Source organism: Ipomoea triloba, chromosome 10 (assembly GCF_003576645.1).
Source record: "Ipomoea triloba cultivar NCNSP0323 chromosome 10, ASM357664v1".
Classification (NCBI taxonomy): domain Eukaryota; kingdom Viridiplantae; phylum Streptophyta; class Magnoliopsida; order Solanales; family Convolvulaceae; genus Ipomoea; species Ipomoea triloba.
Window position 1 is genome coordinate 19918326 of NC_044925.1, and position 61633 is coordinate 19979958.

Consider the following 61633-nt stretch of genomic DNA (forward strand, 5'->3'; position numbering starts at 1 on the left):
ATGGTCTAAAAGAGTCACCACAAGCTTTGTTTGGATAGTTTAGTTAAGTTCTTCAAGAGTCTGTAATATCTCCAATGAGGTAGACCACTCTGTTTTCTATTGCCACTCACCGAATGAGAGATACTTATGTCTAGTGCTTTATGTGGATGACATTGTCATCATTGACAAGGATCAAGATGGTATACCCTTCAGATGAAGACACACCTAGAGATGTAAACAATATGAGCTAGAAAAATAAAGGTGCATTTGAGCATGCCCCATTTATGAACTGAAGATTTGAACATTGTATTCAAGCTCAGTTTGTTTTAATGTTCACTAAATTTGTGTCGGGGTCTATTTAACAATAAACAACCATGTTTACCAAATTTGTTTAAGAACAACTTTAATTTAGATAGAGCAAATTACACTTTTAGTCCTCAACTATTGTAGTATTGTGGCACTGCCACTTAGTCCTACTGTTTTAATTTTACCTCAATACATCTTTGACTTCATTTGTTTGTCACAATTATTCATCCATTTAAATTTCACTATTAATAAAGAGGGCTAACATGTTGGGGCAAGAGGTGTGAATGATGAAATTACATGTCAAGTGTAAACCCTTTTTATTAAATGGTTAAATGACAAATTTAAATGGAGGATTAATTGTGACAAAGAAATTAAAGTTATGGATGTAATTAGGTAAAATTAAGTATAGGACTAAATGTGGCAATGCCACATTGCTACAATAGTCGAAGACTAAAAGTGAAATTTGCTTATTTAGTTATTTATTTTCTTGATCATGAGCTCCTTGTAATGAGCTCAATTCCATTCTGCATGTCTTATCCCCTTACACAGTTACACACCAAGAATGACATATAATTTGAAAAGAAAAAACAAAGTAAAAAAAAAAAATGGCATGAGGCATGATTTCTTGCCTGTATTCATCCTTGAGAGAGTGAAGTCAATTATTGAGATAAGCAATCCAAATGTTTTCACATGTATTTGTCTTCCCTCAAGAATGAATTGCACAGTAGGAGAAGCTTTTCGTGTCAAAAGGATGTTTCCCCTAAGATTTAAGAAATAAAAGTTTATGCAAATTATAAACCAGAAACATAGACAATTTTACATTGATTTTTTGACTGTTTAACCAATCTCAAGACAAGGAAACAATACCAGTGTAAATCCCGATGCTCAAATTCATATGCTGCTTCAGCTACTGCCAAAGCAAGAGTTGCCTGGAATGTGTACTTGGCAGTTATGCAACAATAAAGAACACAGAAATCTAGTTGAGACTGTAAATTTGCATTCGCTAACCTGAACTAACAGACTCCGCGCTTCATCATAGTTCAAAAGAACAAAGCTCTCAAGATCCTTGCCCCCATGTTCTTGAACAAAAATAATGTAGCACTGAACACGATTTTAGTTTTTAACTGTTGGCTTAGTAACAAAGTCATGTGCATAAACATTTATCTGAAGTTACAGGCAATTATCTTGTATTGATAATTGGGAAAAATTTATTTCAAAGTTCAAACCCATTTCAAGTCTGCCTCATTCCCTGGGCACAGTTTTCAGAGAACACTATATATGATTTTATAAGGTAAAACCAAGCAACTTCTAGCTCTCTGAAAATATGTCATAAACAATAAAAATTGGCATAGAAAGCAACCTGCTTTTCTGGAAACTCCCTAGGGTTGTCGTTTAATGTACCCTGATTCACTTCCCAGTCTTCCCATGCTCTTATCAGAGAAGCATCATAAGGACCTTGGCATACTCTCATGCTGTGGCATCAAAATAAAAAGATTACATTATCATTGTTACAAAATTGCTTTACTGCATTTTCAGTTGACAGAATTTGTTTACAGACTGGAACTCATTTGAAACATGTCAACATGACCAAAATTAGTGACTGTTAATGACATCTCTAAGAACTAGTGCAATATTAACTTTATCCAAGCCAAGGAGTTTTAAAATGATTTTAGAATCAAAATGTGTTTCTGAAAACTAAATCAACACTATTTTCTGTGATGTATTATAGTTTGCAAGACCTGCTGCTAGTTGACTATGTATCATTTCTTCCCACTATCTCAACCAAGTCTCCCACACAAAAATTCCCTTGAAAGGAAAGCTGAGAGGGAAAAAGAAAATCATAAAAGATCAAACTAGTAGATACCCCTTTGTTATATCCTAGACAAGATTTGCCAAGCAGAAACCTGAAATTTGGTCCAAAGCCCCCATTATTGCCCAATGAAGGGGATACAAATGATGACACTTCATACAATTGCGTAATAGTTGATGTATCGTTTCTCACGCAGAAATTCCATCTGGGCTGTGCTAGTAGAACACAATAGCAAATAACTTACTCTATTGTTTGTATGAATGAAGTGCAGCAATTCAACATGTCATTTTCACATCCTCTTAGACTATTAAGGGTGCCAGACAGTACGACTTCCTCAAGTAGTTCTTCTGCTTTCTGTAACATGTGAAACATAGATACTGAATTAGAACAATCAGCAAAAACACTGACAGAAGAATTTTAAAAACTCCCCTTTTATATGTTACCAGATTCAGTAGTTAAGCCTTCAATCCTTCAAATCAATTTTTCTTTAACAGAATCAAAAAAGGAAGTCTTTTGAACTAATACCTTCTGTATTTCTCCATTCACTCGTAAATCTCCATCAAATGGAACAATCTTACATACATTTTCTCCAACCTTGAAAGCTTCCCCGTATGTCCCTTCACCAATCTTGACAATATCTGTAGGGTTACTGCATTGAATAAGTTTCAAAAGGAAAAAAGCAATTGCATGTTAGCGTAACCAAAGTAAGATATGTCTGTGGACACAGGACAAATACTATCACAAAGGAAATAAAAAGTACTCCGGTAGTAAGAATGTAGTTTGAACAGTGAGGCTATCTATATAGTTGAAATGCTGCAGTTAGATTAGTAAGAGAAACCCGCACCAAGAATTTGATATGACATCTAGTAGTGTGAAAGGATGTGACTGCCCACATGCTGCTAACAGTGCCAAAAACGGATCCCAACTGTGAGCATCCAATGAAGAAGGCCTTGAGGTCAGAGAAAGTTTTCCAACTTGAACTTCAATATCTCCACCATCATCCTCTACAACAGTATGAACTTCTGCAATGCTTCTTTCTGAAGATGCCTTCCTTTTGGAGATATCTTCATTAGTGAAATCAAGGCATCTCTTTTCATTAAAACACAAGCCTAACTGCAGTTGTATGGATGCATTTTCTGACGCTTTAAGGATTGAGTATCTAGACAATTCATAAGGAGCAGATTCCCTCCGTGATGCTGGAGTTTCTAGTATCTTGGAAAGTGAAATAGGTGGTGCATAGCTATTATTTAATTTCTTAGAAAGCAACCATTTCTGTAAAATTGATGTTAGGCGTGGTATTGCAACATGATCTGTTTGGATGGCCATGGTCCATGTACCAGATTTCTTAGGAGAGGGGCTTTCCTCCATTAAGTCAAACGCATCAACCTCTTCAAAGTAGGCCTTCTCCTTGTCAAAGTTGGGAAGCTCTACTGCTTTCCCCTAGAAAGGTGTAAGAAATAGATGGAAGGAAATGACAACTAATATTAGTATGTTAGATTCATTTGGCTTATGTAGCATTTGCAACCAATTTAAATTAAAGTACCCTTGGAAGAGGTGGTTTTGCTTTTCTTCCTGGCTTCCTCCGTTGAGGTTTCACACATGCAGTGACAGCAATACTAGTCCTCCCTCTGTCGATTAAAATTAAAGCAGCAGTCCAAGAGTGGAGTTCAGTAATCAATTGCCAATTACATTTCCAATAGCAGAGAACTTGAAATATCAGCATGATAGTAGTAAAGTAGCAATAAACTTGAGAAGAAATCACAGCACATTAAGCCACTAGACAATACAATAAATTGAACTCAAAGGAATAGCTAAACAAAAAATTAACAGGACCAGGTTGCAAGTGGCAAGGAAAGCATTTACAGGAAGAGAACATGAAGTTTTGCACTCATTCTCACCCCTAAAATCCACATTAACATTGAATAGAATGTGTGGTTAACACAGATTCACACAACCCACTTTGTTGACCTATGTTTTAAGTTTTCATCCCATGAGTTGACTATTTGAATCACACAGGGTATAATCTGCATAACCGGCAGCTTCAACTAGTATTTTAATAACCCATCCAAAAAAGAGGACTAAATAGTTATGTGTCTTAATACAAACAGTTTGATAGTACTACTACAATCTGTTAAAGATAGCTTGCTTGGGAATGAACGCGGAACTGTAATCTTCATCACATACAAACTTCATTGAATTTTTTTTTTTAAACCCCTCAGTCCATAGTCAATTAGTCACCAATGTTTAGTTTTATTACATATAGTTGGCAGCTAAATATCTACACATAGTACCAAGCACATCAGAGGAAGTAGTATTCACATCACTGCAGCTTACCAAGTTCCATTAGCCAGTCAGTAAACAAGGTGTTACATAACCAACCTTCTGATGCTTAGAACAGCCTCACTTGCAAGAATCATCATATCATATTCTTGAGCTACACATCTAATTTTTTGGAACCACATATAAGGGACTTAATGTCTTCGTCTACGCTCAACCATATGATTATTTGTTGAAGGATAAGACATGTCATTTTCCCCCACAGCATCAAATTCGATTATGGTATCATTACTTTTTTTGATAAGTTCATTTGTGCTCAACCATATGATCATTTGTTGACAGATAAGCCATGCCATTTATCCCCTTGGCATCAGACTGAATTATGTTATCATTACTTTTTTGGTTTATTTTCTTTCTTCTTATAAATACAACAGGCAAAATGACCACACTAGAAGTGAAATTCATTTCAAGCTTTAAAAAAACTAAAATGTTCCCTAAATGGACTTCATTTGTTACAAACAATGAAGAGTACTTATAATACTTCTGCAGAAGAAGAAAAAAATACTCCATACTTATTATCTCATAATTCTTAACAGCAGAAACTAATTAGTTTTCAGGTTCAGCAAAATTAGGACACATATAACCTGGTGGAAAGGGAACGGTTCCAACTTATACGATTGGGAGGGGCAAGACTCAGACGATTCTCGACCTCCGAGCTTGTACTCGAATCCCTTCTGAAAGAAGAACAAAAACAAATCTTAGGCTCCAAAAATTTTCAACGAAAAAGTGAAATTCTTAAATGCGATAAGGTAATAAATAACCTTGCTACATTTTGCTGAGTGTTAGTTTGAGGCTTTCTCCTCCGATAAATGACGGCAATTTCGGGCTCTTGAGGCTTTACAGGACGCTGTTCGTTCCTTTTTTGCTCGGAGGCTATGAGCTCCGCCCACAAATCACCTGCAACTCATGAAAATGGGAGCTGAAGTTGAGAAGAAATCCAAAAAATAGAGACATTTTTGTTTTGCACTTCCATCTTCGTATACCTGCGCGAGAAGACATGACGCGACTTTGAGTTTGAAGTGGAGGCGTTAGCGGTAAAGCGGTGGCGTCATTGCACAGTGGAGACTGCCAGTGCCAGAGAGGGGATTTTCAAATTTGAAAAATATGACGGCTGAAGCCTTTATATGTAAGACGACGTCGTGTATATTCCGGTAAGAACCGTAAGATGGAAACTGGAAAGGACACCAAGGTTGAAATGGGTTTTTGAGCAAGGTTTTTTTGTTGATGTGGAGCATGTGTCTTTTTTTTTTTTTTTTTTTTTTTTTTTTTTTTTTGCATTTTACCGCTTGTAAAGTAAGTGATGTTTACTTTATTTCTCTATTTTTCTAATTTCAATTTTTCATTTTTCCATTTCTTCAATTTTCCTTCATCATTCCTCCAATTTTTCATTTCTCCATTCCTCCCGTTTTTCATTTCTCTAATTATCCATTTTATTAAATACAATTATTACATATAACATTTGAACATTTATACAACAAAGATAATAATAATAATAATAATTAATAATAGTAATAATAATAATAATATTATGTGTGTAAGGATAAAGGAAAAGAGAAAAAAGATAATAATAATAATAATAATAGCAATAACAATAAGAACAATATCAATAAGAATAATAATAATGACGACAACAATAATAAAAATAATACAATAACAATAATAATAATAATAATAATAATAATAATAATATAAATAATAATAAGAATTTAATAATAACAATAAGAATTTAATAATAACAATAATAATAGAATAATAAAAATAAGAATCTATACTATTAATAAAAACAATATCATCAGTTTTAACTTCCCGCCCAAAACAGACCTATAATATTATGGTTTGCGTAATATTGTAAAATATGGTAATACAATTCCTATTCCTAATACAATTGTAAATTAAAATAGAATTTCTAATAAAATATATTCTTCCCTACGTTCCTATTCGTAATACAATTTTAGACTAGAATTACTAATGGTTAGTAATAATTCAGTATATATATTTCTCTGCAATGCAATCTATACTATTAATAAAAACAATCTATACTATTAATAAAAACAATATCCTCATTCGTGCATACACGAGTCAAGCATTTTTAAGTTCATTTTAGGATTTCGTTTGCACCCCACACTGCGCGCGAGAGAGAGTCTCTATGCTATGCAATTCAATAAGCCTTAGAAAAACTCTTGTATAAGTAGTGGTGCAAACCACTTCTCAAACCAATGTGGGACAAAAGTTACTTGAAAGGTTTTTCTCTATATTTTTCTAATTCAAATGTGTCAACTTTGAGAACCAATTTCTCATTCACCCATTATCAGTTTTGAGCGTACAATATATAAATCTTTTCGTCTAACTACGAAGAACACGAATCCACTTTGACCCGACCCAAATCGAAAGTGGACCCCACATATATTTGTACCACAATATTGCCAGTAAAATGCTATTTTATGCTAATTTTTTTCCAACAGTTATTTGTTCAGAGAATATCAACGTGTTGAAGGAAGAAGATGATATATAGTGAAGGGCAATATCATCTTCACTATATATCATCTTCTTCCTCCNTTTTTTTTTTTTTTTTTTTTTTTTTTTTTTTTTTTTTGCATTTTACCGCTTGTAAAGTAAGTGATGTTTACTTTATTTCTCTATTTTTCTAATTTCAATTTTTCATTTTTCCATTTCTTCAATTTTCCTTCATCATTCCTCCAATTTTTCATTTCTCCATTCCTCCCGTTTTTCATTTCTCTAATTATCCATTTTATTAAATACAATTATTACATATAACATTTGAACATTTATACAACAAAGATAATAATAATAATAATAATTAATAATAGTAATAATAATAATAATATTATGTGTGTAAGGATAAAGGAAAAGAGAAAAAAGATAATAATAATAATAATAATAGCAATAACAATAAGAACAATATCAATAAGAATAATAATAATGACGACAACAATAATAAAAATAATACAATAACAATAATAATAATAATAATAATAATAATAATAATATAAATAATAATAAGAATTTAATAATAACAATAAGAATTTAATAATAACAATAATAATAGAATAATAAAAATAAGAATCTATACTATTAATAAAAACAATATCATCAGTTTTAACTTCCCGCCCAAAACAGACCTATAATATTATGGTTTGCGTAATATTGTAAAATATGGTAATACAATTCCTATTCCTAATACAATTGTAAATTAAAATAGAATTTCTAATAAAATATATTCTTCCCTACGTTCCTATTCGTAATACAATTTTAGACTAGAATTACTAATGGTTAGTAATAATTCAGTATATATATTTCTCTGCAATGCAATCTATACTATTAATAAAAACAATCTATACTATTAATAAAAACAATATCCTCATTCGTGCATACACGAGTCAAGCATTTTTAAGTTCATTTTAGGATTTCGTTTGCACCCCACACTGCGCGCGAGAGAGAGTCTCTATGCTATGCAATTCAATAAGCCTTAGAAAAACTCTTGTATAAGTAGTGGTGCAAACCACTTCTCAAACCAATGTGGGACAAAAGTTACTTGAAAGGTTTTTCTCTATATTTTTCTAATTCAAATGTGTCAACTTTGAGAACCAATTTCTCATTCACCCATTATCAGTTTTGAGCGTACAATATATAAATCTTTTCGTCTAACTACGAAGAACACGAATCCACTTTGACCCGACCCAAATCGAAAGTGGACCCCACATATATTTGTACCACAATATTGCCAGTAAAATGCTATTTTATGCTAATTTTTTTCCAACAGTTATTTGTTCAGAGAATATCAACGTGTTGAAGGAAGAAGATGATATATAGTGAAGGGCAATATCATCTTCACTATATATCATCTATATATAGTGAAGGGCAATATCATCTTCACTATATATCATCTTCTTCCTCCAACACAACGCTTCATCTTCACTATATATCATCTTCTTCCTCCAACACAACGCTGTACGGTCAACCAACAATTACTCGACTGATTATCCCATTACTTCCATGTAAATTTTTCTCTAATATAGTTATACTTACTGAATATCAAAATATAAGTGTACCTCAAGATCTTGCAATAACTAACCGACAAGTAATTAAATTAATGAATATGATGCAATAATGTAAATTATCTACCAATTGCATTTATACACTTATTTTAGAACACTGAATTTTTGTGATATTTGTTGCATGCAAGGAAGACTCATACTATAATTGCATTTATACACTTATTCATACTCATATTCGATGTTATAATTTATATAACTGTATATCGATTCAAATATTTCTTAAAATATTATAACAAATTCATTCCGTGCAACGCACGGGTGAAAATACTAGTAATAATAATAACAATAACAACAACAATAATCTATACTATTAATAAACACAAAATACTCAAATTTAACTTCTGTTCAAAACACTCATGAACTATTAAGGTTTGCGTAAAAAATATATTAATAAAATTTCTAATAAAATATATTCTTCTCTACGTTCCTATTCGTAATACAATTCTAGATTAAAATTACTAATAGTAATAATACAATACATATATAGGTTTGCGTAATATTGTAAAATATGATAATACAATTCCTAATAAAATATATTCTTCTCTACGTTCATATTCGTAATATTCTATATTAAAATGACTAATTATAATAATACAGTACGTATATTTTCCTACAATGCAATCTATACTTCTATGCTATTAATAAAAACAAAATCCACAATTTTAACTTCCTGCCCAAAACTCTCCTATATTATTAAGGTTTGCGTAATATTGTAAAATATGGTAATACAATTAATTCATATTCGTAATACAATTCTACATTAAAATATGGTAATACAATTCCTAATAAAAATATATTCTTCCCTACGTTTCTATTCGTAATACAATTCTATATTAAAATTACTAATTGTAATAATACAATACATATATTTTCCTGCAATTCAATCTATCTATACTACTAATAAAAACAATATCCTCAACTTTAACTTCCCGCCCAAAACACTTCTATACTATTAAGAATTGCGTAATATTGTAAAATATGGTAATACAATTCTTATTTGTAATACAATTGTACATTGAAATAGGCATTTGATTTGGATTCCTTTATGGTTTAATTATACTACACAATTCAATTTTTTTTAAAAGTTGAATTGTATTTATACTAGTGCAAACTCACATATTTTGTTTATTGTAGGACAAATGCTAGTTGAAAGTCTTTCAAAACTTCATTTTTTTCAACTAAATGGTTAGACTTTGAAAATCAATTTCTCATTCACTCATTATCAATTTAAGTGTGTAATATATCAAATTAAACATTTTACTTAGAAGAATCCAAATTTACTTTAACATGAAACAAATCAGAAGTGGACCTCNAGTGAAGGGCAATATCATCTTCACTATATATCATCTTCTTCCTCCAACACAACGCTGTACGGTCAACCAACAATTACTCGACTGATTATCCCATTACTTCCATGTAAATTTTTCTCTAATATAGTTATACTTACTGAATATCAAAATATAAGTGTACCTCAAGATCTTGCAATAACTAACCGACAAGTAATTAAATTAATGAATATGATGCAATAATGTAAATTATCTACCAATTGCATTTATACACTTATTTTAGAACACTGAATTTTTGTGATATTTGTTGCATGCAAGGAAGACTCATACTATAATTGCATTTATACACTTATTCATACTCATATTCGATGTTATAATTTATATAACTGTATATCGATTCAAATATTTCTTAAAATATTATAACAAATTCATTCCGTGCAACGCACGGGTGAAAATACTAGTAATAATAATAACAATAACAACAACAATAATCTATACTATTAATAAACACAAAATACTCAAATTTAACTTCTGTTCAAAACACTCATGAACTATTAAGGTTTGCGTAAAAAATATATTAATAAAATTTCTAATAAAATATATTCTTCTCTACGTTCCTATTCGTAATACAATTCTAGATTAAAATTACTAATAGTAATAATACAATACATATATAGGTTTGCGTAATATTGTAAAATATGATAATACAATTCCTAATAAAATATATTCTTCTCTACGTTCATATTCGTAATATTCTATATTAAAATGACTAATTATAATAATACAGTACGTATATTTTCCTACAATGCAATCTATACTTCTATGCTATTAATAAAAACAAAATCCACAATTTTAACTTCCTGCCCAAAACTCTCCTATATTATTAAGGTTTGCGTAATATTGTAAAATATGGTAATACAATTAATTCATATTCGTAATACAATTCTACATTAAAATATGGTAATACAATTCCTAATAAAAATATATTCTTCCCTACGTTTCTATTCGTAATACAATTCTATATTAAAATTACTAATTGTAATAATACAATACATATATTTTCCTGCAATTCAATCTATCTATACTACTAATAAAAACAATATCCTCAACTTTAACTTCCCGCCCAAAACACTTCTATACTATTAAGAATTGCGTAATATTGTAAAATATGGTAATACAATTCTTATTTGTAATACAATTGTACATTGAAATAGGCATTTGATTTGGATTCCTTTATGGTTTAATTATACTACACAATTCAATTTTTTTTAAAAGTTGAATTGTATTTATACTAGTGCAAACTCACATATTTTGTTTATTGTAGGACAAATGCTAGTTGAAAGTCTTTCAAAACTTCATTTTTTTCAACTAAATGGTTAGACTTTGAAAATCAATTTCTCATTCACTCATTATCAATTTAAGTGTGTAATATATCAAATTAAACATTTTACTTAGAAGAATCCAAATTTACTTTAACATGAAACAAATCAGAAGTGGACCTCACTCAAAATAGTATCTCAAAATGACCACTTAAATACTATTTTAACCCTTTTTTTCACATTAAATTTGTAAGTTATGGGTGAATATCGATTTTAGTCTCAAATATTTAATATGGGAGAACTATAATGTAACAAAAACTTAGAATGTATTTATGTTTTAAACAAATATGAACTAAAATAATTACATCATTTGTCTCATTTTAAATGTCTTATTTATTATTTATTGGTCAAATTAATTATTCTTTTGTTTTTCTATTAGTATTACTTATTATAATTTTTAACTTTAATTTTTGTATGTAATAGTACTTTTAATGTAGTTTATAAATATATAAATTTTATATACTAATTTTAAACTTAATATTTAAAAAATTAAATTGTAAATAACTTCAATTAAGCATCGTTAACGTAACCAAATTGGACACGAAATGGGATGAATGGAGCATTTAGCAACAATTTAAGGACTAAAATTGTATTTTTCTCTTATTATTATTATTATTATTTTGATATAATTGTTGGTGCTAGATTGTGGATGCAGTGGGTATCATCACTCAAAATAAACAAGAATCCGAATTCAAAGATATTATGCTAAAGAATATGAGCAAGAAAGCTATAACACAACAAATTAAATTTATTTAATTGGGAATATAATGAGTATCGGGAGAAAACTAATAATAATAATAATAATTATTATTATTATTATTATTATTATTATTATTATTATTATTATATGCACCGATATGATTGTGCTTAACTTCTTAATTTGGGTTGTGTTTAGAAATCAAGAAAATGACTTCTGAAATTATTTTTTTTTAAATTAATAATTTTTCAGAAAATATTTTTCTTTTCAGTGTTTAGTTGTAATGATGTGTTTGGTTTATTTTTTGAAAAATGAGTATAATTGTATAATTAAATATTTTAAGTATTTTATTTAGATTATGAAAATATTTATAATAATATTAAAAATAATATTATTTATTAAAATTTTAAAAAAGTTGGGAAACTAGAGAGCAGTACTCTCTCGTTTTTTGTGGCGAAAAAGAGAGAGGACTGCGATATTTCAAATTCGCGCAAACTTGGTTCAGAAAATGACTTCCGCCAAATTTTGGCAGAAGTCATTTTCTTAAAAAATAGCATTGTTTTTCTTTGAGTCGGAAAATAATTGGCGGAACTAGGGTGGCTCGAGCTCGAGCTCGCTAAGGATGGTTCGGCTCGAGTTCGAGCTCGAGCTCGATCGGACTCAAGAATTGATGCCCAAGCTCGCCAATTATCGAGCTGCTCGAGATGCTCGATTGTTCGAGCTTGAGTTCAGACTCGTACTGAAGTTCTAGTTCGATTTTGAGCTCGAAATTTAACCTGTTTGATTTTAAATTCATGTTTCAATTAAAAATAAACTATAATATTATATGTATATATATAATATGTATTAAAAATAAACTATAATATTATATGTGTGGCTCTCCCATATGGAAGGTCATGAGTTCGAGCTTCAGTGGAGGCGATACTGACTCTTTGTGCTCTAATGGGTTGAGAAAGTATGTTTGAACATATACTACAATCTAATAGAGTTAGTTGTATATATATATATATATATATATATATATATATATATATATATATATATATATATATATATATATATATATATATATATATATATATATATATATATATATATATATCTCTCGCGAGCGACTCGACGAGCCTAAGACATTAGAACTCGAGCTCGGCGCGATTATTAAATGAGCCGCTCGAGCTTGGCTCGAGCTCGAATTTGACCGAGTTTGAGCCGAGCGAGCCGCTCGGCTCATTTACACCCCTACTTTGGAGGAAAAATCACTTTCAAAACTTGCTTTTAAGCATGAAAAACGTGTCTCTTTTTTTTTTTTTTGGAGAGCAGAAAACGTGTCTTTTGTGCATTGTTAAAATATTAATTATGCTGCCTTAGCTTTAAGTGGTTTACAATCGCTCTCAAGTCTCAAATTACAACTGGTAGCGTTTCATTTTCTGTTCGTGCTAGCAAAAAAGACCAACCAACCTCTAGGTGTTCAATTCTCTCTCTCACACAGTCTCTGGTTTTCTTTTAATAAATATTTTGCGTGCTAATAATTATGGAATGAAAAAAAAAAGTTTTCTTATTCAAATCATTATCAAATATTTATTTCTTGGCATAACATATGTATAAGCCTTAAAAAAGCTTTTTTATTTTATTTTCATTGACTACTTGTGAATTATTCAATCCCACCATAAATTAATAAAAGAGCAAATTGCCATTTTGGTCCACTGACTATAGGGGTCCTATTAATTGCAGTCCACGACTTTCAAAACTGTTAATTGCATACCATGACTATTCAATTTTTATCAATTTTGGTCACTCCGGCCAAATGTCACCGGAAAGTCCTAAACCCTAAATTAATGAAGGTATTTTAGTAATTTCACGCATCTTTCTTCTTCTCCGGCGAGCTACCACTTTTCTTCGGCGAGCAACTTGGTTGACCATGTTTTGGAGCTACTTGGGTTGGTCCATTCATACACCCCTTCACACCTTCCCACCGGCAAACACTCCCCACATTCTTCTCCGACCAACCAACCATAACCCCGACGGGTCAATCCTAAATTTCAACGCCAAAAGAGCGTCGCCATTTCTGGACCTCACCGCCAGAAAATCAAGAAACACCACAAAACTCACCAACAACAAAGCTAATGAGCCGAATCTCCAGATCTAAGAAGAATAAGCGTGAGGCTAGCAGGTGACGATGACGATGGAGATGGAGCTCTGTCCCCCATTCCTATCCTCATTGGGGCCAAACCTAGTGTAGAAGAACTTGATTAATCCGATGACGATGAGCATTTCGGAGAATCCGAAGATGAGGAATTGGGGAGCGATCCAGAAGATGGAGAGAATATCGCCGGATTTCACGGCGGCCGTCAACGCTATTCTCTGTTTCCACTCATCTTCTCTCCTCAACTACGCCTATGCTGCTAGTCTCAATCTACACTTGTACAAAAGGGGAGATATATATATATATATATATATATATATATATATATATATATATATATATATATATATATATATATATATATATATAGAGAGAGAGAGAGAGAGAATTGAAGGGAGTTGGTGGGTAAGAGAATGGCGAGTGGAGGAGGCTGGATATGGTGATTCGGCGGGGCAGAAGATAGATTATGTTTTCAAGGTTGTGCTGATCAGAGACTTGGCGGTGATGAAGTCTCAGATACTGGCTCGGTTTGCCCGGAACGAGTTCAGTTTGGATTCAAAGGCTACCATACTATATATGCTCATCCAACACAAGTCCGTCAAAGCTCAGATCTAGGACACCGCTGGCAAAGAACGGTATTATATTATCGGCCAAGAACGCGATAATAACCTGAATAATGACAGTCGGAAAAATTCGCACATCGCCGGAGAAGAAGAAAGATGCGTGAAATGACTAAAATACCCTCATTAATTTAGGGTTTAGGACTTTCCGACGATATTTGGCCGACTATTTGGCCGGAGTGACCAAAATTGATAAAAATTGAATAGTCATGGTATGCAATTAACAGTTTTGAAAGTCGTGGACTGCAATTAAAAGAACCCCTATAGTTAGTGGACCAAAATGACAATTTGCTCTTAATAAAAAGTCTATAGTTAGTTACATTTTTTATCCCATGACTATTAGGGTTAATTTTAATCCACAATTTCAAAAATTAACAATTTAATACCCTAATTATGCAATTTTTAACATATTTGGTCCATCAGACCAAATTGTAGGCCAATTGTTAATCGGAATCTTTTAATTTGTTTAATTCAGGGGCAAATCGGTCATTCTAGGTTATTCCTTCTTCTTCGAGTAATAAATTCAATATCATCATATAAAAGCTATTAAATTTGCTATTATTCATGATCTTCTTCATTAATATTCCCCAAATCATCTTCTTCATCTATGACAACAATCTCTCCGTCAATGCCAAGAAGCAAGAAAAAAAAGAAAATTAAGCATGGAGATGAAGAGAGATGGTGAGCCGACGGAGAGAACAAGGAAAATGGTGAAGAAAAGAGATATAAAGGAAAAACAAAGAAGAAGAACGAAGAAGGAGGAAGAACTTGGGGAAGATGGTAAAGAAAAGAGATATAAAGGAGAAACGAAGAAAAACTTGAAATAACATATTTGCTCCTGAATTAAAGATTTATTATAGTCAGATGGATGACCAAATGAAATTAACAAGACCCTACTCTATTAGATTGTAATATCTGTTTAAGGCTCGAACCCTGGCCTCCAATTTGAGAAATCACTTCATACCACTAAATCAAAGGTGATTGGTAGTCTATATTTTATTTTATTTTTTGAAAGCCACCACTTGGGTGAATAGATTAAATCAACTCAGAAATAGAGTTCGGGGGATAGAGTGCCAAAACAAAAAATCAAGCTGCGAGAAGGCCAACGTAGCAAGAACGTGAGCCCCTCTATTTGCAGTTCTAGGAATATAATTAACTGAACAATTAGTAAAGGTAGACATAATAGCCCTAGCGGCGTCAACGGAGTAACGAACATAAGGAAATAGACTAGTACTATCTGTAGTCAACAAACTCTTGAGCGTGGAACAATCAGTGTGGATGCGCACGGACTCTAGGCCCCGGTCTTTTAGCTATGAGAGAGCTTCCTTGCAGGCCAACGATTCCAATAGAGTAAGTATTCCTATTTTACATACTGTTGGCTATGTTGTTTCGTCGCAATCTGTATCTGAATTAAAGTTAGGTTTATGCCGCAAAAACTTCATGAAATCATAAAATCATGAAAAATTTCTGTGTTAATTATGTATTTCTTTAGCTCTCATATGAGGATCTGTTCTAAACATTTCAGGTGGTGTGTGGTCTTTTGAATCAATAAAGTTTAATTTGCTTCATCAAATTCTTCATTTTATTGTTAGGGAAAAATTAAATATGTAGACCGCCCAAAAGTAAGGTGATTTATTGACACTTCTATGTTCTTGATGCATTGATTTCACTAAGAAATGGTAAAAATTGGTGAACTAGAAGGTGATGTTTAATTGATCAAATTAACTGTAAGCGAAATTTAAACCAGTGCTTAAAGAACTTTTGGCAACTTATCTATGGTTGGAATTCTTACACTGTGCACCTAAATTTCACGAAGGATATGATAACTTCTTGTTTTTTTTTTTTTTTTTTTTTTCTCAATCTGTTGGATTTCCCCCTTTTTTGAACGTTTTGATAAATGACAGAGTTATTTTTAAAAATGAATATATTTGCTAAAGCATCTGATCTTATACCTTACCGTCTAATTAATTTTGTTATATTAAACAAAAAGAAGCATGAAATCCCTAAGTTGATTCCCTTACACTAATATTTAATTATTTATAAAATTGAACCCGTTATTTTGTAGTCATTGATCATCCTAGATGGATGAATCAAAATAGTCCACACTTATAACGGATATATATATATATATATATATATATATATATACCAGAATAATTTGTTTAACTTTTTATATCTTATAAGTTTTATTTGAGAGTCAAATTGTTCATACAGGATGATACAAACTTAAAACAAAATTGTATCTAATATATTTCTCAAGTATTATGATTCTTGATTCTCACATCCCCTCCACCAGCCTTTTCTAACAGACCCTAATTGACCATCATTTATTTATTTATTTTGACATTATATTATATCATGATTAAAATTATGGTGCAGCGCACTAAATTTCAATGGTAGAGCGCACGTTGAATGCAGCTAAGCCTACTACTAATAGCATATGATGGAACCACAGGCATACCCTGAAAAGAATAATGAAGAATTGAAGACTTTACACCAGATATTAAATTCAAAATACATTAATAATAAAGCTTAATTATTTAAAACAAACTCAAAATTAGAAATTTATGTACTTAGCAGAAATAAAGCTCAAATACAGCAACAATCAAAGATTAAAGAAAAATAATTTTATAATACCATATATATATCGAGGTTTCGATGTACTTTGTACGTGATAAAGTTATACTTTTATCATTTTATATCACTAAAAAATCACAATATATAATTGTATCAAACATGTACCTATGGAAACTTTCATTAAATTAATAAGTGGTCTATCGGCCCTCAATTTGATTATCAATTATCAATTCATTCAAAATAATACATTGACTATGTCAAATTTACTAAATTTAGTAATCTATTTTACTAAATCGAGGATTGCATTGAATAAATTTCACATAACATTTTGAATAAATTGATAATTGATGAACAAATTAAAAATTATGATATAATCAAAGAATTATTTTTTGTATAATATCTAAATTTAAATAAAGGAACAATAACTAAATAATAAACTTCTAATATTTTTGAACAAAAATATAAATGGATCAAATAAGAACTTGCATTTTAATTATTAAAAAAAAAAACCACAAGTAAACCTTTCTCTCACGGGTTACAATGTTATTGGTGGAATTTTTAGCCTAAAATGATACTGTAAGTAGCTATTTTGTGGTACAAATATATGTAAAATTTACTCTCGATTTGGATCGGGTCAAATGAATTCGCACTCTGATCTACGTAGTGAAATAAAGAAATTGATATATTATACTCTCAAAATGGATAATAGGTGAATAAAAATTGATTCTCAAATTAGTAGGCGATAAGTCAAAACTTAAATAATTTGTAAGCACTAATGAGAAGTGCTTTTGTAGCACATGGAAAGTGCTAATTAAGATTAGCACTGTAAAGTGGTATTTGAAAGCACTATTCATGCTATATGTAGCACTTCAAAAATGTGCAAATCAGGCAAAATTGAGAAAGGTTAAGATTAAGCTTAAGTAGCTATATGGAAGGTTACGAATAGTTGGAAAATTAAAGCACTTTTCGGTGCTTGCAGTGCAAATTGCACTATTGGTATATATATTAGTTTTGTAAATCGACTTATTCACCCAAACAGTTATTACTTAAATTCATCCGCTTATTATGGTATAATAAGGCTATCCTTATTCCTGTAAGTATATATCACTTTCAAAAGTGTGTCCAACATTCACATCATCAAATTTAAAATTACTTCACATTTTTACAATTCTCTCACTTTAAAAAACGGTCCACCTTCACAACACAATTATAAATTCATACGTTTTTCAATAAATAAATACATATAATACCAATAAAATATTTAAAAAGCAGCTTTTGCTGCCGTAAAAATAGTGGGTTGAAAGCTTGTTAATTAGAAAGCTTTCAACCCATCGTGAGTCGTGACAATAAAAAAATTTAAAAGAAATATTTTGTATTGCCACCTCACATAGTGAGTAGTAAATTTTTTGGGTTGAGGTTAGTCTAATAGGTAAGCAAAAACTCGTCACGTTGTTAAATTTGGAATTGATTTCTAGTAAAAAAAAAGGATAATTGAGTTTTTTTTTAAAAAAAAATAAATAAATTGATGGGCTAATAATCGCTCTATGTCTCTCTCTTAATAATTTGAGTGCTTATTTAGTTATTTAACATGAAATAAATGGGGATAACGGTCAAATAGACCATTCAATTTTACACAAAAGTGTAATTAGACTCCTGAATTTTTTGAAAAGTATAATTAAGCTCATGAACATTTATTTTTGTGCATTGAAGCCCCAAAATCGATTAATGACTTGCAATAGCATGTCACTAAAGTTTTGACAATACTTTGACAGCTCCAATGGCACTCCGGCGACAATTGCTAGTTGCCTGTGAAGAGAGCGACCAAACTAGTCGCCTTCTTCATCCGAGAAGGCGACCAATGGTCACTTTCTTCAAGGAGGCAACCGGTGAGTCGCCTTTTCTGCCAGAGAGGATGACCAGTGGTTGACTTTTCTATCGAAGAAGGTGACTTGCTAGTCGCAAAGAAAGCTAGCGATTGTTTTCATCAGTCACCTATCCCTGATTTTTTTATTCGGTTATTAACGACGGCGGTCAATGACGACTTGCATACTGATAACCCGTTGGTTATCGATAATTTAGATTTATTTGACTAATTTTACTAAATTAAAGTGTTTAATTGTATTTTAAAAAAATTTAAAGATCTAATTACAATTATGTGTCAAGTTAGATGACTTATTTTATCATTTTCCCAATGAAAGGGAAAATGTGATGAAATGAAAAGACATAAACATTAGGGTTATTGAAAAATGAAAATAGCATTTAATTCTCAAAAAAAAAAAAAAAAAAACTACGTAGCATTTCCGTTTGGGTCCACACTGGAATTATCAACTCAGCCAGGATGTCACCCACCCAGAGTAAACTTGCTGACATGCCTATCTCTCCCATTGCTTCCTAAATTTCCTTTCTTTTTTATTTTAATATATATTTTTACCTTTTTTTTTTCCCTAAAGAAGTACGGAGTAAAAGATCAGATTTTACGGAGTATTAGAAAGCAAACTTTTAGCTGTGATGTAAACATTCATCATAATTATACATTAGAAAAGTCACCTCAGAAATTGTGGAAAAATTGAAGGGGAGAAAAGGAGATAAAAATGACATGATTTCCTTTTCAAGACTATAACATGGTATGGTAAAGTAAAATAAAAATTTATATTGCGCAGATACGTACAAGACATACACATCAATACATCAGCAATACTTGAAGTAAATTGCATGTTAAAGATCCTCCTCAGAGCACAGCCATCTTTCTTGCCCTGATGTTGTTTGATTGCCCTTTTTGAGTTTTTTTCAATGCACAGTTACAGAAAGATGTAATTTTTTTTAAGGAAAAAAATGTCTAGAAACTAGAAAGTTGGAACTTTTTTGTTTTTTCAAATAAATATGTTGTTAGCTTGGAGGCAATTAAATTTTTCTGATAATGGGTCATCTTCAGATGAAACTAAAAAGTGCCAAGTGCCAACTAAGAGGGTTGCCTTGCACCTCTTGACCATTTCCTGTCTTCCATAACTTCCCTTATACTGTTTCTGAAAACCTATTTTTTTTTTCTTCATCACCTACCACTGATAACTCCACCTTTCCTTACCTTCTAGTAGCATTTCTTGAAACATTTCATGTTGTATAAGCCACTTGATATCATTAGCATTTTGCAATTTTATGCATCTTTACTCCTCCCTGCAAGAACAGCAGCCCCTTTGTTGTTGGGTCAGCTGTCATTAAGGTGAAGAAAGGGGGGGCAGGTGGTGGTGGTGTCAGAACCACTTTTTATGCACCTCTGCCCAGGCGTTGTGTCAAATCGATCAATGCTGTAAAAACCCACTTTGGGAATTTGATCAAGACTTGATTTTTACTACTTGGTGTTTCTGTGAGACAAGATTATTTCATTTATTTGGGTGGTTTGGACATTGGGCTTTGTTAGTTTTGCTTGGTTTGAGATCTGTGATTGAATTGGGATTCCCTTCATTGTCTGAGGAAGGGATATGGTGGTGGAGTTTCAGAGATCTGAGGTTTAAAGATTGCACATTGAGTCTTTCTGGAAGGTATATATGCAAATTTAAGATGTGCAGTTTTCTTAGGTGAATTCAGGCATTTTCTGTGTTTGACCATGATTCTTTGCTTCTTGTTTTCACTTTCTTCAGGAGCTAGGTGAAAACTATTGTTTAGATTTGTGGGATTGGAAATGGCTGTAATAATGGATCTTGTTTAGATTTGCTCATGATTGCAGTCATTCATTGTTGCTAGTGCTGTTTTTGAGTTTTCTAGGTGTCATTATATCTTGATTATCATCTTATTTTCTGTAAACCCAAATTAGTTGGATGAGAAGAGAATTAGTATAGTAGTGTTTGATCTTTGGTTTGGTGTTATGCAACCTTATATTTAAGGAATTTGGAAAAAAGATTGTAGCTCTATTCCATATTTGACCAAATAGAACCACCAATTCAATTAGGTGTATACTTCAGTGTGTTTCCTTAAATTTTATAATTTTCCTTGCACTAATTTTATAGGTCTTTTGACATCCAAGAAGATGGGTTCTAATCTGAATGAGGGTATGTCCAAAGAAACTGCTGTTTTTGGGCTCAAGGTGTGGGAGCTGATTGGGATTATTGTTGTCTTTTTGATAGTATTCATCCTCTTATCAGTAACTTTTTATCTCACGTTGCGGAAGAAATCAAGGCGGGCCAAAGAAAGCCTCCCCCTTTGTCAAATTCCGAAAGTTTCAAAGGAAATTAAGGAGGTTCAGGTGGATCAAGTGTCCAAGAATGAATTTGCTACTCGAGATGGGAGTTTTCCGACCATTCAAGATAAATCCACTGAGAAAGAATCTGATGGGGGTTTGGTGAGTCACGGGACATGGAAAACAAAGAATGGCGATAATAATGGTCAATCGGATTCATTTCATCTTGTTGACAAAGACTATTGCGGGCCACATTCACGAGAAGAAGGGAGTTCAGCCAAATTTGCAGTTCATCACAAATCTTACTCCTTACATCCAATAGTTGCTCCATCTCCTCTAACTGGCCTGCCCGAGGTTTCTCACTTGGGTTGGGGTCACTGGTTTACTTTAAGAGATCTTGAACTTGCAACCAACCGCTTTTCGAAGGAGAACATTCTCGGGGAGGGTGGATATTCTGTTGTTTATCGTGGCCAATTGATCAATGGGGCTGAAGTAGCTATCAAGAAGCTCCTCAACAACCTGTGAGTTAATATATCAATTCATTCGAATAAATGGCATTAATCTTATTGATCTGTCTATTCTTGCATTTGCATATATATGAGCGTAGATATTCTTTGCCTACAGAGGCCAGGCAGAGAAAGAATTTACAGTGGAAGTCGAAGCCATTGGCCATGTGCGACACAAACACTTAGTTCGCCTTTTGGGATACTGCATTGAAGGAACTCATAGGTATTGCTTTATTCCCCATACTTGGTTTGGAAATTAGCTCGTGACTATTTATTCTGTGGTTAATTCAACATACAAACAAGAAAACTGAGTAAAGTTTTAATTTTGTAAAATCTCAATTTAATTTTTGTTTTTTATCTGCACTTACATCCTTATTGGATTACTGATTTGCATAGTTGTAGGGGCTATCTTCCCCCAAAAGGTTGAATTCCCAACCCCAAAGGCCCCCACACCCCGACCCGACAGAGTATTTGGGAGGACGTAAATCACGGTAACTCAGTGGCTCAGTAGACAGGGTCATGCCGATACGCACAAGGGATCTGCCCATTGGGCATAATCCTCACACTGCTGCTATTGAGTTTCAAACATTAGTCTCTTCCCCTAAATACTATCTACTGAACCAGTGAGCTAAGCCCGTGCGGGCAGTTGTAGGGGCTATCTTTGTCATTATTGTTGAGCATATTTAAAACTTTATTGCTCTGAAAATAGAGCTAAGGTAAGCCGTAAGCATGTGCAGGAGCCACTTGATTCAGCCACATTAATATTTAAGAACTCATTTCCTTCAGGATTCTGGTCTATGAGTATGTAAACAATGGAAACTTAGAGCAATGGCTTCATGGAGCTATGCAGCAACACGGATATCTTACATGGGAAGCAAGGATGAAGGTTCTCCTTGGCACAGCTAAGGCGTAAGTTCATCTAACTACTTTCTATTTTCAAACTCGAAGGTTTAAACTTATATGAAGCATTAATTTATTGCAGTCTTGCCTACTTGCACGAGAACATTGAGCCAAAGGTGGTTCATCGGGACATCAAATCGAGCAATATTCTAATAGACGACGAGTTCAACGCTAAGGTCTCGGACTTTGGTCTTGCTAAGCTGTTGGGTGCTGGGAAAAGCCACATCTCGACAAGAGTCATGGGTACCTTTGGGTTAGTTTTCCTTCTCATCCTTTCTACTATCAACTCTCGATTGAGTGTTTTTTACTTGTATGTCTTATATGTTTGTCTTGTCCCGGAAATTATAGAGTTCAGTTATGTGCCTTTTGTTAAGGCGCAACATATAACATATTCTGTAAAATACTATACAGATATGTGGCTCCTGAATATGCAAATACTGGGCTCTTGAATGAAAAGAGTGACGTTTACAGCTTTGGAGTTGTTCTGTTAGAAGCTATTACTGGAAGAGACCCAGTGGACTACGGCCGTCCTCCTCAAGAGGTATCTAATTACGCCTTTCTGACTATTGTGTACAAAAAAAAGTATTTTACTCATGGTTATCATCAAAATTCAAAAGGCAAAACTCTTATATTAAATGGCTTTGAATTATATATGCGTTCTAATGATGTGAACATTATGACGATTTGATTTTACTCCCTGATCCACCAACTTAGTTTTGCTACCATAGTATCATGCTATTATCCTCATCTTTGTATCAGTAGCATTCTTCAAAAACGGGTAAAGTGGAAATGTGGACAACTTTTTTCGTATGGAGGGAGTGTAAGGGTGTGGGTTGGATTATATTCAACACGAACATGATTAGTCTCGGTGGGGTCCTAGTGTGCCCTGACTCTAACAAAAAATATAACAGTTGAGCTTCGTGAATATTTTAGTGGACCAAACAAGCGGGCTTGGGATTGGACCCTCCGCCACCAATACCACGAGACTGAACAGGCTTTGATATCATGTTATAATCCAATTTGGGCCAAGGTCACTTGACTGGGTTATAATGCACATGGGCCAAACCACTTTAAAATATTTAATCCAATGAATTAACTAGTTTAACCCATGATCTTCTAAATTCATATGTTCTCTCTTATATTTTCAATATGGACTCTTAACAAGGTTCTTAGTCCCTTTTGGTGCCACATTGTGAATGAGCTCTAGTGAATGATGGCATAGCATACTGAGGCCAAGAAGCCATAAGAAAAGAAGGAAGAGTTCAAAAATAGAATGGTGCTTTAATAAATGTTTTAATATTCTGGCCTTTCTATTACTCAAACGTAGAGATTCTAATGACACCAGGTGAATCTCGTTGATTGGCTGAAAATGATGGTTGGAAGCAGGCGCTCCGAGGAAGTTGTGGACCCAAATATTGGTTCAAGGCCCTCAACACGGGCTCTTAAGCGAGCCCTTTTGACTGCTTTGAGATGTGTTGATCCAGATTCTGACAAGAGACCCAAGATGAGCCAAGTCGTTCGTATGCTTGAATCAGAAGAATATCCTATACCAAGAGAGGTGCGTTCCTAATTATTTAACACAAGTTTCCCTTGTATCACCCCTATGCTACGTGTGCATTCAATGTGCTATATCTTTATTACATTAAAGTAAAAAACATTTACACTTATGATTGTTGGAATAGAAGTTCTTATTGGTTTATGTTGGGCGGAGGTCGGTGAAGGGTCAAGTCCAGCAATTGGTGGCTAGGGGATTGTTGGGCGGAGGCCGATGAAGGCCAAGTCCAGCATCCTGCCTCTCGAAAATGTGAGAGTAAAAGGAAATAAAGTTACGATTTTGCTATTAGTTATAGCTTTTGGCGTCGTGTTAAGCGCTTGATCGTAACAGTTTATCCCCTACAACATTGTAGGACCGAAGGCAGCGAAAAGTCCAGGCAGGTGCAGCCGAGAGTGAATCCCAGCGAGAGAACTACGAGACTGACAAGAGCGACAACCCGGATTCAACATCGGACAGCAAAAGGAATCTTTAAAGCGTGACAAAAGATCGACGTCCACTCGCATTGAAGCATTATATTTTGAGATCACGATCGCCAACCAAGTTCCATTCTGAATGTTTGATCTGCCAGCCTAAAGCTGGGGGCTGGATGGGAGGACATTGGTTGAAACCATAAAAAATAGATAGGGAGGGTTTTCATATATTCTTCCATTTTCGAAAATTCTTGATTGTATGCAAAAGATAGATAGGAAAATGAATGGTGTATGAAAGTGGTGGCCTTGTGATATTTTCAGGAGGGTTGTGTACAGAAAATACTTGCTTTATTAGGTACTCATTATTGTTTTGTTTGTTTGAGTTGTCTCTCATTTCTTCACTAGTATAAAGATAATTTTGTGTGTGTTTTATGGATAGATACTACATTGTCACACACGGGCGTTTGACAATTGTCATGTTAGGTAATTGGTTGGTCCACCACTTTAAGCGTTTTGACATGGTCAAAAAGCTAAAAAGAAATTGTTTAGTAACTAACATGTTGAAGCACCGTTTTTGCTCCAAATTGAAATCCCAAATGCTCCTAAAAGCGTGTTTTAATATGAATGTCCTTGTAGGTCTTTTATATGTTAACCGCTAATAGTTAGCATATAATTTTATTAAACATCTCTTTAATATGAATGTCCTTGTAGATTTACATTTTTCATTTTTAATATACTAAGATTCATTTTTAAATAGTATTTTTAAAAATGAATATTTCGAACATTAAAAATAAATATTTATTGTATTAAAAATGAATCTTATTGAAGTGAACCATGTTTCAAAGTATAATGATAGGGCTGGTTGGTTTGGAATCTTAAACAATGCTCACTAACAAATTAACAAGAGTTTACTTAGTGATTGTTTTCAAAAAAAAAAAAAAAGAGTTTACTTAGTGATACAGATCAGGTAATAAAAAATTAAATTACTATTTTAACACCAGAATTGACTAGACAATAATTAAATATCAAAAGCGATCAATTCTAAGAGATATACAAATTAAATTACTATTTTAACCTCACAATTGACTAGACAATAATTAATTATCAAAAGCCATCAATTTTAAAAGGAATAAATCACTATAAAGTGTAGAGAATGCATAAATCATGGTAAAATATAAAGTTAATATGCCCATTAAGTCTTGTGGAGTAGATACAAGATGTGTCACAATAAATAAAAGATCAAGAGTTTGCAACATTGTAGGTGTTGACCCACGAGGGATACAATTCCAAACCATGTTACCATAAGAAATCCAATCTGCACCCTGCAATTGCCATCGCTGTTAAAACTTATCTCAATCTGACTTTGCACCAGAAAATGACTACCTTTTTTTTTTTTTCATACATTTCGTTTTAAAGTAAATGTTAACTGGGTCCTCCGAGTATAGTGACACCACCACGTTTAGTCCTAAACTTTCAATTTAATCACCCATGGTCCTTCAACATTCAAGTTAATCATCCATAGTCCTTCAACTTTCAAATTTTAACCAATCGTAGTCCTTCTATTAGCTTAAGGCAAAGTTTAGGACCACAACTGGTTAACATTTGAAAGTTAAAGGATCATAAGTAGTTAACTTGAAAGTTGAAAGACTATAGGTGATTAAATTGAAAGTTTAAGACTAAATGTGGCAATGGCACTATACTCAAGAACCTATATAGCATTAACTCTTTCTTTTTACAAACTAGAAGTTCACCCACTCTACTAATTTACCTTCTGTAAATTTGAAACATTGTACTCCATATTAATCAGCAACACTCCAAGTACAAGAAGCCATTACCACTCTTCCTGAATTCCTTTTAATCACATAACACACCCAAATTGATAGTATACACAACATTAGCATGGGGACATCCAAAAACCGAAATCGATTCAGATGCACAACTCTACTCCCTATTCAAGCACTTTCTTGGATCAAAGTCAGGGTGATGGCTCTTTCGGTTTAGCATGGGCTTCAGGGACCTTTGCGCGTTGCTTTTCATATTGTTGTTTCAGTTCTTTCAAACGCTTGGAGATCTGGATGAAGATGGAATGCAAGAAAGGGTGATTAAAACATAAATGAAGTAACCAGCAGCCAACTAACAAGGATTGTTCTTCCGCATAATTATTTTGTAGAGTTTATTTCACTTTGATCCCTCGGCTATAGAGACATTTTCATCTACGGTGCTCAACTATCAACTTTTCCACATTTTGAGAATCTAACAGATATAGTCCTTCAAGTGGAATCTTTGGTCTTCAAACATGTCTCATGAAATAATTATCTAGAAAAGACCGAAGGACATACCAAAGATTCCTCTTTAAGGACTAAATTGGATAGATTTTGAAATGTCAAATACTAAGTGTGAAAAAATTGATAGTCAAGAATTATAGGTAGAAATGCCACTATAAACAATGGACTAAAAGTGAAAATACATTTTAAATTTAGGCTATATATATATTAGAATCTTAGTCCCTCAACTATAATGGCATTTCTAGGTTTGGTGATCAACTATCAATTTTTTCTTTTCATATTTAGTGCATAATTATAAAAAAAATCTGGTCACATTCTATTGCTTCCATTAAATCTGAATGGACAGAGGGCATTTTATCTTTTCTAGTCCTCCAATTCCCATAGGAATTAATTATAATTTAGAATAAAAATTAAATTAACAATCGAGCACCCAATTAAAAAATGCCACTATAGTCGACGAACCAAAAGTGAAATAAATTCTAAATATTTTTTCTTTTATGTGGTATGTGGATTGAATTTCCCAACATTCCTAATTAATAAATAGAAATTCATGACTATAATACTCTACGTCCATTTAAACCCTAATGAGGGAAAGACCCCAATTGAAAGAGGGATTAATACCTTGAGTGAATAGGCCATTGGCAATAGGGTATCTGGGTTCATTGCATCATCAGGGAAGTTGCGTAAAGCATGTATAAGTTTCTCAAAAGGTAATTTCACCTGTTAACAAGAATTGAAGTCATCTTAAGCTATTAAAATGGAAAGAGAAGAAAAGATAAAATGCAAAAATCTGAAATAATTAAAAACTCACCAGATCATCGTGGCAATATTTCAATAAAGCCAATCCAACCTTAAATACAATTTTAACACCCTGGGTCAAAGTGAAATTAGTAAGATCTACAGTAATTTCAAAGTAAGGCAAGGTAACCAAAGATGATGATAATCAATCAGCTTACCTCATAGAGAAATACATCCCAAATTCTAAGAGCCAAGTGAAATGGGAAAGAATATGAGAAAACAGTTATGAACCACTGGCTTGCATACATGCTGGGATTGATCATCTCTTGAGAAAAGTGCTCTCCAAGTTTAGGCATCAAATCCTTTACTAACTGATCAAATTGAAAGAGATATTGCTGTACAAGAGGCAGTCCTACCTAGTCCACATGGCAAACAACTTATTACCATATTTCAAATGTATGAAAACACTCCAGATTAAATGAAGTCAGGCATAGATATGCAATAAGCAATTACAGGAAATAACTACTAAATCCTCTATGGGGAGAAAATGCCAAAATTTTCATGATAACAGGAGGACACAGACACAAATAATTTAACTTAAAAAACCAGGTCTTCTGAGAGACAGTCCTAAATATTTTAACACTGTTAGATTTCAGATTTTTAGTATATATCGATCACAAGTAGTACTAAATAATATTTGTATAGAAGTAATATTACAAACCACTTCTAAAACATGCTTCAGAAACTAAGTGAGGATGCTTTCTCTCCCAATATTTGTATAGAGAATACTACTATTATATACCCATTTTTTCTGTTATTGTCACAAAATCATACACTCACCACTTATGTAACAAGAACATATTAAAAGAGCCGAACGTTGATCAATTGATCAAAGAAAATGTGATTCATGTCTTTTTTTTTTCTTCTTTTTTTTTTCAAAGACAGTGAAGTAACCCAACAAAAAAGGGCTTACCAAATACATTCCTTCCATTGGTGAGTGTACAGCTCCCTTCAACAAGGCAACCAATAACCAAAATGCATCTTCTTCACTCATGTAAAGAAGCAGGAGGCCCGCCACAAATCCCATGCCCTACATTAAGGTATGATTCCAATATTATACAGTCCAACAAAACTAGATTAGATTTCTATTAATCATTATGGTATACACCTGCACATATCCAACATCTCTGTCATATACAGAGTATGCTTTCAGAACATTGTAAAGAGACCTCTGACCAGGTCCATGCCTCTGCTGGAAGAATACATGTGAAGGGAAGGTGCGAGAAATATCTCGAATAATATCTAGCTCAGAAGCTGATGTCTCATATATGACGAGTTGCTGCACCAGACAACATTTACAATGAGTTCAATAATATCCATTGCACTGGTACCAAAAGACATATATTCAGCAATTATAATGAATAGATGGAATGATGGATATCCACCACAAAATATGCCTTAAACTTGCAAGAGGTCAAGCTCTCTCCATCTGTACTCTATTGTAGTAATGTAATTCTAAAGGCTGAATATCCTATTAAAGATCATCTAGATCCAATAAGATGGTTCAAGCTCAAGAAGCCATGTAAGTTCCTTGCAAGATGGTTGTGAGGCCCAACACTCTAGAGGAAGAAGATTCAAGCCTTGATCATTGTATATTATGCTGAGAAGAGATGATGCACTCAGGACCTACACCTAACCCATGAGAGGAAACCCAAGTTCTCAATCTAAAAGTTTAAAAGCAAGTGGAAGATGCTTATTCGGATCAAGCCTAGTTTCAAAGCCAATTAGAGAGATAATAGCCATGCGGCCCATGCAAGTTACATCTTAAAGGCCATGAAGTGTCAGCACTGTTTTATTTGCTTTAGAGCTTATTTTGATGTAGGTCCCTAGGTTGGGCCAACTTGTAGGCCTAGAAAGTGGAAGAAGTGTCTTTAATTTTCAGCACATTTTTCTTATGTTTTGGAACATATTTGGGTGTATTTTAACTTTTAAGCCTCTACGTTGTGGCCACTTTTAGGCAAGCCCCTTTTGTGTCCTATCCTAGCTTAACTTATTAGTTTTAAATGCCCTAAAAGCCTACCCTAGCCTTAGTTATCTGAAAGTCCAATTATTGGGTTTTAAGTCTTGATTAGTTAGGCCAATTAGTGGGATAGACAACATAAAGCCTAAACCTATATATTTAGCCCTTATTACTTCATTCAAGAGAAGTTTGCCTCTTTATAAACTAAGATTAAGTGTTGAATATTCTCTATACACATTAGCGTGTGGCTTCTCTTGTTCGACTTGGAATTGGTAATAATCAAGCTACTGTTCAAGATTGGCAGAGACTAGAGACAACCCAAGCTCTACAAATTTTGAAGGTAACCCTCTTAACATTAGACTAATTTGTATGACCAGGTTGTTATCTTGTGGTTGTTATTTGTTTGAATCACATAATGTAGGTATGGTGAAAATGCACCAGTAAAGCAAAACTATGTACAAAGTAGTTTAAAATTAACTTATAATGTCTACCTCATATACTCCTGGATTCATCAGCAAAAGATCCCGACTTCCAGAAATTAGCTGCCAAACAAGCCCCCTCAAACAATCAGGAATTCCTTTCCGTATTCGCCTTTTAACTACATGAGGTTTTCTCCGAACATAATGCTTCCAATCGCTTCCTCCAACACCAATCATCTTCCTCCATTTTCTAATCCTTCTTTCCTCCCTGAAAATTTTGTAGATTATAATACATAAATTCTTTAAAATATAGTAATGGTTTTCTATGATCACCATCCCTCTCTATAAACACATGCAGAATATTGATGCAAAAGGAGTATAAAATATTATTTTGGGCAAAATGAAGATCATCCCTATGCCAAAGTTTTCTTGACCTTTGAAAAGGATTCTCATTTCAAATTCTTGCAGCTGGTAGGAACATTTTCAATAACAGTATTTTAATCTTTCATTTATGAGAATTAATAATATAGTTTTGAATGAAAGACCAATTTTTAGGATTGCAGGACACTGCCTTTTTAAACACTGTACTCATCTAATAACCATGCTAAGAAAGTGCAAGCTGAAGATCATTAAAGAAGCAAAACATCATAATATAAACCATAAAAATGCACAAGAGAATGTGTAAGCACAATTTAAAAAAAAAAAAAAAAAAAAAGCCTTAAATTAGCAAAACAAGTGCTAACCTCTGATGTTCATAGGCTGATTTGCTTCTAGCAAAACCATTTGAATTACCATCTTGTTTTAAAAACCCAAATCTATCAACTCTAGGCAATGGTGGTTGTGGGTCACCTTCATCTACTCCTACTTTTTCCATTTGCTGGCCACATGAATCTTCAACACGCTAGCAGATCATCATCACTAATCTACACTCCCATGACAATGTAGCATGTTCTCAGTTTCATTCACAACTAGCACACAGTTATCCACACCAATAAACTGAAAACACACACACACACACACACACACACAACAAAATACTACATTAATCGATCAGAATGGAAACCTTAAACCATCCAACGCTCAATTCAATTTATCATGACAGAAAATTTTACAATCAGCTTTTTTCCACATGGAATTCACTTTAAAATCACAAAATACAAACGATCCATAACGATAGTTTCATCACCCGATTAGAAAACAACAGAAAACTAATACTATAGCTCTTACCCCATGCCAAAAAGGAACAATAAACTGAATTGTGACTGAAAATCATTACATACAAAACCCCCAACACGAGGGATCAAGAGTTTAGCATCCAATAATTAATAAGGGTTTAACTTAAATTCAGATTAGTAGCCGATTTTAAAATCAATATCGAATAGAAACAAAATCTGCAGAAACTTAAAAATTCATATATATTAACATTAATTAAGAATTGTGATTAATTAATTAACATACAAGGAAAACATAAGAAGAAACCAAACCTGGGGATATTTCACAGAATGGTGAAAATTGGAAGTTCTATCTTTAAATGATATTTAAAGATAGAACTTCGTATTTCTCTTCCAAATGACGATTGAAAGTTCTGTCTTTTTCTTTACAACAAAAAAAAAGTTCTTTAAAATGTACGGAACATATCCCATTGTTATAAGATAGACTAGGGTTCATGTTGCAGTGTGAATCAATTTTGTTTTTTTAATTAATATATTTTGTACCTACAGTTAATAATTTTTATACATGTAAATAAATAATTATTTGATAATGGTTGACACGCAATATGATAATTCTACAAATACAGAATCTGAAAATTATTTTTGAATCAAGATTTACAATACAAGGTAGACTCTGATCCATTGTATAATTTCCCCGAATGCATCTCCATTATATGGAGTAATTTCTAACTAATAATAAGAATGAAAATAATCAAAGTGGCATTGATCATTGTTACCGAAGAATCTTCTTGTATTTTTTTTTTTTGAAAAAATAGCATAAATTGACATTTTAAGTGGCCATTTTGTGATACAAATATAAGTGAGATCCACATCCGATTTGGGTCGGGTCAAAGCGGATTTGGGTTCTTCGTAGTCAGACGAAGAGATTGATCAAAATAGATAATGGGTGAATGGAAAATTGATTTTCAAAGTAAACCCATTTGATATGGAAATTCAAGTAGAAAAGCTTTAAAGTAAGCTTTTGTCCGACATTTGTAAGGGGAGTGAGTTTGCACCATTATTTATATAAGAGCCTTTTTAAGCATATTGACTTGTATAGGATAGAGGTTTTCTCTCACGCGTAGGATTTGCAAATCAAATTCCAAAGGAGATTAATTCTAGTTTGAATTATTTAGATTTAGATTTAATCTCTTTAGTGGCTAGCCGCTATATATATAAAATTAATTTCATTTCTCTCAACAAAATCGTTTATATGGTCTTAAACCAAGGACATTTTAGTCTATTCAGTTCTAAATATTAAGTCATTTTCTTTTTTTTTTTTCAAACAAAAAAAAATTTGGTCCTAAATTTATATGTGTCACTCAACATTTAGTCTTTTATTTTCAAAACATTCCCGTTAGTGCTAACATTATTATGACATGACCGTTTCTGGTCATCCTTCAATAAATATGTTTAAATGACATTATTAATTATTCAAAATTTACATTTTTTTCTTATTGAGTATAGTAAAATTGTTATCAAATACATAAGTCTATTGCAATTTTTTTTAAAAGTGCAATTTAAAAAATCACAAGTCTTCGTCATGACAAACCTTAAGTCTAGTGTATTATCTATTCCATAAAAATATACAAGACTTGTAGTTCTATTACCAAGAAGAAAACAAGAGGATTTTGAGTAGTTAATAACATCATTTAAACATATTTGTTGACGGAGGACTAACAATAGTCATGTTACAATAATGTTAGGACTAACATGGATGTTTTGAAAAAATTAAAAGTAGAATGACACATATAAATCTAGGACTAAAATATGAAAAATAATAACACTTAGAATTGAATAATAAACCAAAATGTCATTATATTTAATATCATTTAAACCGTTTAAGGACACAATTAAAGTGATTATACCATGTTTTCAAAAAAAAAAGTGATTATACCACAATAATATTAGGACCAAAAGGAGATATTTTGAAAAAAAAAAGAGATAACTAAGAGTAGACTGATGTCTATAAATCTATGACCAAATGGAATTATATGAATGGATGAATTGAAATGAAATGAGGTGATAATTGCAAATAACAATTCTACACTATTTATATACCCAGTTTGACCGAATACTGCAGCAAATGTGAAGAACATGGATGAAGGAAGAATGTGCTGCATGCGGCAAATATGGAGAACATGGGTGAAGAATGTGCTGCAGCGTGGAGATGATTTATAAATTATAATGATGCTTTTCATTATATTTTTTGTATCAAGGCTGCGCTGTTATTATAATAATATGGTTTAAGTAATGTGTAGAATAGTTAATGATTTATTTCCTTACCTCATAAACTTGTATTATATGTTCTAATACCAGACAAAGTGCATAGTTTATATTAGGAAGGATGATGCATCGTATCCCTCTTAAGTTTTGTGTCCCCAAAATGCAGATTATCCCCGAAATGGCTGAGCTGGTGGGTTCAAATGAAATTGAATCAATAAGAGCTGATGATGAGCTATTGGAGATTGGACCAAGCTTATTAACATCCTCATTTAGACATCATCATCATCATAATTTGAGTTTCAGAAGTAACAACTCGGTTTTGAGTTCCACTACAAATGAAGATGTTTTTGATGAGGATTACTTGTTACAATGGGCAGCAATTGAGAGATTGCCTACCTTTAACAAATTGAGATCAGCTGTTTTTGATGATGAAAACAAGCAGGGAAAGCGAGTGGTTGATGTGACCGGACTTGGAGGTGTGGAAAGGCATATGTTCATTGAGAAGCTCATTAAGCATATTGAGCATGATAACCTCCGCTTGTTGAAGAAAATCAGAAAAAGAATTGATAGGTAAGTAGGGTGCCTAGCTAGGTGCATTCTTTATTATCACAAAAAAGAATGGATTAATCACCATAGTTTGTGTTAGAAACAATCCCATCTCATCAGCACCTGCCAATCTTAACTATTTTTTTGCTTTATTCATGACCTGCTCTAATTCCACTAATGATCACACATTTACAACTATGCCAAAAGTTATAGCTTATAGCGAATGCACAACTTTATTTCCTTATAGAGCGCCATATATAACATTTTTGAGAGGTAGTGCTTGATTTGGCCTTTCACACCTCCGCCTAATAACCTTCTAGCTACTAATTGATGGACTTGACCATTTACCGGCCTTAATTCACCCAACATTATTTTGTATGGACATATTTAGTTGTGGATTAAGTACTGAGTTGATTGTTACGTTGTAGAGCGGGTGTAAAGTTACCCTCTGTGGAAGTGAGATATGCTAATCTATACGTGGAAGCAGAGTGTGAGGTTGTTCATGGAAAACCCCTCCCAACTCTTTGGAATTCTTTCAAGAGTTTGATGATGGTAAGTATATCTATCTATATGTGTCCTATTTGAGAAACAAAGTGGCTCAAGCGTTAGTTTCAATCTATTGTATAATGGTATTATATATAACAATAGTTTTCTACAATAATCTCTAGATTAGAGGTATGTTTTAAATTAAGTACAGTGATGTATTTTGTTTGAATTATATTGGCAGGTGTTTGCAAGGCGAATTCCATGTTTGGAGTCTGAAGTGGCAAAGATAAAGATTGTTAATGATGTAAGCGGTGTGATTAAACCTGGAAGGTATGTAATTGTAATAGGAACAAAATGACAAAATTTGGGCCATTCTATTCTTCTTTGGAGTTATAAAACTAATTCATGTCAAATGTGAAGAAATTGTTGAATTATGGTCATTTAACATTCACAATGCAAATTAAAGGCAAATTATACCATGGACCAAAATCTACCTTGCACTGTAGACTTCGGTCCAAAAATAACTTTCAAATTCTGTATTTGTTGTTGACACATTATGTATTTGCAGTTGACAGTTTCTGTATTCGTAGTTATTTTGTGTCAACGATTATCATTTTATTTGTTTACATGTACAAAAATTGTTAATTGTAGGTACAAAATATGTTAACTGAATGTACAAAATTTTTATATCAAGGTTTACAATGTAATATGAACCCTGGTCCATATATGCTATACCAATTGCAAATTACCCAACTAGGTTTAATTTGTTGGGTTGTATGTTATCGCAGAATGACACTGCTACTTGGTCCTCCAGGATGTGGGAAGACATCATTATTGAAAGCACTCTCAGCAAACCTGGACAATTCTCTCAAGGTCTCTCTTTATTTTATATTTTTAAAATTCATCTAGCATATCGTTCGTTAATACATAGTAAGTAAATTGCTCTAACAACATTACATACATAGCCCACCCGTAGTAAGGTGAAGACGGCAAATTTTTATGTGGAACATGATTCTGTGCTATGTGAATTATAAAAAAGTACATTTTTAATATATTAAAAGTACATTATTTATGTATTAAATGTGCATTATACAAAATAATATACTTTCAGTACTCAAATAATGTATTTTTCCTGAATACAATGTACATTTTTAATATACTAAAAGTATATTATTTGTGTACTGAATGTACATTATTTGATAATATACAAAAATGTACTTTATGTGTGTGTGTGTGTGTATATATATATATATATATATATATATAAACATAATAAGTTTCAATCAAAGTTATATCCTAATTTATGTATATGTTTTTAGTGCTAACCATTTTGTACATTGTGTTTTTAGAGTTGACATAATTTTTTGGATAAAAATACCCTTACCGTTATAACTTCTGTTATATTTTCCATTAATTTTACCATGCACATGCATCTACTATATCTTTTATTATATTCCTTAATGATAATAATATTTGTAAACATTATATATTGGATTAATATAATAAATAATTTTTTTTTCATTTGGATTTTAATTAGTAAGAATTTGTTAGTTATTTTTTAAAATATAAATATTGGACATATATTTTTGCGCATCATGCATAAAAAAGACTAGTATATATATATATGCTAAAGAGAAGTTAGAGAGTAAAAATTCTAAATTAAAACTCTCATGAAAATAAATGTCAATACTCCTTTTATAGTTGATGGAATCACGCATTTTCATAAAGTACAAGGGTCGATCACGATCAACATTACATCGTGACGCTAGTAGTGATAGTTATACTTTGGGCAACAATTTTGATTTCTAAGTTATTTCTCACCACATTTGAATTAGACTCTGTGATCTTCATTAAATGTGTAGCTCTTTAAATTATCTTTTAAATGCTATTTGAATCATTTGATTTGGATCTTCCTACATTGAGATATGATCAAAATATCTAGACGTCACGTGGCAAAGTGAGTCATGCCTGTGGCTGTCACCATGAGGCTTAGTCCTCCTTACTCCAAGTATTGCTTTTCTCCATTTTCTTTACTCCTTTGAATAAGAGTCATGCATAGTACTTCTAACTTACTCTTTTTTCACTTCCTTTAACTTCTCACGACTCTACGAACACACCTTTAGTTCCATTCCTCCCTTCATTTTGCCCTCAACCAAATGACTTTTTTGTTCAGCAATAGGTAAGGTTGGACTCCATATTGCCTCTAGAGAGTTAGTCATTTTGGCCTAGGCTTTGACCTCGGCCAAATGACTCTTCCGTTCAACGATATGCGAAGTCGAACCTTGTATCACCCCTAAAGAGTTAGTTATTTTGGCCAAGGTTTTGACATCGATCAAGGGACGATAGGTGAGGTCGGACATCGTATCGCCCCACCCTTAGGGAGTTGCCATTTTGGCCAAGGTTTCGAGACCAACCAAAGAACTATTCCGTTTAGCAATAGGCGAGGTCATACCTCGTATCACTCTAGGGAGTTAATCGTTTTGGACAAGATTTTAACCTTGGCCAAAGAACTCTTCTGTTCGGCAATAGACGAGATCAAACACCATATTGCCTCTAGGAAGTTAGTTGTGACAAGATTTTGATCTCGACCATATGACTTTTTTGTTTACTTATATGCAATGTTGGACCCGTATTGCCCCTAGGAAGAGCTCCGACCCAATCCTATGACCAATCTAAGATGGCCAATATAACTATCAAAGTGTATTTAGGGTATCTAATTAGAAACCACCCGAGGAAGTGGGTGGAGATTCTTCCATGGGTTTGAATACTACTACAAAGCTGCCTCCCATAGTCCTATTCCTCCCTTCATTCCACCCTGTTTCAATCCTTCGGGATGCCTGCCATCAGCCTCAGCTGGTGCATTCCAAGATGGAGCAGACTCATAAGAGGGTTTACCGGGATGTGAGGTTTGGATAAAATTGGGCGTTGGCTCAATTTGAGTTGCAGCGATGTGACATATACTATGGAAGGATGTAGTTAAATGGTTAAGTTAAATGATTAATGTTCACTTATCACCTTCTAAGATATGACAAATAGATAATAGAATTTCGTAGTTTGCTTGACTAAGATGTTTCAATTTGGTTTCGACAACCTCATGTTTTTCATGTGTCACTGCAAAGGCAGTGCAAACTCAATTGAGGTACTAAAGAGATTTTGGTCCAATGTAATGAGCTACTCAAGGAGCTGGATGCATCTTGGAAGGTGTTATATGATTTCCTCATATGTTTTACTAATGATCTATCTATTTTTACGTAGTTAACATAATAGCATTTTCCTTCTTGATGTTGTAGTTCTGGACTAACTTGACAGTCTCTGATTACAACAAAGTAGCTTTGTACTAAGAGTTGTGTAAATTTATGTAACATCTTTCATCATCATTCTAAGGAATTCATTCTTAATTGATGGATGCCTTATTTTATCTATCTGATTGCTTTTAATTGATTCAATTAGGTTAGGGGAGATATTTCTTACAATGGGTACACATTACAAGAATTTGTTCCCCAGAAAACTTCTGCATACATTAGTCAATACGACTTACATATCCCTGAAATGACTGTCAGAGAAACCCTTGATTTCTCATCTCGTTGCCAGGGTGTTGGTAGCAGAGGCGGTATGTCTTTACACTCATGAGTCATGACAAATAGTGAACTAAGTCATACACTTATTTCAATAGTCATGGGAATAAATATAATGTTTTATCCCTGTGCAGATATTTTGGTTGAGCTAATCAAGATGGAGAAGGAATCAAGAATTGTTCCTGATCAGGACATAGATATTTACATGAAGGTAGTTTTAGCAGCATAACTTATATTCTCTATCATTTTGTCCTCAGTGACGTTGATATTGTTTGAATTGATAATATGTTTGGTATTATGATAATTAGCCTCTTAGGATCATTAGTGCTTTTGCATAGAGAGATTTTCTCGATTTTGTGAAAATCTTGTTTTAAGCACCTCATTTTATACTTTATTTCTATGGATTAACATGGCTATACTTCATTGCTTGGATGTATGCAAAAGCAACGATTTATTTTCTCTGATGTTTTCTTCATTGTTATTGCTAATGACATCCATTTCTGGTAAATAAAGGCATACATGTTCACCACTCGTATCTCTTTTTGGATAGAAATTTCAAACTACGTGACATACTTTAATATATCTCTTACTAAAATTAGTTCCAGTGGCATTCATCATCTTTCCAGATTTAGTTATTGCATTATTTGAAGGTATTTATAGACCAAATAAGTATGTCTTTCAGAAAGTCCACTTGTAACAAAGCATTTTCTTGATAGTTAAGGTCTTATATGTATCAAATTCCAAATTCTTAAGTTTTTGTATAATCTCTCACTAACTTTACTATATGATATTGAAGGACTAAAAATGATTTTTTTTTTCTTAAAGCATGTTCTATTATATTTCCAAGTGTTCTTTTAGTAAATAATTGGCCTGAATTGAAAGACACTTCTGGTGTTCCAGCCACTGTTGAAGATATATATAGTTCTTATCTTTTAACCTATTTATTTAATTATTCAGGCAATTTCTATAGAAGGACAAAAGACAAACCTTCAGACAGATTACATCCTTAAGGTATGTACGATAATACTTTTTTGAACAATTAGAAATTTAGCTTCTTTCTAAAACAAAAAAAAAACATATAGTTGAAAATGGAATATATGTTAAGAAGCTAAGCTGATCTTTGTTTCAATTCAACTAATTTCAGATTCTTGGACTTGATGTTTGTGCTGACACGATAGTAGGTAATGCTATGAGAAGAGGTATCTCGGGCGGCCAAAAGAAAAGACTAACAACAGGTACTGAAAATCTGTTATCTAAAAGCCTTAATTTAGCCTTACACAATGTAACAGGACAAGAGAAAATTTTCGTATTAGCAGCAAATTAAATGTTTGTTTGAAAATTCAAAGTGCTTTTTTTTATTATGTATTGAGTAGCATATCAATATTAATGCCTGCAGGGGAAATGATTGTTGGCCCAACAAAAGCATTGTTTATGGATGAAATATCAAATGGCTTAGATAGTTCGACCACATATCAGATTGTTGCTTGCCTTCAACAGTTGGCACACATCACAGATGCTACGATACTAATGTCTCTTCTTCAACCAGCACCAGAAGTATTTGACCTCTTCGATGATATAATCTTGATGGCTGAGGGAAAAGTCATTTTCCATGGTCCTAGAAGCAACATATTAGAATTTTTTGAAAATTGTGGGCTCAAATGTCCTGAAAGGAAAGGGGTAGCCGACTTTCTCCAGGAGGCAAGTTCCTCACGCATGCTACTTTTCTATAGTCTGTTAAATAAAATATCTTTTAAGTTTTAACCTTGCCTCTTGCATCTGCTATAGGTCATCTCAAGGAAAGATCAAGCACAATATTGGAACAATCAAACTCAACAGGCATATAGCTATGTTTCTGTTGATACAATATCAACAAAATTTAAGGAATCTCCTTATGGAAATAATCTCTTCAAGGAGCTTTTTGTGCCATATGATAATTCCAAGAGCCACAAAAATGCTATAAATTCTAGTGTGTATTCACTTCCTAAATGGACGCTCTTCCGAGCTTGCATCTCGAGAGAATTTCTTCTCATGAAAAGAAATTCTTTTATTTATATATTCAAATCTGTTCAGGTCTGCTATGTAACTTTTAGTTCCTAACTTTTTGTGCTATCGATCAACTACCTGTAGGAAGGATATGAGTTTTTATATTCCTTTATTGCAGCTTATCGCAAGTGCATTTATAACAATAACTGTGTTTTGGAGAACTCAGACGGATGTGGATCTTCTACATGCAAATTATTATTTGGGAGCTCTATTCTATACTCTATTTCTTCAAGTTGTTGATGGGTTACCCGAGATGTCCATGACCATTACAAGGCTAGAAGTTTTCTTCAAGCAGAGAGAATTGTGTTTCTACCCAGCTTGGGCATATGCAATCCCAACTACCATTCTCAAATTTCCTCTTTCTTTGTTGCAATCTGTTCTTTGGACATCTATTACTTATTATGCCGTTGGTTTCAGTCCTGAGGTTGGTAGGTGAGTGTCAATTGACATACTATTATATTGCTTTATTTTCTTTAATGATGAGTATTTTTCATAATGAAATATTATTAACTGTCCAAGTTATTAACCATGTTACTGATCTCTTTAGTTTTGAATAAAGTGTCCATTCAAATATAACAATATTTAATTTAATTGGTGCTCGGATTTTAACATAAGTTCCTAATTTTGATCTTATTAATATAATGCTTCCAGGTTCTTCCGTCAATTACTTGTATGCTTTGCTATGCATATGTCATCAATATCCCTATTTCGTTTCTTGGCTGCTATCTTCCCAACAATTGTTGTTGCTACAACAGTTGGCAATCTATCAATTATGATTGTTTTGTTATTTGGTGGCTTCATAATCCCACGAAGTAATATTTCCAACTATCATTTTGTTTTCATTTCGTATATAAGACTTCTGTGAGGAGAGGAATATAACTCATATGAAAATGTTTATTGCAGCTTCTATGTCAGTTTGGTTGAAATGGGGATTCTGGGTTTCTCCACTTTCATATGGTGAGATAGGCCTTACTCTGAATGAATTTCTTGCCCCCCGATGGGAAAAGGTGAGTACATATAAACCATACTAGCTAATTGACGAATTTTTGAATTTCTTCTTTAAAATGATGAAACAAAATCATAAGAAAATATCACATCCGATCTCTCTTTTTATTCCTAAAATAAAATCCCTAACTTTGACTATGAATATTCAATACTCCCCTTCAAGCTAGAGAATATATATCATGTAATCCTAGCTTACAAATTAAGTCTTCAAAGTTAGGTTTAGGTATTGCTTGGTAGAAATGTAGTTCAACTTAATAGTCTAACTGGTCACTTTCTCCTTGATAGGGTGTCAATCAATTTCAACATGTTTAGTCATATCATGATGCACAAGAGTCTTCGCTATGCTGATAGCTGCCATATCTGCCTGACTGCCACACATAATCAAAATAAGAGATGAACTCACTTGTTCTAATTCACTAAGAACCTTTTTTTTTAAAATCCAAATCCCTTAACAAATTCATTGTGCTAGTGCTCTATACTCAGCTTTGACAATGCTTCCGGCTACCATTGATTGCTTCTTGCATTTCCATCTAACAAGATTACCCCAAACAAAATAACAATACCCAAAAGTTGACCGTCTATCAATGATGTTCCCTACCCAATCTACGCCTAAGTGCATCTCAATGTAAAGATTCTCTCTCTTTTTGAAGAATAAACCTTTCTATGGTGTCATTTTCAAGTATCTAACAATTCTGTAGACTTCCTCCCATGTGTTCCTCTGTAAGACTACACAAATTGACTCACAACACTCACTGCAAAACCAATATTTGGTCGAATGTGTAATCAAGTGTTGAACAATTCGTTGATATCTCCCTTGTTTACTGGTGTACTTTCTTTCTCAGTGCCAAGTTTCTTCTAATTGTCAACAAGAAAATCAATTGATTTACATCCAAGCATACCAGTCTCCTTTTAGAAACAACAATGCCCTCCCTTGATCTAGTCACTCCGATCCCATCCCAAGGAAATACTTAATATTTCCAAGATCTTTAACTTCAAAATCTTTTGAAAATACATTTGTAATTCTTCCAAATCATTCCCAGATAGAATAATATCATCGACATAGACTATCAATACATCAATTTTCCTAGCATGAGATTTCTTGGCAAACAAAGTATGATTGCCTGACTATGTATGTAGTTAAGCTTCAAAATCACCTTTGTGAATATGACAAACAAGGTTCAAAGGGATTGTTAAATTTCATACAAGGACTTCTTGAGTTTGCAAACCTGATTCTTTGTCAAACTTCCTTCGAAACCAAGTGGTATTTTTATGTAGACTTCTTCCTCAAGGTCACCGTTTAGAAAAACATTTTTTTTTTTGCGTCCTGCTGTTGCAATCACAAATCTTGGTTGACAACTAATGAGTGAAGAGTTTTGATAGTGTACGTTTAGCTTTGCAATAGGAGCAAAAGTTTCTTGATAGTTTATTCCATGGCAAGTATTTGTTACTTATAGGAGAAAATGTAATACATATGAGGAAAAAATGTAATACTTTTAAATGAAAATGTAGAAGTATAACATATTTCAGTTTCATCTTAACCCGACCCGTCTCACAGATAAAGATCCATGAGACGGTCTCACACAAGTTTTTGCCATTAAATATTTGTGCGTGTGTGTGTGTGTGTAATATATATATATATATATATATATATATATATATATATATATATATATATATATATATATATATACACACACACACACACATATATATATATATACACATATATATTGAGGATTCAGGGTCGGGGCGAGGGGTACAATCCCCGTCTTAGCGGGAACCAGGTTTTTCCATTGGGATCGGGTTGAATTGACATCCCTCCTCATCTCACTCTATCAAATGTGGGTACTCACCCTCAGTTTCTAATTTTAGTTCATATGGTTCACCCCATCTAATAAGCCTGATAGTCCAAGGTTTAGGGTTAGGGTCAAACCAAACCCGAAAATAAAATAAAATAAAAACCGATTAGCCTGAACCAATAAGTCAGACAGGAATAGCTTGAAATCAAGCAGACTAGCACGATTGACACCCCTAATACACGATATGTTTTTAATTCCTGGTTGATTCTTCGTTAATTCTTGCAGATGTTACCTACAAATATGACAATAGGAGAAGAAGTTCTTGAAAGCCGAGGATTAAATTTTGATGGGTACCTATATTGGGTATCAATTGGTGCTCTATTTGGCTTTATAATACTATTTAACCTTGGTTTCACATTAGCCTTAAGTTTCCTTAAACGTAAGTTCACATATCTATTATTTTTGAGATGAAACTACAGAACAATTTTAGTATAGTTATTCAATTCCAATATCCATGCAGCCCCAGGTTCACGTGCTATTATTTCTAAGGAAAAATTCTCAAAAATACAAGGAAGTGGAAAATCACTTCATAAAGTGCCTGTTGAAGAAAAAACTTCTGAACCTTCTAATCAAGGTTTTGTACCATTTCCTTTTGTTTACTTCTTTTGAATTGCCTTATGATTCAAATTTATTATCTTCTTAAAAAAGTCTTTTTTCTTGTCTTCTGCAGGTCGAGTGATTTTGCCTTTTGAAGCCTTAAGTGTAGTTTTTCAAGATGTTCAATATTACATTGACATGCCTGTGGTAATGGAACATATATACCACTCTCATTTGATAATGGATTGTATCTCGAAAGATCATTAAGCCCAGATTCATTGGTTTATTTAATCCTCTTATATCTGTTTTTAGGCATTGAAGGAACGCGATTTCACTGAAAAAAGACTTCAACTTCTTTCCAACATCACTGCTGCACTCAGACCTGGTGTTCTTACTGCTCTTATGGGCGTCAGTGGTGCTGGAAAAACAACTCTTCTTGATGTTCTTTCTGGTAGAAAGACTAGTGGTATAGTGGAAGGAGAAATAAGGATTGGAGGGTACCCTAAAGTTCAAGAGACATTTGCTCGAGTTTCTGGCTACTGTGAGCAAACTGATATACATTCTCCTCAGATTACAGTAGAAGAATCAGTTATCTTTTCTGCTTGGCTACGGCTTCCTCCAGAGATTGATTCCAAAACCAAATATGTATGGCTGGCCATTTCCATACTACATCAGGATTGCACTATTCTTTTTTGAACCCATTTTGTGTTAGTGTTGCAAAAATCGGATTAGGTGGCTGCCTGGCGCCGACTAGGCACCCCTAGGCCAAGGCGATTTCAGCTCCAGGTGACTTTTAGTCGGCCGGCCGATTAGGCGCCTAACTCGGCCGAGTGATTTTTGTTTGCCTGCTCGGTTTCTCCTCTTCTATATTCCTCCAGCCATGTACTCAACTAACTGTCTAACATATGTACTTGACTAGTTCCAGGGATTATAATAGTCTAACAACTCACAACCCTGATGAGTGAGAAAAGTGGAGACGATATACTCGATCGCTTAGACGCTCTGGGAGCTAGGCTCTCCCAGCACCCGACTAGACTAGCGCATATCACCTTCTGCAACATTGTTTTGTGTATACAATTATAATTCCAATATGATATGATTCTCATTGGGTGTGTATGTAGNTATATATATATATATATATACACACACACACACACATATATATATATATACACATATATATTGAGGATTCAGGGTCGGGGCGAGGGGTACAATCCCCGTCTTAGCGGGAACCAGGTTTTTCCATTGGGATCGGGTTGAATTGACATCCCTCCTCATCTCACTCTATCAAATGTGGGTACTCACCCTCAGTTTCTAATTTTAGTTCATATGGTTCACCCCATCTAATAAGCCTGATAGTCCAAGGTTTAGGGTTAGGGTCAAACCAAACCCGAAAATAAAATAAAATAAAAACCGATTAGCCTGAACCAATAAGTCAGACAGGAATAGCTTGAAATCAAGCAGACTAGCACGATTGACACCCCTAATACACGATATGTTTTTAATTCCTGGTTGATTCTTCGTTAATTCTTGCAGATGTTACCTACAAATATGACAATAGGAGAAGAAGTTCTTGAAAGCCGAGGATTAAATTTTGATGGGTACCTATATTGGGTATCAATTGGTGCTCTATTTGGCTTTATAATACTATTTAACCTTGGTTTCACATTAGCCTTAAGTTTCCTTAAACGTAAGTTCACATATCTATTATTTTTGAGATGAAACTACAGAACAATTTTAGTATAGTTATTCAATTCCAATATCCATGCAGCCCCAGGTTCACGTGCTATTATTTCTAAGGAAAAATTCTCAAAAATACAAGGAAGTGGAAAATCACTTCATAAAGTGCCTGTTGAAGAAAAAACTTCTGAACCTTCTAATCAAGGTTTTGTACCATTTCCTTTTGTTTACTTCTTTTGAATTGCCTTATGATTCAAATTTATTATCTTCTTAAAAAAGTCTTTTTTCTTGTCTTCTGCAGGTCGAGTGATTTTGCCTTTTGAAGCCTTAAGTGTAGTTTTTCAAGATGTTCAATATTACATTGACATGCCTGTGGTAATGGAACATATATACCACTCTCATTTGATAATGGATTGTATCTCGAAAGATCATTAAGCCCAGATTCATTGGTTTATTTAATCCTCTTATATCTGTTTTTAGGCATTGAAGGAACGCGATTTCACTGAAAAAAGACTTCAACTTCTTTCCAACATCACTGCTGCACTCAGACCTGGTGTTCTTACTGCTCTTATGGGCGTCAGTGGTGCTGGAAAAACAACTCTTCTTGATGTTCTTTCTGGTAGAAAGACTAGTGGTATAGTGGAAGGAGAAATAAGGATTGGAGGGTACCCTAAAGTTCAAGAGACATTTGCTCGAGTTTCTGGCTACTGTGAGCAAACTGATATACATTCTCCTCAGATTACAGTAGAAGAATCAGTTATCTTTTCTGCTTGGCTACGGCTTCCTCCAGAGATTGATTCCAAAACCAAATATGTATGGCTGGCCATTTCCATACTACATCAGGATTGCACTATTCTTTTTTGAACCCATTTTGTGTTAGTGTTGCAAAAATCGGATTAGGTGGCTGCCTGGCGCCGACTAGGCACCCCTAGGCCAAGGCGATTTCAGCTCCAGGTGACTTTTAGTCGGCCGGCCGATTAGGCGCCTAACTCGGCCGAGTGATTTTTGTTTGCCTGCTCGGTTTCTCCTCTTCTATATTCCTCCAGCCATGTACTCAACTAACTGTCTAACATATGTACTTGACTAGTTCCAGGGATTATAATAGTCTAACAACTCACAACCCTGATGAGTGAGAAAAGTGGAGACGATATACTCGATCGCTTAGACGCTCTGGGAGCTAGGCTCTCCCAGCACCCGACTAGACTAGCGCATATCACCTTCTGCAACATTGTTTTGTGTATACAATTATAATTCCAATATGATATGATTCTCATTGGGTGTGTATGTAGGAATTTGTGAAGGAAGTGATTGAGACAATTGAACTTGACGGGATAAAGGACATGCTGGTAGGCATGCCTGGTATTAGTGGTCTTTCAACTGAGCAACGCAAGCGGCTCACAATTGCTGTGGAGTTAGTTGCAAACCCCTCGATCATTTTCATGGATGAGCCTACAACTGGGCTTGATGCAAGGGCAGCTGCAATTGTGATGCGGGCTGTAAAGAATGTGGTTGGCACAGGAAGAACAATTGTTTGCACTATTCACCAACCCAGTATTGATATATTTGAAGCTTTTGATGAGGTAATAAGTAATTGTTAATTTAGAAAGCATAAGAAGTTGAATAATGATTGATTGATTGATTGCTTTAACAACATTTAATACACTTGTTCAAAGTACACATTTGTTTATACTATTCTTTAGCTTATTCTCTTGAAAGCCGGTGGGAAAATGATCTACTGGGGACCGCTGGGTTGGCATTCTTGTAAAATGATTGAATATTTTGAGGTCAGTTTAATTTGCCAGATCTGTTGACTATTGTACACTTTCCATGCTTTTTCATGGTACATTTACTGAAACAATTAAGTCTTAACAGGGTATCTCTGGTGTGCCAAAAATAAAGGATAATTATAATCCAGCAACATGGATGTTAGAAGTCACTTCAACATTTGCTGAAGCTGAACTTGGCTTAGATTTTGCAGAAATCTATCAAAAATCTTCTTTATACAAGTGAGTCTGATAAAATATATAAAGTGTTTCAATTAAGAGTTAATTTCGGATTTAGTACTTTGAATATCACTCATTTCCAATTTTAGTCTTTGACTTTTAAAACTTCCAAATTTAGTCTTTAAAAGTACTGAATCATTTGCAATAGTAATCCGCCATTAGCTTTTCCCTGTATAAATCGTTAACATTGAGGATAAAATTAGAAAGTTATGGTCATTGAGCTAATTGTTTCTCACACGCCAGAAACAAAGCCATAATTTTCTTATTCTAGTACCCCTAATTTCACCGTACCCCCAATGTTAAGCGTTGTTCACACAGGAAAAAACTTATAGTGGATTACAATTGGAAATGATTCAATACTTTGTGAATGATAGTCCGAGAGCTACCTCCAGAATTAACTCTTCAATTAATTCCTGATTCATTCTAAATATTAATATTTTTGAATTACAATTGCACCTGAATATTGGTAGAAATAACAAAGAGCTTGTAAAGATGCTGAGCATTCCACGTCACGGCTCAAAGCAGTTGCATTTTCCCACCCCCTTTCCACAGAAGGGGTGGGGCCAGTTCAAGACCTGCCTTTGGAAGCAATATTGGTCTTACTGGAGGAGTCCTTCCTACAACATGATGCGATTCATTCATACTCTCATCACATCTCTTCTTTTAGGATTGTTGTTTTGGGATCAAGGCAAGAAAATGTAAGAATATTATACCTACTATTATATTATATTGCTAAATATACTAGCTCTAACTGCTCCGTCCAAGATTTGATTATATCTACTCCCAAAGGAACTATTAATCCTTTTGTTTTCTTGTGGAATTAATAGAGAAAACCAACAGAGCTTGTTCAATATACTCGGTTCAATGTTCACTGGAGTAATCCAATGTGGGATAAACAATTGCTCAACAATTTTACCATATGTCAGCACTGAGAGAACTGTCTTGTACAGGGACAGATTTGCTGGGATGTATGCTTCATGGGCTTATGCATTGGCACAGGTATAAACAGTGTTGTAAAAATTAGCCTAGGCGGCCGAGGCGATTTCATCCCTAGGTGGCTTTTAGTCGGCCGGCTGACTAGGCACCCTAGGCGCCGAGTTGGGTGCCTAATTCGACCGAGTGGTTTTTTCTTTCTTGTGTAGTTGCTCATTTTCTATATTCCTCCAGCCATGTACTCAACTAACCATCTAACATATGTAGTTAACTAGTTTTGAGATTAAAACAATCTAACAACTCATAACTCACACTCTTGAGTGGGTAAAGACGACTCAGGGTCGGATTTTAGGGCGTGCAAGATGGGCAACAGCACAGGTCTCCAAAATTTTGGGGGCCCCTAGTCAAGCCCTGACCTAATAGTTAGTAGATGTATTTGTGATTATATTGGCCTAAAATTAGTTTTTTTGTTTTTCTTTTTGCATTTTTCTCTCTGTAATTTTTCTAAAATTCACAGTTTATTTATACTTTGATAGGGCTTCACTTATTTAACAGCATAGGGCCACACAAATCAAAAAACCGGCCCTAGGTAAAGTGGAGATACCCTGATTACTAGGCTGCCTAGGTGCTAGTTGCCCCCGGACGCTAGTAGTGAAAAGATGTTACAGAAGGCGCTAGGCGCTAGGCGCTAGTCAAGCGCCCGGGGGCGACTAGCGCCTAACGCCTTCTACTACCCTGACAGATTCTTATGACATTCGATCTAATGAAACTCCTCGTAATATTGTCATATATAGGTTATCATAGAGATTCCTTATCTGTTTGCTCAAACAGTTGTGTTCACGGCTATCACATATCCAATGATTGGATACTACGGGTCAGCACACAAGGTTCTGTGGTACTTCTATGCCATGTTTTGCTCGCAGATGTACTTCAAATATCTGGGAATGCTGCTTGTTGCCATGACACCAAGCTTTCACATAGCTGCAACTCTGCAATCCCCTTTTTACTCCATGTTCAACCTCTTTGCTGGATTCATGATTTGTAAGCCAGTGAGTACACAAAGAATTACTTTCTATTATAAGAAACTTAATTGCAACTAGACATTACTGCAAACAATCATTTCATATATGTTCATAATCTTGCAGCAAATACCCAAGTGGTGGATCTGGTTTTACTATTTAATCCCTACATCTTGGTCCCTAAACTGCATGCTTTCTTCGCAATATGGAGACATAGAGGAGGAGATCATGGTTTTTGGAGAAAAGAAAACAGTGGCAGCCTTTTTGAGGGATTATTTTGGATATCACCATCATCAATTACCCATTGTGGCTGCAATGCTGATTTTGTTCCCACTTTTTTTTGCCTGTTTATTTACACTTTGTATTCAGAAGCTCAACTTTCAAAGGAGGTGAATGATGAAAATTCAATAATTTGACTCATTATTTATGTTTATGCAGAAAAACATGTTCAAAAATCACTTTTGTTATGATGTTTTAATTTGAAGGAATTCTGTGTTTAAACTATTCAAATTATTCTAGTATATACTTATTAATTTTTTTAAATTAATTTTTATTTAAATTTAAAATTTTATAAATTTGGCGGCCCCCGCCAAGGCTCGCGAGCCTAAGGTGGGCGGTGCGATCCGTGTCAGTCCGTTTTGATAACTCTAGCTCCTAATTGCTTCATGTGCTCCTGATCTTTTGGTGGATGACCAGTCGTCTTGATCTCTCGCTGCCCTCTTATCTTTCCACTACTTTTTTCAAGGACGTCTGTAGTCTGTCTTATATACTTAGTATTCTTGTTGTATGATTTTGTTATCCGGTAATACATCTTGATGAGTTGATGGACCTCTATTTCTCTATGATAGTTGAAATAGCACTCATCTACTTATTCATGACCTATCAATCTAGGCTATGTCTTCTTGCATGCCTAATGCAGGCATTTAGTATTTTGCTTCCCACCAATATTTTTGGTAGATCTCGAATTTCCTCATGGACAGAAGTATATGTTGCCCCTTATTTGTATTCTTTGGGATAATATTATAATTTACCATTTTCCAAAAATTGTATGAATCAATACTTAAGAAGACTATATCAATGAAAAAGCAATATGTTGTTTCTTTTTCTTCTTTTTAGGGCCATAATCCTCCATGTAAGTCGAATATGTTTTAAGCCTTGTATTGGCATTATATTTTGCTTAATAGGTTAGCACAATATATGGGGTTTAGTTGTTTTATTTTAATTTTTAAGAGTTAGATTATTGCAACAAAATGTCCATCAAGAAGATATATATGGTCTACAAAGCCTAACATAGTCTACAATAAATCAAATCTTTCAAAAAACTGTAAAGCGGAAGTTATTCTGACAAAAAAATTATTGATGCATTATGTACCTCACATCCCACCGAGAAGAAAGACATTTTCCCATACCCACACCAAAGAAAGCACCTAATTAATAAAATGCATAATGCATCATGAAGTATTCAATCTTTTAATGAAGTTTTGAAAATTTACCAATGAAGATAATGATTTTTGCATACTTTACGGATGCCACCTTTAACATCATTTCCTCTCAGATAGAAATGACAAATCTCCTATCAAACTTCTCTACTAACAATGCATTGTAGATCCTGGTCCAATATACAGAATTTGACTTCATAAGGTACAGAATTCATGTTCATAATGCACAGAATTATATAGCTAAGGATACATAAGCACTTAACATAATACACATACACATTATATATGGAATTGAAATTCATAATATACAGAATTATATAGATGAAGACACATAAATTCATAACATAATACACATGCTCTGTATGTACTCATTTTGTACTCATTTTAAAATATCGCGTTTATGTGTGTGTGTATTATGTTAAGTGCTTATGTGTCCTCGGCTATATAATTCTGTGCATTATGAACATGAATTTTGTACTTTATGAATCCAAATTCTGTATATTAGACAAGGGTCTACAGTGCATTTTGGACACTGGTTCACGATATAACGATTGCCCACACTAGTATGAGGTTGTCTCACGTATCTTAATCCGTGAGACGGGTCGAATCTATAATAATTGTTTATCACGTATGATAAAAATCATGATACTTATTCTAGAAAATTTAATATCAATTTGAAGTAAATAAATTATTACTTATAAAATTGTAATATTTATATGTGAAGTTGTGATTATACGTAGGATTAAATAATGATTGTAAAATGATTGTTAACTTTAAAGCTCAACATAAAATTATACACTTCTGCACATAAGGAGTTCATCCCAAAATCAAACCTCCAATGTTCATGACAAAACCATTTTATAACTTGCGCGCATCGCTTAATAGGGATGTATGCAAATTATAAAATATTAAAAGGGTCATATTAAAATTATTAACTTGTCTATATGTTGCCAAAGACCTTGTGGCCAAGCGGCATAAAGTGACTCTTTAAAAAATTAATCCTCTCAATCTCTCATCATTTCATTGTTTTTTCAGGGAGGTATTTAGTCAGTCTTATATACTTAGTATTCTTGTTGTATGCTTTTGTTAATTATCTGGTAGTGCATCTGGATGGACCTCTATTTCTATATGATAGTTGAAATAGCGTCCATCCATTTCTTCCTGACCAATTAGTCTAGGCTCAGTCTTCTTGCCTAATGCAAGCATTTCGTATTTTGCTTCCCACTAATATCTCAATCATTATTGTGTGGACCACACTATCAAATAATGTACATTCAATATAAAAATAATGTATATTCAATATAAAAATAATGTATATTGTATTCAGAGAATATACATTATTTTTGTACTAATGTACATTATTTTTATACTATAAAAATAATGTGCATTAGTACAAAAATAATGTACATTTAGTACATTAAAAATGTACATTTTATCATGATCCACACAATAATTTGCCCTAATATCTTTGGTGGATCTTGATTTCCTCATGAACTAGGGTATGCCCCTTGTATTTGTATTCTTTGGGATAATATTATTAATATACCTTTTTATTCTTTGGGATAATATTATAATATACCTTTTTTCAAAATTGTCTAAATCAATAAAGACCGTACCAATAAAAAAGCAATATGTTGTTTCTTCGGTTTTTGTTTTTTTAGTCATAATCCTCCATATAAGTCGAATATGCTATAAGCCTTGTATTGGCATTATTTTTTGCTTAATAGGTTAGCACAATATACGTGGTTTAGTTGTTTTATTTTAATTTTTAAGACTTAGATTGTTGCAACAAAATGCCGATCAAGAAGATCTACAAAGCCAACATGATCTACAATAAAAGAGTCAACGTGATCAAAAAAATATTCAAGAATAGGGAACTAGCACGTTAAGGAGCGTTTAAAGTGGATTAAGAGTCTATATAAGGATTCCATTCCTTGTGCAGAGGGGAGAAAAAAATTAAATTAGATTACTATACTACCAAAATTCTCATTCACAAGTCTTTCAAATGCAATGCATTAGATCAGACAGTTACTTGTGAAGCCAAGACTATATTCTACCCCGCTGGTGCAAGTAACAATCCATACAAGTGGAATTCTATTAGTGAGATTAAGATGAAGCCTTTGTTCTCAATTCACATAAATGTGAGTCATGTGACAAGATTGGATTATTATAAGAAAAATGATTTTTCTTGATTGTAAGTTTTACCATCTTGTACTCTTAAAACATTGGTGGCTAGCTAGTGGATTCATGTGTAAGCTTATGGGTACATTTTAAATGCTAGTGGATTCATATGTAAGCCAGTGGAGTCTTGCATATGTAAGAAACTAAGAAATTTATAATTCTCACACTTTTGCATAAGCTTATGGGTCCATTTTAAATGCTTTCAATGTAAATTTTTTAGCTTAAATACCTGATTTTACAAGTTTTAATAAATTTCATGAGTTAAGGTGTGTTTTTATTGTATTTGATGATTGGGTGCTTTGATTGGTGATTTTTGAAGCTAAACAGAGACTTGGTTGTTGCGGGGACTTGTTATGAGGTATCAAGTGCTTTTGGTGCTTGAAAAATAGTCCAAAAATGTAAATGTCAATTGGTTCTTACTAGTTAAGGATTGTGGTTGTGAAAGTTGTAGAGCCAATCCTTAGTGCAAGGAGAAAATTCACATGCCAAGAATCAGAGGATAGTGCTGTCTCACCCCAATGAGAATCATCGAAACAAAAACAAAACAAAACAAAAAATTATCTCCAGCCTCGCTGTAGCGAGAAAGTTTATCGTCGTTGTTAAAACAACGGTTGTGAAGGCAACATTATTAAGCATTCTAGATGAAAATAGAGCTTGAACCATTTAATTTGTCTATGAAAACAAATACCATAGCAATAACCTTGTGGTCAAATAGAATGTAGTAACTCTTTCAAATGAGAGGTTATGAGATCCTCAATAGAAGCGATATTGACCTTTTGTGCTTCAACATGTTGAAAAAACTTTATAGATGAACATATACTACAATGTAATAGAGTCGGTATTACTAAAAAAAAAAAGGGCCACACTTGTGTGAGACCGTCTCACGGATCTTTATTCGTGAGACGGGTCGGGTCGGGTCGAAGCACCATGCAAATGTCACACTTATATGTGCAAATGTCATACTTATATGCTCAAATATAATACTAATCAGGAATACCATTTTTGTTACTTATAAGAGAAAAAGTATTGCATTTACCCATATAAGTAACAAAATTTTTATTCCTGATTAGTATTACATTTGAGCATATAAGTATGACATTTGTGCGTATAAGTGTTACATTTACATTTTGACCCGACCCGTCTCACGGTGAAACGGTCTCACACAAGTTTTTGCCAAAAAAAAATATATATATACTGACATTGAATGAGAATTTGCCGCCATATTCATTTCAATTTGAGTTCAAACAGTCTAAAGTCTCCAAGACTCCAACGATGAAAGTTATGGTGGAATTACTGCGTAAGAACTGGGCATCAAAATTGCCTTTATTTTTAAAAATGTCATTTTACTCTCTCATAATTGTACGAATATGTAAAAGTCTATCGTTTATTGTTTATATTGATAACACTTATTAGAATTCGACATATTCAAAATTTTTAAAATCACTCAAAAAAAAAAAAAAGTGTAAACCATCTAACTAGAAGTGGGCAAATTATACCGTGCACCACGTACCTAAACGACGTCGTTTTGAGCATTGTAAACTAATCGTCCGTTTTTTTATAAATCACGTTTCCCGTTTCGACCAGTCTCTGTATTTATGTTAATATTGGCAATTATTCTGTGTATTCTAGGCAACCGTTATGTGTATTCATGTTAGTAACACATGTTGTGATGTTTTTGTGCATTCGAATGTTTAGGAGGATGAATTCTGTGTATTTTGTGTCAATATTCTGTGTATTCATGTTATTAACACAGGTTGTGATGTGTTTGTGCATTCGAATGTTAGGAGGATGAGTTCTGTGTATTGTGTGTCAATATTCTGGGCAAACATTCTGTATATTCTAGGCAAACGTTCTGTGTATCCTAGATAATGATTATGTATATTATAGATAATGAATTCCCTGGAGTCATTCGCGTCCGCGTCCACTAACACCAAAACGACGTCGTTTTACGTACGTGGTGCACATTGCTATGTGTACCATGTTGCAGGGTATAACGATTGCTAGAAGTGTCAAACGAACGGGCTTAGGCATACTTGTAATTGGCCCGTTTATGGACCATGGTCCACACAGCTGTGTGGACCATAAATAAAAAGTACATTACTTTTGTACTGAAGGTACATTATTTTTGTATTGTAGGTACATTATTTTAAAGTACATTATTTTTGTATTGAAGGTACATTATTTGATATATACTATCAAATAATGTACCTACAGTACAAAAATAATGTACCTTCAGTACAAAAATAATGTACTTTTTATTTTTGGTCCACACAGCTGTGTGGACCATGGTCCATGCAATAATTTGCCTTTTTTTTGACTGGGTCGACATAATCCAAGTAAATTTCAGACTAGGATTGACACAATTCCAAAATAAAAATTAAGACCTAACCATATCCATAGGCCTATATATATATTTTATATTTTATATTTTTTTTCAACACCGTATAACTAAATTTCTAATAAAATTTGTGAGATTTATAAACAATTTGTAAAGGTAATTGCTTCAAGTAGGAAGCAGGACGAGACAGCCCGGCCAGCTAAGCCTACTTTGACGGCTCACCCAAAAGCTATAGCTAATAGTGAAGGGGCAACTTTATTTCCTTATAGACTGTCATACATTTTCAATAGCTAAAGCGCTAGACTTAGCCTTTCACAGGCCTCTGTCCAACAATCCCCTTGCTATCAATTGATGGACGTGACTCTTTACCGGCCTCTGCCCAACAGTAACGTAACTTAAAATAACAGAGAATAAGTATTTCTGATGGTTCTGTATGAAAAAAAGAAAAAAGGAGAGGAGAGTGAAATTATCGGACAGAAGGAACAACTATGGAAATAATGACAATCTGATGACTCCATAATCCATAATTGACAAGTAAATTACTAGGCTTCAGTTCACAACACAGATAGCAACATTTTGGACAGAAGGAACAACTATCCTAGCAATGTTAACAATGAACTGAAAGAAGTAAAATCTGTTTATTCTATGCCAAATTAAAGCTAGGGAGAACATACATGTTAGTTGGGGAGAAGGGAGCAGGAGAAACCATCATTTACCAGCTTGTTAACAACATCTCTGAAGTGATAGTAGTCTTCAACTTTATTATACACTTGATGAGATATCCTGGCATACCCTGTTATAGGATTAACATCCCCATCACCTTCCAATGGTGGCCTATAATATATAGGCACCTCAACACGAAAACAATCTCTCAAGTGGCTTCTTAACCTCAAGGCATCTGAATCACTGGAAATCCCCAAGCAGGCCGGCATTCCCACCATGGCCATACTCGAGCACATCTCAGGGGGAGCACCCAAATTCGTTCCCCACGAATTCGCCAACATCTCCGCCATCTCAACAACCTTCTCGTGGTTTCTCCTCCTAATCCCTTCTATCCCACCCTCGACCTTACTTAGCAATGCCATTACCTGAGGAACCACCAATTGGGCACTGTAATCCCGAGTCCCTATCCAAGTACTCTCGATAGGCAAACCGTTTCCATACTCGAGGGAAACCACGGGGTGGTGTAAATCGGATAATCTATCAGAGTTCTTGCAGTACAAAAAAGCTACAGAAGGGGGGCAGAAGAACCATTTATGCAAATTGCTGGTGTAAAAATCTGCCCCTATATCCTTCATATCTACTTCTACATTGCCTATGGCATGAGCCCCATCCACAAGAATCATGTCTACGCCTTCGTCTCTACACATCTGAACCAATTGTTTAACAGGGATAACTACACTAGGCATTGAAGTAATATGATCAATCACGGCTAATCTAATTTTGCCGCCATTCATTTTCCCCTTTTCTAGGGATTCACTGAACAGAGAAATAATTTCATCGTTCGATTTCACAGGGAAGGGTAAGGGGACCTCGATTACCTTCCCTCCGGCGCGGGCGACGTAGGCCTCGACGGACTTCTTGACGGCACCGTAGGCGTAGTGGAGAATCACGGCGGCGTCTCCGCGGCTGAAGCGGGAGGAGAAGAAGGACCAGGTGACGTGCTGGAGGACTATGGCCACGGCGGTGGTGGCATTGTCGACGATGGAGATCTCGGAGACGTCGTCGGCGTTGACTAGGGTTTTGATCAGGGAACGGGACTCCAAAATGGAGGGTTTGAGGACGTTGAGGCAGAAATTATCGGGCTGTTCAAGGAAACGGAGGCGCCAGCGTTCCTGTTCGGCGAGAATAGATGCCGGACAGGAGCCGAAGCTGCCGTTATTGATGCGGGCGACGGCGGAGTCGTGGTGGGAGAATTCGGAGCGGAGGTCCTCGTCGGAGATGAAGGTGGACTGTTTTTCCGGGCCGTTGAGATGGTTGGATAGAGTAAACGAGAAGGTTGCCATTCTAGTATACTAAAATTAGTGAAAACAGTGAGGGATCGGAGGATTTAAGCAACTCATCATCTAATCTCATCTCATCGGGATAAATGGATAGATTATAGATAATCCATTGAAGAAGCCGGCAAAGGAATTAAAAAATCTGCTATTCTATTATGATTGTCAGATGATTAGGATGCAACTCACAAGAAAACTTGAATGACACAACTAACCTCATCTGAAGATGACAACTTTTTGTCTATACTTCAAAAGGGAAAGAGTTAAATAAGTCAACCAGTTTTACGAGTTAGACTATGACCCTGTTTGGTAAATGCTGTTAGCTGATTGGGTTGGCTGTTTGGATTAAAAGGTATGATTTGTTGATAACATTGGTTGATTGTAAAAAATTGTTTGATAAATTAGCTGTTAGCTTATAGCTATTTGGTATAATTTCTTTTCTCAAAAAGCTAATTGAAAAGGCTCCTTTTGAATTTTAACATTTTGGTGTAACAAAAAGCTTATTATTTACCAACTAATAGTGGTCAAATAAGTCAAAATTGTCTGATAGGCTGATTATTTACCAAACAGGGCCTATGTTTGATAAAGTTAGCTGAAAAAGATAGCTGAAAGTTAAACTTAAGTTGAAATTTGAAAAGTTATAAGTTAGAAGCAGAATCTGAAAAGCTATTATGTTTAAAAGTGTTTGGTGAAATTAGTTTTTTGATAAGCATAAATGTAAAAAGACTAAAGAAAGATATTTTCATAAAATTCAAATAGGTTTGTTTATATATTAAAATATAAAATAATGAAATCAATATATTTTAATAAAATATAAAGTAAGAGCATATATTTGAAAATAAATAAAGTAAAAGAAAATGTTTACGGTTCATAAAATTAGTTCATATGAAAATTAATGTTCAAACACACAAATGTCAAATTGAATTTACAATCAATCATATTGAAGATAAAATGCTAAAAGAATTTTAATTGGGATGAATAAATGATATCATTTATTTAAAATAATAAGGATAAAGATGGAAAAAAAAAAGTTTGGAAGCTACTAGCTTATTTTGAAAACATTACCAAACAGAGCTTATAGCTTATTAGTAACTTCAAATAAATTATAAGCTCCTAAATAAGCTCCGTCAAACATACCCTACATGTACTCCCTATTTTTACTCCCTCCCTTTTACTTTTTAATATGACAATTAGACTTGGCAATTATGGACACGACCCGTTAACACAACACGAAACCGGACACGAAAATAGCGGGTTAGTGTTTAGCTTTAATGTGTCCCGGGTCGTTAACGGGTTGACTCGTTAAGGACCCGTTATGTTTCGTGTCTTAACGGGTTAACACATTAAACATGTTAAAAACCCGTTAACATTATCGTGTTAACCCGTTACACAAACCTGTTTACAACACGCTAAGAACCATTGTCATTTAGGTAAGAACCATTGTCATGAATGAGATTACAAAAGATATCATTAACATGACTAAGAATGAATTTACTACATTAGGCCAAGATCCTACACCAATTATTGATGTTCAACAATCTTAAATTTGAATTTTTATTATTTTCAAATTTATTCTAAAAACTAGCTAGTATGAACTTCTTTAATTATGAGTTTTGGATGTTATTTTATCATTGTATGAATGTTATAAATTGAATATTTTTTGAATTTGTTTGATGGATTTAATTGTAGGTTTTGTTTCGTTTTTATATAACTTAACTTTAAATTTTAGTTTTTTAATATATTAATAGGTTTAGCAGGTTTAAACGGGTTTCGTGTCATATAGTGTCGACACGACCCGAAACCTGTTAACAAAACGTGTTCATCGTGTCAACTCGCTTAACCCGTTAACAAATCGTGTTAGTGTTCGTGTTAAAAATTTGAACCCGTTAACCTTAACGTGTCGTGTCCGTGTTTAGCCTTATCGTGTCGGCTCGTTAATGAACTCGTATACACGAATTGCCAGGTGCTATTGACAATGAATTATTAGTTATCTTCATCCTGTGGGTCCCATGACAAATATCAACATCAAAATTTTGTGATAGGTAATAAAAGTTGGGAGTACATGTAGTACTTTCCTTTTACTAATGGACTTACTCTCTACTTCCTCAATTTTACTTTCTAATGTAACAATTAAGTTACTTTCATTTTTTTAATCTCAAGAAAAATGTCACATCACAAGTTGGAAGTAGAATTAGAGAGTTTTTAATTTCGGGGTGTGGTTGAATAGCAAGAATTCATCCATCCTTAACCAGACGTCAAGGATTTGATCATTGACTTTAAGTATGAAACAACCTTAAAAGTTAAAACTAAGGTTGTCAAAATGGGTCGAAGTCCAGGGCCGGCCCGCACCCGCCCCTTAACAAGTGCAAAAAGTAATTAAACCATTGAATTTTAAAAAGTGCAATTAATCTGCTTAACAAGTAAAAGTGAGTCAATTAAATAAAAATGATCGGTTGTGCAGGTTAACTTCAAGTCGACATATTATACCGTGCACCACGGTGCACATAGCAATGTGCATCACGTACCTAAACGACGTCGTTTTGAGCATTGTAAACTAATCGTCCGTTTTTTTTAGAAATCACGTTTCCCATTTCGGCCTGTCTCTGTATTTATGTTAATATTCTGTGTATTTCAGGCAATCATTCTGCGTATTCTAGGCAACCGTTCTGTGTATTATAGGCAACCGTTATGTGTATTCATGTTAGTAACACATGTTGTGATGTGTTTGTGCATTCGAATGTTTAGGAGGATGCGTTCTGTGTATTTTGTGTCAATATTCTGTGTATTCATGTTATTAACACAGGTTGTGATGTGTTTGTGCATTCGAATGTTTAGGAAGATGAGTTCTGTGTATTTTGTGTCAATATTCTCTGTATTCATGTTATTAGCACAGGTTGTGATGTGTTTGTGGATTCGAATGTTTAGGAGGATGCGTTCTGTGTATTTTGTGTCAATATTCTCTGTATTCATGTTATTAGCACAGGTTGTGATGTGTTTGTGGATTCGAATGTTTAGGAGGATGCGTTCTGTGTATTTTGTGTCAATATTCTCTGTATTCATGTTATTAGCACAGGTTGTGATGTGTTTGTGGATTCGAATGTTTAGGAGGATGCGTTCTGTGTATTTTGTGTCAATATTCTGTGTATTCATGTTATTAACACAGGTTGTGATGTGTTTGTGCATTCGAATGTTTAGGAAGATGAGTTCTGTGTATTTTGTGTCAATATTCTCTGTATTCATGTTATTAGCACAGGTTGTGATGTGTTTGTGCATTCAAATGTTTAGGAAGATGAGTTCTGTGTATTTTTGTCAATATTATGTGTATTCATGTTATTAACACAGGTTGTGATGTGTTTGTGCATTCGAATGTTTAGGAGGATGAGTTATGTGTATTTTGTGTCAATATTCTGTGTATTCATGTTATTAACACAGGTTGTGATGTGTTTGTGCATTCGAATGTTAGGAGGATGAGTTCTGTGTATTGTGTGTCAATATTCTGTGTATTCTGGGCAAACATTCTGTGTATTCTAGGCAAACGTTCTGTGTATTCTAGATAATGATTATGTGTATTATAGATAATGAATTCCCTGGAGTCATTCGCGTCCGCGTCCACTAACACCAAAACTACGTCGTTTTACGTACGTGGTGCACATTGCTATGTGCACCATGGTGCAGGGTATAACGATTGCTTCAAGTCACTTGCATAAATATCTTTTTTTTTTATAAAGAAATTTCAAAAAAATAATTTTATTGTCCAAACCAACCTTTCTCATTAAAATTAAATGAACTATAATTTTTAAAGAAAAATAAAAAACGCCTAATACCTTGGAGGCGAAGCAAATCTCCAAGGATATGGAGAAGAAGGTTCAATGAAGGCAGTCACATGCAGCCATAGCTACCAATTGCCTTCAATTATTATTATTTTTTCTTAAAAAATTACAGTCCATTTAATTTTGAAGAGATGCTACTTTGGACAATAAAGTTATATATATATGTATATATATATATATATATATATATATATATATATGAGGGTTCCGTGCAGTTGGCTTTCTTAGGTGCAGTTGTTTTAGGTGCGTGGTTTTCATTCTTAAGATGCGTGAAACTTAAGGTGCGTCATTTTAAAATTTTAGGTGCGTGGTTTTCATTCTTAAGGTACGTTGTTTTTCTTCTTAAGGTGTGATCTGTATGCTTAAGGTGCGTCAATTTTTTGAAACTTAAGGTGCGTGGTTTGTATTCTTAAGGTGCGTCCCGCACCTAAATTCTTATCTCTCTCTCTCTCTCTCTCTCTATATATATATATATATATATATATATATATATATATATATATATATATAT

The 61633-nt window shown here is 33.8% G+C and overlaps 5 protein-coding genes across 9 annotated transcripts in view; 2 read left to right on the top strand and 3 right to left on the bottom strand.

Moving 5' to 3' along the window:
* Positions 1-5577, bottom strand: part of LOC116032012 (serine/threonine-protein kinase haspin homolog) — an 8207-nt gene extending 2630 nt beyond the window's left edge. For both annotated transcript variants that reach the window (XR_004100702.1, XM_031274398.1), the window contains exons 1-11: positions 5416-5577; positions 5194-5329; positions 5017-5106; positions 3639-3723; positions 2940-3535; positions 2621-2744; positions 2340-2449; positions 1646-1757; positions 1294-1386; positions 1153-1214; positions 915-1045 (exon numbers count right to left, since the gene is read on the bottom strand). Coding sequence is in view for 1 of the 2 variants with exons in the window: in XM_031274398.1 (XP_031130258.1) it covers positions 915-1045; positions 1153-1214; positions 1294-1386; positions 1646-1757; positions 2340-2449; positions 2621-2744; positions 2940-3535; positions 3639-3723; positions 5017-5106; positions 5194-5329; positions 5416-5431 (1555 nt within the window). In the remaining variant the exon portion in view is untranslated. The remainder of the gene's footprint in view (positions 1-914; positions 1046-1152; positions 1215-1293; positions 1387-1645; positions 1758-2339; positions 2450-2620; positions 2745-2939; positions 3536-3638; positions 3724-5016; positions 5107-5193; positions 5330-5415) is intronic.
* A 14556-nt stretch (positions 5578-20133) lies between these two features.
* On the top strand, positions 20134-25188 carry LOC116032573 (probable receptor-like protein kinase At5g18500). Its single transcript, XM_031275206.1, has 8 exons — positions 20134-20746; positions 21212-21902; positions 22006-22110; positions 22674-22796; positions 22870-23040; positions 23199-23328; positions 24133-24345; positions 24695-25188. Exons 2-8 carry the CDS (start codon positions 21232-21234, stop codon positions 24812-24814), a joined length of 1533 nt encoding a protein of 510 aa, XP_031131066.1. The 5' UTR covers positions 20134-20746; positions 21212-21231; the 3' UTR covers positions 24815-25188.
* A 729-nt stretch (positions 25189-25917) lies between these two features.
* LOC116033471 (EVI5-like protein) lies at positions 25918-31812 on the bottom strand. Of its 2 annotated transcripts, XR_004100850.1 has the most exons (10): positions 31699-31812; positions 30958-31137; positions 30287-30482; positions 28944-29114; positions 28749-28865; positions 27994-28191; positions 27849-27908; positions 27659-27757; positions 26521-26823; positions 25918-26074 (listed from the first exon to the last, which is right to left on the bottom strand). XR_004100850.1 is itself a non-coding variant. In XM_031276215.1 (9 exons), the coding sequence occupies exons 2-9, from the start codon at positions 31086-31088 to the stop codon at positions 26728-26730; spliced, it is 1068 nt and encodes a 355-aa protein (XP_031132075.1). In that variant the 5' UTR covers positions 31089-31137; positions 31699-31812; the 3' UTR covers positions 25918-26727. The 2 variants fall into 2 exon arrangements, 1 of the variants encoding a protein (XP_031132075.1); XM_031276215.1 differs by having other exon boundaries at positions 25918-26823.
* LOC116033470 (pleiotropic drug resistance protein 3-like) lies at positions 29967-49847 on the top strand. Of its 3 annotated transcripts, XM_031276212.1 has the most exons (26): positions 29967-30135; positions 33491-33669; positions 33818-34221; positions 34626-34749; positions 34925-35013; positions 35472-35556; positions 38134-38293; positions 38393-38469; positions 39216-39269; positions 39403-39493; positions 39655-39956; positions 40044-40328; positions 40420-40733; positions 40953-41113; positions 41205-41308; positions 43391-43544; positions 43626-43739; positions 43836-43909; positions 44015-44347; positions 46672-46962; positions 47083-47166; positions 47255-47388; positions 47856-48083; positions 48213-48384; positions 49113-49367; positions 49464-49847. In XM_031276212.1, exons 2-26 carry the CDS (start codon positions 33613-33615, stop codon positions 49728-49730), a joined length of 4413 nt encoding a protein of 1470 aa, XP_031132072.1. In that variant the 5' UTR covers positions 29967-30135; positions 33491-33612; the 3' UTR covers positions 49731-49847. The 3 variants fall into 3 exon arrangements, with proteins under 3 accessions (XP_031132072.1, XP_031132073.1, XP_031132074.1); XM_031276213.1 differs by lacking the exon at positions 33491-33669; XM_031276214.1 differs by lacking the exons at positions 29967-30135; positions 33491-33669; positions 33818-34221; ... (1 more) ...; positions 34925-35013; positions 35472-35556 and adding an exon at positions 37390-37884.
* Positions 49848-55786: 5939 nt separating this feature from the next.
* On the bottom strand, positions 55787-57475 carry LOC116031508 (probable L-cysteine desulfhydrase, chloroplastic). Its single transcript, XM_031273734.1, has one exon. It carries the CDS (start codon positions 57299-57301, stop codon positions 55973-55975), a length of 1329 nt encoding a protein of 442 aa, XP_031129594.1. The 5' UTR covers positions 57302-57475; the 3' UTR covers positions 55787-55972.
* Positions 57476-61633: the final 4158 nt, after the last annotated feature.

What these genes read in the sequence shown, in the direction of transcription:
- LOC116033471 (XM_031276215.1), bottom strand. Translation starts at nt 31,088, where the DNA reads ATGGAAAAAGTAGGAGTAGATGAAGGTGACCCACAACCACCATTGCCT. An exon ending in GGGATGTATTTCTCTATGAG is followed by an intron (nt 27,909 to 27,993) that starts GTAAGCTGATTG and finishes ACTTTGACCCAG; the next exon opens with GGTGTTAAAATTGTATTTAA. An exon ending in CAATGGCCTATTCACTCAAG is followed by an intron (nt 26,824 to 27,658) that starts GTATTAATCCCT and finishes ATCTTCATCCAG; the next exon opens with ATCTCCAAGCGTTTGAAAGA.
- LOC116032573 (XM_031275206.1), top strand. Translation starts at nt 21,232, where the DNA reads ATGGGTTCTAATCTGAATGAGGGTATGTCCAAAGAAACTGCTGTTTTT. An exon ending in AAGAAGCTCCTCAACAACCT is followed by an intron (nt 21,903 to 22,005) that starts GTGAGTTAATAT and finishes CTTTGCCTACAG; the next exon opens with AGGCCAGGCAGAGAAAGAAT. An exon ending in CTCCTTGGCACAGCTAAGGC is followed by an intron (nt 22,797 to 22,869) that starts GTAAGTTCATCT and finishes AATTTATTGCAG; the next exon opens with TCTTGCCTACTTGCACGAGA.
- LOC116033470 (XM_031276212.1), top strand. Translation starts at nt 33,613, where the DNA reads ATGATGCTTTTCATTATATTTTTTGTATCAAGGCTGCGCTGTTATTAT. An exon ending in TATTTGAAGCTTTTGATGAG is followed by an intron (nt 46,963 to 47,082) that starts GTAATAAGTAAT and finishes ACTATTCTTTAG; the next exon opens with CTTATTCTCTTGAAAGCCGG. An exon ending in GATTCATGATTTGTAAGCCA is followed by an intron (nt 49,368 to 49,463) that starts GTGAGTACACAA and finishes ATAATCTTGCAG; the next exon opens with CAAATACCCAAGTGGTGGAT.
- LOC116031508 (XM_031273734.1), bottom strand. Translation starts at nt 57,301, where the DNA reads ATGGCAACCTTCTCGTTTACTCTATCCAACCATCTCAACGGCCCGGAA.